This window comes from Aedes albopictus, chromosome 3, assembly GCF_035046485.1.
Source record: "Aedes albopictus strain Foshan chromosome 3, AalbF5, whole genome shotgun sequence".
In the NCBI taxonomy this organism is placed as follows: domain Eukaryota; kingdom Metazoa; phylum Arthropoda; class Insecta; order Diptera; family Culicidae; genus Aedes; species Aedes albopictus.
The window spans coordinates 28,789,141-28,850,591 of record NC_085138.1 but is presented as its reverse complement, the minus strand read 5'-3'; the positions used below and the strand labels follow the sequence as shown (position 1 = coordinate 28,850,591).

General features: G+C 39.7%; 1 protein-coding gene and 1 long non-coding RNA gene across 2 annotated transcripts; one reads left to right on the top strand and one right to left on the bottom strand.

The window, feature by feature from the left end:
- Positions 1 to 2,291: 2,291 nt before the first annotated feature.
- Positions 2,292 to 54,668, top strand: LOC109418444 (zinc finger FYVE domain-containing protein 1; the record flags this gene model as incomplete). Its single annotated transcript, XM_019692633.3, is given in 6 exon segments — positions 2,292 to 2,446; positions 33,827 to 35,133; positions 52,939 to 53,137; positions 53,213 to 53,429; positions 53,515 to 53,661; positions 53,727 to 54,668. Coding segments are annotated over 6 exon segments (2,310 nt in total). The 3' UTR covers positions 54,113 to 54,668.
- LOC109418445 (uncharacterized) lies at positions 35,159 to 35,826 on the bottom strand. Its single transcript, XR_002132103.3, has 2 exons — positions 35,547 to 35,826; positions 35,159 to 35,407 (listed from the first exon to the last, which is right to left on the bottom strand). It is a non-coding gene; the product is annotated as an uncharacterized LOC109418445 (long non-coding RNA).
- Positions 54,669 to 61,451: the final 6,783 nt, after the last annotated feature.

Below are 61,451 nucleotides of genomic sequence, written 5' to 3'. Positions count from 1 at the left end.
AAGATGTGGATGGATATTCGTACGATAAAGAAGATATGAACCATTCAGCCCGATTTGTACTGATTAATCATCGGATTTCGCAAAAAACTCAGGGAAAAGCTGTTTGTTTGGTGATTAAGTCTAAAATCCGGATTTATCTTGAATTGTCACCCCCCTCGCGCATGGTAATATTGACAATGTTTCAGTACAATTAACAGAATTTTGCATTCGGTTGAAAATTGTTGGTACAGTTCTTAATTTTACCATGGATTCGGTGGAAACAACAACAAAATTTATTTCAGTGTTGGATGAGTTTGTCAACCGCATTGGTGGAAAGTTCCTGCTTAGCTGCCAACTGTCCGTCAATCCGCTGATCGAAGGTATATTAGCCAAACAAACTACTGTGACATTTAAATTATAGCGCATTTAGTTCACCACTGGACTATCGCACTAGTTTTCACGAGTGCGAAAACGCTAATAAAAGTGCGCGATTGCATCAAATCAACTCGGTGTCTTCAGAACACTTGTTCGCCATAGATTGAAGAAATAGTGCGCCGAAGACATCAACCTGATTTGATGCAATCGCGCACTTTTATTTACGTTTTCGCACTTATGAAGTCGCAGTTCGCAGTCCAGTGGTGAACTAAATGCGGTATACTTCATTTATTTACTTGTTTTTTTTTCGATTTTTCCAAGATCATGCCTAAACTCTAAAAATAATGTATTTATGTTACTTAATAGTTGTTGATTGCGCCAAGTCGACCAACGAGCCCTGCGACCCCCAACCGACGAATAGTTACGACAACACCGGATCCAACAACGACGGCCGCTCCGATAGTATAGCCGAAGGATTGACACCATTTAAAAAGGGTAGCTAGAGGGCATGTCGAAATGTCAGATTGTCATTCTAAAATCATTGTTAAAAAAGAATAATCTAGAAATCCTTTCGCGAGCTAAAAGTTATAAACTGCTAAAATTTGTTAAATTCCTATTTTATTTTTTCTGCGCTTATACGCGACTAATAGATGATACCTAGTTTAGTTTTTGAAGGTGAGAGTCCCACAGAAATCTCAATTGTGAATTGGTTATTCTAATGACAACAAAACCTTGAACTCTACATTGTAGGAACAGGAATTGATAAACATTGAAGTGTATTATCCCCAGTATTAACCTACATTATCTATCTGCAGAGAGGTAAAATGATAAGATTTAGTTAAACCTATCAAACAATATTGAAATTGTCAATTAACAGGTTCTTAAATTTAACGACGAATACGTCGAGTTATATGGTTAGAGAATTACGGTCGACGAAACGTAGCTCGTAATCACTAAAAGTAAGTCACACAACATTGCTCTAAAATTGTATATCAAACCATCTATTTATTTCGCAGGAATTTTATAATTTGTTTTTTCTACAAGCAGAATAAATTAATAAAATTTTCGAGTACGAGCATTGTCGACCAACAATAGTAATTTCGTAGTTGTAAATCAATCTTGTGTATCTCTACTATGTGTTTAATGTATGAAATAAATGTATAATAAATTATTGTAAAAAAAATTAAAAAAATATTGAGACTCACTCAACAATTTAATTCGGCCTCGGCACGTGTTCGACCCAAACAGACCAAACCCTGAATTTAGTACTATTTGGCGTTACATACATTACAAAACGATTGTCATTGAACTGTCATCGCGCAACGTAACGTTCATTCCTTTCACTTTTTTTCTTCGTGCGTGCTGAAAAACACCCATCCAGCCGCAGCGCAGCCCCCCAGAAAACATCAGCGAACTTCTTGGCGAGTTGGTCGCATTCTTATCATCATTCCTGTTGTGTGTTGTTCGCGAGCGCGCTTAGTCATGTCGGACCGATGGTGAAGGGAGAAAAGTGACCGAATTCCATGTTTTTCACGCTTAGAAACTACCGAAAATAGTGCAAAAGTGTAACTTGGCCCGTGGGTGACCTCGTGCGTATGGTTGCGGATCGGATCCTCCACGGGAAGTGACCGTAATTTCGATCGGAAGAATCGTGTGCGTGTGCGGAATCTGCTCGTCATTTTTGTTGCGCGTTTGAAGGTGACTACTACGACGACGACGACGTCGACGTCGACGAACACGAACGAGTGGCTCAAAAGGAAACGGAAAAAAATAAACTTTAGTGTGCGGGCGGGATCGGAGTGTTGTTGGAAACCATCGGAAGGGGTGCGGAAGCGGAGAGCACGTCTGCTTCTGCCCGGGGTCTTGATCTAGGTTTGTTTACCTTTTTCTTTGTTGGTGGCGACGAGAGGGATTATTAAACCTGCTGCTGCTGCTGCTGGTGGAAGTGAACTTAATCCAGCTGTAAAGTGCTGAACCAGTGAAGAGAATAGCAAGGATTTTCGAGAGTAGCTGAAAACAACCAGACCGCGCAGTCACCATGATGGAAGAAGCAGATGATGGCGATAGCTTCGCTATACTCAGCGGAGATGCGGTATGTATCGGTATTGTGAAGGCGTGGGGTAACCTTGAGGGCAACAGTAGCCCCCAGTATGTAGTTTACTTCCGGTCCTAGCGGTTGTTTGCGATGTAAGTCATATGGGCTACGCTGCTACAATTTGACTGTGAGAAGTTTTCGTTTTGTACAAATTTACAAATAATTTCAAGAATGTGAACAATGTCCACGTGGCGCTGTAAAAGATCGCCTGTTCTACACCAATCAGCGTGGGGATGGTAGCGATGGCCAATTTCTGGAAGATTAAGGATTTTTCTTTACTTGTGCATTATTTCTTCTTGAGGTCGTATTTTTTGTTGCTATCTACAAACATTTTGTAGGAAATCTTTGCTGAACTCTTTTGAACTCGTTTAGGGAGGATTAATTGTAAGAATTCCTGATGGAATCCCTGAGTTTATTCCTGAAGAAACTGTTCGAGGGATTCCTGGAGAATTCCCTGGTGGAATAACTGTAGCAACTCTTGGAGAAATCCCCGAAGGAATCTCTGGAGGAATTCCAGGTGGAATTCCCGGAGGAATCGCTGGAGAAATTTTTGAAAGTATACCCGGAGAAATTCCTTGCTAAATTTCTGGATCAATGCTTGCAATAATTTTTGGTGGTATTCTTGGAAGAATCCCTGGAGGAATTTTTGGAAGAAATTCCTGTAGGATACCCTAGGAGAATTCCTGAAGAATCTCCTAAAGAAATTCTTGGAGAAAATCCTGGAGGAGTTTCTGAAGAAATACCCGAAGAAATTTCTACAGAAATCTATGAAGAAACTCCTGGATGAATTCCTGGAGGAAATCCTGGACAAATTTTGGAAAGAATTTATTGAGGAATTGGAAATTCTTGGAATTCTTGGAAATTCCTGGAGGAATTCCCAGAAGAATTTCTGGAGGTATTCTTGGAGAAATCCTCAGTGGAATTTTTGGAGGAATTCCTGCAGGAAACCCTGGAGAAATTTCTGAAGAAACTTCTTGAGTAATTCTTAGGGGAATGTCTGAAGGAATTATTGAGTAATCCCCAGAGGATATCCAGGAGAAATCCCTGAAGCAATTCCTGGAGGAATATCTGTAGGAAATTCAGGAGAAACCCTTAGAGGAATTTGTGGAGGAATTCCTGGAATAATCCCTGGAGGAATTTCTGAAGAAATTCCTGACGGAATTCCTGAAGAAACTCCTGGAAGAATACCTGGGGGGAAGAATTCCTGGAGAAATCCCTGGAGGAACTCTGGGAGGAATCCCTGGAGAAATTTCTAAACAAACCATTGAGAAAATCCAGAAGGAATTCCTGAAAGAATCCTAGGAGGATTTTTTAGAGGAATTTCTGGAGAAATCCTTGTAGAAAATCCTGGAGGAACCCCTGGAGAACTTTCTGAAGAAACCTCTCAAGAAATTCCTGGAAGAAGGACTCCCTGGAGGATATCCTGGAGAAATCTCTGGAGCAATTCCTGTAGGAATATCTGGAAAACATCTTAAAAGGACACGGACACCGTCTTCAACCCGAAGCTGTACAGACTGAACTGAACGATACTTTACACTAGACAACGGACACGACACGCATTACGGGCACCAGTGGATACGAGGAAGAAACATTTCTTGCAAAAAGTTTAAATCACTCGGAGTGGGAAGCGAACCCTCATCCCATGGCATGGTAAAGTTATACGCTTGGTGTCGCTAACCGCACGGCCACAAGGCTCCACAATCTTGGCGGAATCCCTGGTGTAATTTTTGGATGAATTCCTGGAGGAGCCCCTAGAGTAATTCTGAGAGCAATCCAACGAGAATTCCAGGATAAGTTTCCTTAAGGATTTTCTGGAGGAATTTCTGTGAGAATCCCTGAAGCAATTCCTCAAGGATTTCTCGGAATGTCTGGAAGAATTTCTGAAGGAATGCATGGAGCAATTCCTGGAGGAATTAATAGCGGAATCCTTAAAAGAGTTCCTGGAGGAATCCTAGGCGAAATCCAAAAATCCGAGAGCAATTCCAGGATCAGGAGTAGAAGTTCTTCGATAAATTCCAGGATGAATTCCTTGAGGAATCCTTGGAAGAATCTCTGGAGGGATTTCTTCATAAATTCGTGGAGGAACTCCTAGGAAAATTCGTGGGAGAATTCCTAGAGAAATTCCTGGAGGAATTTCTAGGAGACTTCCTGAAGGAATTCTTTGGGAAAGTCCTGGAGGAAATCCTGTAGGAAACTCTGGATGGATTCCTGGAGGATTCCCTAAAGCAAATTCTGGTGAAATCTCTGGAAGAATCACTGGAGGGATTCCTGGATAAATTCGTGGAGGAATCCCTAGGGAAATTCCTGCTGGAACTCCTTTAGGAATCTCTGGAGGAATTCCTGAAAGAATGCATGGAGAAATACTTGGAGGAATATGCCTGGAGGAATTCCAAGAAGAATTCTGCCGAGGGCTGAAAGTCTATAAAAAAGATATATCAATCAATCAAATCAATCAAGAAGAATCCCTAGAGGAGTCCTTGGAGGAATCTTAGGTAAAATCTCTAGGGAAATCCCTGGAGGAATTCTTGAAAAAAATACTGGTAAATTTCGGATGGAATCCTTGGAGGATTTTTTAAGGAATTCTTGGAGAAATTGCTGAAATATTTTTGGAGAAATTCTTGGAGGAATTCTCTAAAAAAAAAATTCTTGGAGGAAATCTCAAATAAATTCCTGGAGAAATTTCTGGGGTAATTCCTGGGTGTATTAGAGGAGTCACTGGAAAAATTCCTGGATGAGGTCTTGGAGGAATATCATGAGGAGTTTCTGGCGAAATTCCTGGAGGAATGCCTAGAGAAATGCCTTGGGAAATTCCTGGAGGAATCTCTATAGGAATTCCTGGAGAAATTTCCAAACGAACTCTTGGAGGACTCTCTAGAGGAATTCCGTAAGGAATCCCTGCAGGGAGAAATTCCTGGAGGAATCATAGGAAGAATTTCTGAAGAATTCACAAAATAAATTGCTGAGGGAATCTCAGAGAGTTTCTGAAGAAATACCAGGAAGTAATGAAGAAATCGCAGAAAGATACATATCTTGAAGAAATGCTGTAGGAATTCTAAGAAAAATACGCGGGGGAAATCCTGCAGGAATCCATGTAGCAGTTCCTGAAGAAACCCCAGGAGAAATCACGGAAGCAATCCCAACAGAAATTCCTAAAGGAAGCCCTAAACAACTCCTGGAGGAAGTCCTGGGGGAGTTCCTTAAATAATTCCAGGAGGAATTCCTGAAGAAATTTGAAGAAAAGTTCCTGGAGGAATCCTTAGATGTATATTTAAAATAAAATCTGGAGTTGTTCCTGAAAGCATCACAAAAGGAATTCCAGAGTGTATGCCAGGAGGAATTTTCGGAGACAAATCTGGAGGAATCTGGAAATAAAACGAATACGAGGAAGAATTTTTGTACGAAATGTTCAAGGAATTCCTGTGTTAATTTTGGAATAATATTTTTGGAAAAAAAAAATTCTGAAAGACTTCCTGGAATAAATTCCTGTAGAAATACTTCGAATATCAGGATAGCCTTCTTTAATGGCCAGTTGCAGGAAAGGGTGTTCTTGACCATGTCAGAAGGGCTGCCAACTGGAAATAAAGAAGTGTGTCTTTTGAAGCGTTCCTGGTATGGCCTCAAACAATCTTCAAGATGAAACAAACGGTTTAATGAATTTTTAGTCAGTCTTGGTTTTCAACGTTCCCGTCACGATTACTGCCTATATGTGAAGGAAGAAAAGGAGAATTCCGTGTACCTTGTGATCTACGTCGATGATCTACTAATCGCTGGAAAAGATGCAAGAGTAGTGAGAAATATTCAAAAAAAATTGAAGAAAGAATTTGAAACGGCTGATTTAGGCGAGGTACACCATTTCCTCGGAATCAAAGTGGAACGTAAGATGGAAGAAGGTCTGGTGACACTTTCCCAAACCGGACAAATCGATAAGCTATTACTCAATTTTGGAATGGAACAATGCAACCCCCCTGTCAAGACCCCAGCTGAAGTTAACCTTCATTTGGAGAAATTTAGTGACGAATGCAAGATTCCCTATCGAGAGCTAATCGGAGGTTTGATGTACATAATGATGGGAACAAGGCCTGATTTGTGTTACATTGTTGGATATTTGGCCCGTTTTCAAGATGCGGCTGGTGAGCAGCACTGGCAGCAAGCAAAGCGTGTTCTAAGGTATCTGCAGGGAACTAAAACTATGAAATTGACATACCAGAAAATCGTCTCTAAAGATATCCCACGATACATTTCCAGAGGAATGACTGGTGAAATCCATAGAGGAATGCTTGAAGGAATCTATGCTGGAATCACAGAGAAACAGACGTATCACTAAAAAAAAATCATTAAAAAACATCGTCACGAAAACGTAATCGCCCAATGCTACACGTACTATGTTTGGCCGGGCCACCACTAGATGACGGTAGTGAGCAAACGTCAAATAGGAGCAAAAACGATACCAGCGCCGCGAGTGGTCTATCGACCTACTGCTGAATATTTGAATCAACCGTTAACAAGGTGATCGATGGGAAGCAATAAGAATGTGACGTCTGTTTCTGTGTGCTGGAATCACTGAAGAAAGCTATGGGAAAATTCCTGGAGGAATTCGTCGATGCATTCTTGCAGAAGTATCTGTTAAAATTCCGGAAGGAATTGTGGGAGGAATTGCTGAAGCATTTCTTGGAGCAGACCTGTAACAATCACTATCGGAGCCCCGCAAGACGTTCATGGAGGAATTCACGAGGGAGACATTCCTGGAAAAGTTACTTCAGGAGTTTCTGAAAGAATCCCTGGAGGAGTTCCTGAAGCAATACATGGAGAAATTTTTGAAGGTGTCCCTGGAGTAATTACTAAAGCATCCCAGGTTTACTGTTTTTAGTAAAACGTTTGTATGAATTGTATAGTAGTGGAAACTCGTGCATTTTGGGCAATGATAAGATTGAAGTGGTTATCTTAGAGAATTAGTTGACGAATTTTCTTATGGTTTTCGTTTTTTTCTTGAACTTTAATAATCTTAAGTTGGTTCGAATTAAAAGAATAGTTAATGTGGTCAGGGTGAGCATCGCACTCTCCCTGTCCCACTCTGGCTACGCCCATGAGCGTGCCTGCCTCCCCGAGCAGGAACGAATAACTGACACATAACTGCAGCATACCAAAGTCAGGTATCATACCTAGGCAAGGTATTGGTCGGTTATCCAGGTATTGAAAATAACTTACTTTGGTATTTTGTAGGTATTGATAAAATACCTCAACGAGTTATTGGTTTGATGTTGAGGACTGGTTGAGGTATTATTCAATTATGGAAAAATCGTCATTTGTATAGAAAAATCGTCGATTATTATGTAGGTATTGCAATACCTGATGTCATTATTCACTAGTTATGCACAGAATACACTCTAGTTATTATTTGAGGTATTTTACCTCTTATGCAGGGCTAATTAATAACTCATTCAGGTTGTAGGTATTGGGTTTTCCATACCTAGTTTGTTATTCTTCAGCTATTTTCTCCTGCTCGGGCAACGACTTTTAGCGCGAAACAACGGACAAGAGCTGGAACTTGGAATGTATTAACCCTAGTCCAGCAGGGTTAACTGGCACAACTAGCCCATGAGGCATGCCATATGAAGCTTGAGATTTTAGGACTGAGCGAAGTCCGTTGGCCGAACTTTGGGGAACACAGATTGACAACGGATCAAATTCTGCTATACTCTGGCCTACAAAGTGAACACGCTTTTCGCCGCCTTGGAGTTGGTTTCCTGCTCAGCGCTCACGCCCATGCTGCGCTCATTAACGCAGTTCAACACAGGCTGCCTGCAAGACGCTGCGGTGAAAAGGTCTTTCGTCGAGTAACTATAGAACCGTGGTGTGGATATTCCGGAAAGTGGAAGCGTAGAAGATCAATAGAGCGCCAACAAGAACGCCTTGATCGCAACCGGCGAGAATAATTTGGGTGAGCTACGCATCCGGGGAAAGCAGTGGATCACAGATGATACCTGAAGTAAGATAGAGGAGCGAAGAAACGCCAAAGTCGTGACAGAGCGAGCGAAAACACGAGGAGCCAAAGCCGTAGTCCGTCAGCGCTATTCGACTCTCGAGAAGGAAGTGAAGCGCTCATGTTCTTGGGACAAAAGAGCGTGGGTGGACTCTCTAGCCGACGAAGGCGAGACAAGCGCAAACACCGGCGACATCCGTCTCCTCTACGATGTCTCACGTCGCCTTAGTGGGACCAATATGAATGCTACGATGCCCGTGAAAGACACGTCTGGACAGTTACTGGCCGACCCGGCTGAGGCATCCGTAGCATGAAATCGAACAGAGCCCTAGGGGTCGATCACATATCAGTCGAGATGCTCAAAGCTTACCCCGTAGTATCTGCACAACTGCTGCATCAATTATTCTGCAACATATGGGAAACCGCGACATTTTCGGTCGACTGGATGCAAGGCGTCTAAGTAAAGGTACCCGAAAAGGATGACCTGACTGTATGCGATAATTGACGCGGCATTATGTTACTGTGTATCATTCTAAAAGTTCTCTGCAAAGTGATCCTCAACCGGATACAAGAGTTTGACGCAACTCTCCGGCGGCAGCAAGCAGGATTCTATGTCAGACGATCCATATGGTCACGCCCCGTATCATCTTGAAGCAAATCAATGAATTCCAAGAATCTCTACCTGATGTTCATGGATTACGAAAAAGTTTTCGACCGTCTCAATCACGATAACGTGTGAGGAGCCCTCAGGCGCAAGGATGTTCCTGAGAAAATCATCGGCCTCATTGAAGCACAATACAGGGCATTTTCGTGCAGAGCGCTGTACAACGGTGTTTTGTCCGATCCCATCCGAGTCGTTGCTGGAGTGAGGCAAGGATGTATACCCGAGCAGGGAATGATAACTAATTGAAAACAAATTTAGTTATTTAGATATCACGAATATTGATAACAAAATTAGTTTTCATTCTGTATGACTTAGGTGTTAACATAACAAAAATGATAACAAAATAATGTACTGGAATATTTAATTGAAAACAGTTCTCATTGATAACAAATTGATATCTCATTTTGTAATCCGCATTTTACGACTTGATATCATACGCAGTTCTTAGGAAGTTATTAAATCCATAGGGTAATAACTAAAAAATAATAACAAATTTAGTATTCATTTTGATATTTCATTAGGCATAATTTACATGAATAAGTAAATGTTTAAATGAGATTTTATTTTAACTTCGTAAGGATCTTGTGATTGAAAACGTGTTTTGTTTGATACGATCTCATCAGGATATGGCACCCGGGACGATCTACAGTGTCGGACAAAACAATAAGACCACCGGTCCTATTTCATACAAACTGGCCATGTTCGACGATATGGTACTCGGTTTCTAGTAAACCGATTTGGCTGATATTTTGACAGCCGACTTGGAATTACTGAAATTTTGATTTGTATCAAATTGATTGAGTTCTGTTCACTGCTTCCAAAGTTGCAGATATACGGTGCGACAAAATTCTAACACCAGATTTTCATGATAATTATTTGTGGTCAAATCAATAAAAATGTTCCCAAATTTAAATGGCATCCTTAATTTTAGTACTTGTTTATCAATCACCAAGAATCAGATATTCTCATATATCCTTTGATCATGGCAATCTGGAAATGGTCCTATTATTTTGTCGTTTCGTATATCTGTAACTTTTGATGTAGTGAAGAGAACTGAACCATGGCGACTGCCGAAATTTCAGCCAAATCGATCTACTAGAAACCGAGTATCACATCGTCAAACTTGGCAATTTTGTATGAAAAATGGCTGGTGGTCTTATTGTTTTGTCCGACACTGTACTTTAGGCAGAAATGCAATATCGTCTTTGTTTTTAAACATTTTACCCTGGATTTTTTTTATAGTCAAGGGGAATAGTTGTGCTAAGAAATGCATGGTACCTCCTCCCTTTTGCTGGTAGCCGAAAATACGTGGCTTTTTTGTATCTATCTATCTATCTATATATATAAAAATGAGTTTGAAGTTGCTTTGAGGCAACAAAACTCAAGAACGGCTGAACCGATCAGGATGACCCTTGCATGGTTTGATTCGTATTCTTGATGGCTGTGTTTATAAGTAATAAAATTAGGAAAAAAATCTCAAAAAGTATAAAAATAGTGAAATTACTGATTTTTGATGAGCTGGGAAGAAATTCAACCTGATTAAAATAAAACCAATCTAGAATGCTGTGCTGCAATGAACTTAAAAGTTGACAAACCACCACAACAATGGCAATACAAAGTTTGCCGGGGCCGCTAGTATATATAAAAAACGAGTTAGAAGTTCCTTTGAGGCAACAAAACTCACGAACGGATGAACGGATCAGCATGACTCTCGCACTGTTCGATTCATATTCATGGTGGCTGTGTTTATATGTACAAAAAATTACAAAAATCAACTAGAAAAGTAAGAAAACTGATAAAGTACTGATTTTTCATGAGCTGGGAAGCAAATCAACACGATCGAAATAAAACCAATCTAGAGTGCGGCTCAACAGTTGTCAAACCACCACAGCTTGGCAAGACAACGTGTGCTGGGACAGCTAGTTTTTTTTTATAAATTCTAATGTTTTTACTCAAAATTCAATTTTTGCTAATCATCAATAGTTTTCACTGATCCTTGACATGCAATGTATTACTACCCATCATAGTCTGTTGAAGTTTTGATCCCAGAGCCATTCTAAGACCACCAAAGTACTTCGAAGTTTGTGTCACAAATCCAACATCCTATACCAAATTTTATACACGATGAAACCTCACAGAACTCCTAGAATATTCATGGTACATGAATTGGGTGATCTAGGTCATCCAAATTACTCTGAAATTCATTTTCTTAAGATCTACAACATCTACCATAATTTGTGTTCACTCTGTTCATGAATTTTAGTCACGTTGATGTCCATTAGACCTCGCAATGCTACGAGCAACTCGATATTGTGGTAATTGGTTATTCCGCGAAATACAAAACACTTTGAAGTTTGGGTTACGATATCTACATACTGTATCATGCTTTAATTGTGAAAAAATATTCTTGGGATGTAGCCTATACTGCTGGTGGAGCCTCAGTGCACAACTATAACGCTTTTGGTACATTCATGGGTTATTCCAGGCTTTCCAAACTATTTGGAATTAGGACCTTTAAGTTCTACAGGCTCTACTCTTGTTTCTGTTCACTCTATCGGCATAAAGTATGGGTCGCAATATCTGTAAATCTTCAGGCTTATTCTGTGCGGCGTGTGAGGTGAGACGAGTCGAATGAGGTGACAAAAGTCGACTCGCCCCATTTTATTTACATTAGTCATCTCACGTCACGTGAGACGAAACCGTCCGTCTCACCTCACACGCCTGCTTATGATATTTTTATTGTAGCGAATGTTATCTTCGCTACTCATATAGCCAAAATGTGCAATTCTGATAACTTGGCAACATTCACTTGATGATCTAGGTCATCCAAATTATTCTGGAATTAAGACCTTCAAGCTCCATAAGCTCTACTGAATCTCTTTACTTTATCGGTGTAGCTCCTCCAAAAAATCCTTCCGGAATTCTTCCAAGACTTTCGCCAAGAATTCCTCAAATAATCTTCCCAGGTATTCCTCCAAGAAATCCTGGGAGAATTCTTTTAGGATTTTTTTAAGAAATTCCTCGAAAATTCTTCCAGGAGCTCCTCCAAGTATCCTACCAGAAATTCCTACAAGAATCCCTCCAGGAATTTCTCCAAGAATTCCTTCCCCTCCACCAGGAATTTCTTCAAGAATTTCTCCAGATATCACTCTAAAAACTCTGCCAAGAATTCCTCAAAGAATCTCTCTATGAATTCCTCTAACAATTACTCTTAGACTTCTGCAGAGAAATTGTCCAAAAATCCCCCCAAGAGTTTCACCAGGAATTCATCTATGATTTTTTTCCAAGAAGCTCTCAAGGAATTTCTCTAGAAAATCCTCAAAGAATTTCTCCCGAAACCTCTGGGAAATCGTCCAAAAATTACTTCAGGGGTTCATCCGAGATTATTTTCAGGCATTTCTAGATTTTTTTCCAGGAATTCGTGAATAAATTTTTCAAGGAATTCCAGCAGAAATTACTTCAGGAAATCCTCGTAGAGTTCTTCCAGGGATTTTTTTAAAAAGTTTTTCAAAAATTCCTCCACAAATTCTTCTATGAACACCCCTATGCTCCTTCAGGAAACCTTTAATAATTCATCAAAAAAAACTCCTGAGATAGCTCTAAGAGTTCGTCCGAGAATTCCTTCAGGGATTTCCTCAGAAATACCTCCGAAAACTGTTAAGGAATTACGCCAAAAATTCCTCCCGAAATCCCTCAAGAAACTCCTTCGGGAATTACTCCAGGAATTCTTCCAGGAACTCTCTCAGGTATTCCTTAATAAATTCTTCTTGGAACTCCACCAGGAAGTCCTCCAAGAATTCGCCAAGGAATATCTTCAAGAATTCATCCAGGAATTCCTCCAAGACATCTGCCTAAAATTATTTCAAGAATCCCTCCAGGAATTGCTCTAAAAAATCCTACAGGGCCTACCCCAAGTTTTTCACCAGGGGTTACTTTAAGTCTTGAACTACTGCCAAGAATCCCTTCAGGTATTTCGCCAGGAATATGTCCAAAGATTTTTTCAACCCCAGGGATTCCTCCGAGAATTCTTTCAGGTAATTCTCCAGGAACTGCTCCGAGACTTCTGCCCAGAATTCTTCCAAGCATCCCATCAGGAATTTCTCCAAAAAAATCTCCAAAAATTCCTCCAGCAAATTTCTCCTGGTGTTCATCCAAAACTTCTGCTAAGAACTTCTCCAAGAATCCGTCCAGGAAAACCTCCAGGATATATTCCAGAAATTCGTCCAGCAAGTACTCCAGTAATTCCTTCAGGAACATGAATTCCTCTAGGAATTTTCCTCCAGAAAACACTCCAAAGTTTTCTTCAGGATTTCCTTCGAGATATATTCCAAAAAGTACTCCAGGAAATCCTGCACAACTATTCCCCTTGACTATAAAAAAATCCAGGGTAAAATGTTTGAAAACAAAGAATATATTGCATTTCTGCCAAAAGTATATCGTCCCGGGTGTTTGCGGGTAAATGGCATAGTATTATTGATTGTAACCAGGGTACGAAAAACGGATCACGCCGAAAAACAAACGCTTTGTCCTAAGCGGTGCATGTTGGTAACAAAGGCGCTCCGCAACAAACGCATGTCAGGCGATGAGAGCAATAAAACAAACATCGCTTGCCGTGCGTGTGCCGACATTCCGGCTTTTCTGCTGAAATTTTCGACCCACGTCATCGAATTTATAAGCATTTGGACGAATTAAGACTCTTGCAAGCCTCAGAGTCGAGTTTCAGTTGTAAAACAATGCAAAAATCACGATACGAATAGAACGAGACAAATATTCCTACCGTTTTTGTTGTGAACAAACTCGGGAGCGATTTTGTCATTATCTGCTAACGAAAAAACAAAGCGTTGTTGCCTTGCCTTCTTTGTTGCCTATTTTTCGCTTGCGGGGGGGGGGGGGGTATTCTTCGTACACTGATTGTAACATTAACATTTAATTAACAGTCATTTCTAACGTGGAGGAAACACTTTCAGTATTTCTACGGCGATGATAACGTTCTTTAATGAACATTTACTCACTTATTTATATCAAAGTGTGAGAAAAATTGTAGCACTGTGGAACTCTCGTTATTTCCATATGAAAGTGCGAATGGTGCGGTTTTGAAAGACAATTCTCACCGTCTTGAGCCAATTTCAAAAAATATAGAACTGGAAATAATCACCCTGTTGTTCAAATCTCAAAATATTTGACAACATGTTTAGATATAGGGTGACCACTCATCTCGGTAAATGAAATTCCCGGTTATTTCTCGGCTTTTCCCGGTTTTTCAAGAACTGTTTCCCGGTTTTAAAGAAACTTATTTATATGGTAAAATCGGAACACTGACATAAACATCCCGAGTGAAATAGACTATCAGCTTAATGAAGCGCGTTCTAGGAGATTAATAATGTATGGCGGCTGTAAAAAAATAGAAATTATCATATATTTTTTTTGATTATCAAAACATAATTTTAAAAACCATTACTGTTTAATGTTATGCTCTATGCTTGAACCCTTAAACTGTTCTACGCTCAAAATGCTATAAAATCATATGAAGGCGATTTTTTCGTACTAGAAATTTCTGTATAATGTGAAAGTAATTTAACTTCAGAAGAATCGCGAACAGAAAGAAAACTCAATCATTTCTTACTATCAGAGGCGATTGACCTCTGTTGTTAAAGCATCTATGACAGAAAAACAAATTCAACTAAGACCACATTTAGTAAAGAACTCATATTTTCTCTACTCCTAACAACTTAGATTCAAGGATAGGATTTCCTTAACACCCTATGAGTTCTTAACACCCCCTTTTACGATACTAAAGTTCAGAAGAACTTACATCAATGTATTAGCATGACTATTACCCAGAATGAGCAAATTGTAAATTTTGTCAATAGAGTACAGTAAGTACAGTACAGTATTGAGGTAAATTAAACATTGTAAATATAATTATTTAATTCTCATAAAACATGTTAAACCTGCTTTTGAAATCAAATCTTATTATCATTGAGTTTTTGAAACGATAACAAAATAATATCTCAATTTGATATTAAATAAAAAAAATGGAATGAAAACTTGTTTTGATTTCATTGTGTTATCAATAACAAAATTAGTTATCAATTTGTTATAGGTTTGTTCTCATTCCCTGCTCGGGTACTATCACTGCTACTGTTTTTCATCTCGTAACCGACGAGATCCTGAAAGGTGCGATTAACCGTAAACCAAATCGTGGATTGCTTTGGCAGCCCATTACCATGGAGCACCTAAATGACTTCGAACTGGCTCATGACGATGCTCTCCTAGCTCAACGGTGCTGTGATGTGATATGCAGAGTAAGCTCAATGATCTTGCCGAACGCTCCTCGGCACCAGGTCTTGCAATCAACGTCAAGACCAAATCGTTGGGCAAGCAGAGGAATTCCACGGAGTCATGTCAGTTGATCCTGAGCGACCATTTCAAAAATATCTGAAACTTTGCACAGTTTTTCAATTTCATCTAAATCGCCATTTTTCGATATCAAACCTTCATATTCACTCACGACTAACTTTTCAAAAGGGTGTATGCGAAAATAGTTCAAAAATATTCTAAAAGCTGTACAGCAAAAACGGATTGTTCGATTGTTATGAATTTTTCAGCAAAGTTAGATAACTAAATGATGATTCCTTAGAAAATATACACTGTAAAAAATTTCTTTTTTTACTATAAAAAAATATGATCTTTGTCACAAAAACTCAAATATCTCAGAACCCTATCTTTTTACCAACGTCAATTTTTTAGGGAAAATGGCCCATTATATCAGCTATCTACCATAAAATTTTGGTGATGGTAAACTGATAAACAAAAAAGTTATGACATTTCAAACATTTCACAATTTTTACATTTAGTAACAAAAAAAAAAAAAATTTCTGTGTAAATTATTTCGAGAACTATATTTTGATGCTGATTTTATTGTAAAGGCTACCGCATGAATTAAACAAGTTGTTTTCATGATATTTTTGTTTGATTATTTATAATTACTATAGTATCTATTTGAACCTTACACGCGATCCAGTGTTGTGATCAAAAATATTGAGATTGTCATACTTTTTATTGTACGTGACTGGTGAAAAAATCCCTTGATAGTGTTGAAAAGCTGTTGATCATAAGAAAAATGGAATTAAACTTATTTTGAAGACGAAAGCTGCATAATAAAAGTTTTATATATACGCGTATACGTCTAGTTGATCTGCAAAAAAATACCTCTTAGAGAACAGACTTTATGATCGGAAAAATGCGAGTAACTTCAACAACAACAAATGCATGAGAGGTACATACCACAGACAAACAGACAAAACGCCTAGAACAATTTTCGTGAAAATCCATCGCCCAGTTCACACTACCACCACCTGGTGGAAATGTTTCACGAAACACTGCGTTGTGCAATATCGTCATCAGAAGGCGCTAGTGTGAAACGTCAAACGCAAAGAAAAACGATGGGCACTCTTCTGGTTATGAAAGCCACAACCAAGATTCAAAATGATCGTTAAAGGCGTGGTCAATGAAAATTTCGTCAGTGTTACGTTTGTTTGTCTGTATAATACATACCATGAAAATGCTCACGAAAAAGCAAAAAAATACTACCGCTATGGATATTAAAAATTTTATAGTAAATTTTTTCTTCGTCCAAGCAAACAACACCAAACTAGTCAGTTAAAACTAATAAGTGATTTTGTTTATTATAATGTAACGAACAACATGAACAGTCGCTTTCTCAAAGGTCTTCAACTCAACGCTCTCTTGTAGACCGCTTGTGAAAAAAAATGTTCAAAAGAGTTACGAAATCTCATAGATAAACTGAAAGAGACTGGTTATGCTCAAATTGAATACAAATTTACGCATTTGCACGTCCTGCCGTCTAGACTTTGACAAACGAGCCATCTGTATATCATCGGTAAAGCAGGGCGCAGGAAGTTCGAAAACGACAACAACTGAGAAATTGCCAGAAGTGCTAAGTGCAGAGAGTCATGCCACCGTACCATCAGCGACATCTGTTTAAACAATTTAATCACGCCTCTTTTCAAAAATGCTTTGAAATATACTTCAACATTTATACCCATTTCAATATTTTTAACAATGCAAAACACGCTTTCAACATTCATCTTGAAGAAGAGGGAAAACACTTGTCCTCAAATGTAACAGCAAATTAATCAATAAACGACTAATGCGCGGAGGGCGTGATAAAATCGGAACAGTACTGTACATATAATATACATAATACATAATAAAAACAGATTGTTTTACTCACGCAAGGCCATTAACAATAAAATCAGCATCAAACTGCGCTTTCCGGCCGAAATAATTTACACTAAAAAAATTATTACTAAATGTGAAAATTGTGGAATGTTTGAATTGTCATAACTTTTTTGTTCATTAGTTTATCATCACCAAATTTTTATGGTAGATTGCTAATACAATGGACCGTTTTCCCTAAAAAATTACATTGGTAAAAAGATAGGGTTTTGAGATATTTGAGTTTTTGTGACAAAAATGATATTTTTTAATGTTAAAAAAAGATTTTTTTTCACAGTGTACATTTTCTTAGGAATCACCATTTAGTTATCTAACTTTGCTGAACAATAAAATCTGCATGTAACTGCGATTTCTGATCGAAATAATTTACACAGAAAAAAATATTTACCAAATGTGAAATTTGTGAAATGTTTGAAATGTTATAACTTTTTTGTTTATTAGTTTACCATCACCAAATTTTTATGGTAGATTGCTAATACAATGGACCGTCTTCCCTAAAAAAAATACGTTGGTAAAAAGATAGGGTTTTGAGATATTTGAGTTTTTGTGACAAAAATGATATTTTTTAATGTTAAAAAAGATGTTTTTTCACAGTGTATATTTTCTTAGGAATCACCATTTAGTTATCTAACTTTGCTGAAAAATTTATTGCAATCGAACGAACCATTTTGGCTGTGCAGATTTTTGAATATTTTTGAACCATTTTCACATACACCCTTTTGAAAAGTTAGTCGTGATTCAAAATAAAAATTTGATATCGGAAAATGACGATTTAGATGGAACTTAAAAACTGTGCAAAGTTTCAGTTCAATAGAAAATCATGAAATAAAAAATTTCCTTAATTTTGATGCTGTTGCTTGGAATCGCTCAGCAGTGGAGAATGCTGAAAGCTTTCAATATCTCAGTAGCTTCACCATATCGTCATCAGTTTGAGGCAGCCCACGTAAGTAACTTCGACTATGAGTCTATGGTTCTGTTCTGTGATGATCAACATTTGTATTAATTAAGTATTTTGTTTTTGCACTTATACCTACTGCGATTCTTCGCGATCGCCTTTACTTTTTGCTACAGTTTTAATCGCTCTGCTTACTCACACAAAATCAGACTAATGATATTCGTTCTGTTTCAAGGTGCTGAACCGCGCTCGGTGGCGTGACGTGTGCCTGTTAAAGGCTTCCTCCATTCAAGAATTCTACATGAAGACTGCAGAGGCTCATCTATACTAAGAACCAGTCACGTTATGAAGCCCCTTTTTGCATTATCAATGAGCTGCTAACGTTCAATTCTAGATTAGATTGCTTGCGTTTGTTGCTGTTGATAGCAAAACAACGCAAAGCGCTGCGCGTTGAAATCACAATCGTTATCTCGAAACTCAAACTACTGAAAACAAAAATCTGCATCCGCGTCGTCAGCTTTTGCAACAACTATTTATGTATTTATATCTCCGCCGCTCACTAACTGGCGATGTGTTGTTGGTGTTAATGATTTCAAACGAGAGTGCGAGCCCCCCTTTCCTTGGGTATGGGACTGTTTATAGCTTTGCGGACTGCGTGTCGCACCGTTTCACATTTAAACGATGATAATCACATCAAATAAACATTGGAGTTGCGTTCGTGTGAACGATCCGGACCCCTATGACTGGTTTTGACTGCGTTGCTCGTGGCACCCATGCTATATGTCCGAATGGAAGGCTAGCGAATACAGTTGTTTGTCATCTGATGCTGCCTGTGTTTTGCCTTTTTGAAATCCAGAAGGGAAGCGATAATTGCTGCCGTCGTTGACTGTCGCCGTTTACACCTCGAAAACAACGTATTGTTGTTGCTTGGCCGACAGCAGACGTAGAATGCAGTTAGTCAGCAGAGTTCGACTTTCAATGTTTGCTCCCATTTTTGTTTGACCAAGATACCGATCGGAGGGAGTGATACCTACATCTTTTCTTTCCCCATTCAAACTGTGCTAACATCAACAAAGTGAAGCTGCTCTGGTCACGTTCTTCCACTGCGTGTTACCACAATTGCATGGGGATGTTGTCGTTCAGTTTGAATGCGGTCACTTTTGGTTGGCTTTGTCTACCTACATTGCAGGTTTTCTTATCTCGAATGTGGTTTTACTTATCCAATGAGATTTTTTACTTTTTAGTAGATATTGTTCAAGCTCTGACGGGCTTGGTGGTCTAGTGGCTACCGCTTCTGATTCGTATGCAGAAGGTCATGGGTTCAATCCCAGGCCCGTCCCTTTCATCCTACTTTGTATCTTTCTATCCACTTTCTCTCTCTCTCTTCACTACATATACAACTCATGTATATTCATATGTTCATAGCCATCGCTAGAACCAGAAACGAATTGAAAAAAGTCGTTTCTCTCCCTTCCAACTTCCATTCACAGCACAGTGTATATAACGCCTACAAGTTATGCAACCAAAGCGTGCTGTGCCGCTTGACCTTATTCAGCTTATTCACCACACAATCTATCACCTTACGAACACTATAAATAACCCCTATCCATGGATCGCATCACCGACCCAACGGTGACTCCCAGATCTCCCATCCTTTCCGTCTAACAAATACCCCAGTCCGTACTGGTTGTGGGGATGCAGAGTGCTCTCGGTCTTTAGTAGCAACAACCAGCACACTCTTACATTCCTTTCCCTTCCCAACTGACTATAAGGACGTGGCCGGCGCCGTTATTGATCTAAAATGCATGAGCTGCTAAAATTGCACTTTGAGAATAAGTGGAGTGTCCCGGCCCTTATTCATTTGGATCTCAGTGCAATTGGTACCAGCTCAGATCAATCACGGAGGAGCAACCATTGACATGTATAGTCAGATTTGATCGTTTTTTGATCGTTTTAGTAGATATTGTTCAAGCTCAGTTTGATTTTTCGATGTCTTTAACACCTCAGGCCTTGCGATCGGAACAAAAAGGTACTAAAAATCGGATATGTCTCAAAACACTAGCTTAAAATAGCACAGCCTAAGTGGCTTTAGTCCAAGAACCTTACTTTCGTAAGGGGAATTTCTATCTAGGAAGCTTTGTGAATCCGGTGTTTGTTAATTTCCGTAAAAATACATACAATGAAAAACTCGCGTGTCATGCCTCGAGCATGTGTGCTTGCCAACAACACAATCGTTGCTACACTCATCTCTGAACTATTCACTAGAGATGTATGTGCTATCACAATCGATGTATCAGTTGAGGTTTTCACAACAGAAAATACGTTTATTGTTCGGTTTATTTATCCCATGATGAACCATCCCTTGTGAATGCTTTTAAACAAGTATTCGCATGCGGCACTTTAAAAGGCCATCCGCTAATTATTGGCAGTGATGCCAATGCTCACCATATCATCTGGGGCAGCTCATACATTAACTTGAAAAGCTCCAGTTTGATGAGATCTTGGATTACTTAACATAGGCAACTACCCAATGGCAACTACAGCTTGCATGGCAGTCGCCGGTATCGTATATTGTTGACGACGAAAAGATTTGTGCGCAGCTTGACCGTCACTAGATGGTGGTCAGAGTTGTACCAAGATTTTGTTGATCTCGTCGGAAATCGCCGTTGCTCCAGTTTCAATAATTATTGCAAAACTCAGCAAAACGCGTACCAGGCTGCTTTCGTCTTGAGTCTTGACCCATAAAAAATCATGCATTGCCTACGACTGGACTGGGTAAGCAGTTCGTTATCACCTTTGTTTAAACTTTCCTTTAATCAGAGATTACAGCCGGAGTCTGACCACACGCGTCCTAATCGACTGGATGTGCTGTGTTGGTATTTAATCACAATTTTCAATACATTTGAAACTGCGCGGAGGTAAAGCAGTCAGCAGTTATCAAGCTGGTCAACCGAATCAATTAGTCGCTCGCGTCAGTTGCATTTGTACTGTTCAGTTCAGTACAGTGATCCGTGGGGTGTCTTTGTGTTCAGAGAAAAACTCAAGTTCCAGTTTCGTCTCCTCGCGAAAATGAAAGAAACCGAGGTATGTATCATAGTGTGGCTTACCGTGAAAAGTTATCGACAAGATTAAAAAAACGACGCAATTCGTCTGAATTCGCAATTCCTTGAACCCTACTCTTTTACTCATTGACGCGAATTGCATCAGATTGCTATCACCTGCTAGATCAGCAATCCTGTCGTTGTCGTCGGCGTCCTCTTATCGCTTTGGCACAGATGATAGTGACCCACTTCTTCTTTTTTGCGTTGTTTTTTTTCTATTTCTAGCAAATAAGTAGGTAGTGCAATTCAGGTTCCATCTAACTTCCTTATCGTCTGCGCCATCAACTCTGGTGGAGGCAAAGCTTTGCTGCGGTGTTGTTCTTGTGACGTCGATCTAACTAGGTATTTGTTTGAACCACAAACAACAGTTTAATGGTCTACATTATTAGAAAAATAACTACAAATTTTCGGTGGAATTTAACCGTAATCCTTAAAGCTCAGCAACCGGTGAAAAACATCAAGAATGATCTTAAAAAAAATCTCACGCATATCGAACGTAATATTTATTTAACTTACAACCTTCTGATCACAATGCTAACTATCACAAATACTACCGTAGTTCTGCAAATGATGTAAGCGACATAGACAATTTTTACAAATTTCTGGTTATTGCACATGAGACTCTTGGAAACACCAGGGTGCCAGGCCACCATTTTTAAGAATCCAACATCAGTATGTAAACATTTGTGTATCCACAATGGATTCCATTGTGGATACACGATAGATGTTGGCTCCTGTCAGATGCATTAGGTGGGATTAGGGTTGCCACATACGTGCTTGGAAATTCTTTAATGTTTTCTTCAGTAGATGTTCGATTACGATGACACCGTGCATCCTACTATAGCGGGATTACCGCAGTGTTATGATTTCTCAAGATATATACCCGGAAGGATAAACATTTAGAATGGCGAATGAAGTATGAATAAAGTTGTATTTTACTCAGAATAAGTTCGAATTTCGAACATAGCATTTGCTTTGTCAAAATTGGTGTTAACGTTTTGGGCTTCGGGTCACATGAATGAAAATCAGTGAAGGTGAGGATGATAGGACGAATATCCGAATTCATGCAGCTAAAAGTAGGGAGAATCCGGAACAATCTGTGGCCGTGATGCTTTGCTAATGATTCCTCCTGAGATTTACTTTATGATTTCCTATGAATTACTCCACGAGACTATCCTGGGAAGCAGTCCAAGAGCTGTACTTGGGATTTCTATGGGATTTGTTGGTGAGATTTTGTTGGTATTTGTTCATGGGATTCCTCCAGATCTATCCAAAAGTTGTTTCTGGGATCTCCTCCACTGCCGTTATACGCATTATTGTCCCATGTTATATGGGATTCCCATATAACATGGGATAATCGGGCGTAGAACGGCAGTCCAGGAGTTGTCTATTGGATTCTTCCAGCACCCTGTTCATTCTGGGATTGCTTCAAGATTCGTTCAAGAGTTCCTCCTGGGATACCTCTAGCAGCTGCTTCTGGAATTTTTCCAGAAGTTCTTCCTGGGATTCCTCCAGAAATTCCTTCTGGGATTTATCTACGAGTTCATTCTGACATATCTACAAGCGTTCCTCCTGGAATTCCTCTAGGAGTTCCTCCTGGGATTCCTCCGAGAATTTCTCCTGAGATTCATCCGAGAGTTCCTTCCTCCAGGAGTTCTTCCTAGGATTCCTCCTGGAGTTCTTCCTAGAATTCCTCCAGGAGTTCCTCCTGGGATTTCTCCGAGAGTTCCTCCTGAGATTCATCCGAGAGTTCCTTCTGGGATTCCTCCAGGAGTTCCTCTTGGGATTCCTCCTGGAGCTCTTCCTAGGATTCCTCAAGGAGTTCCTCCGAGAGTTCCTTCTGGAATTCCTCCTAGGATTCATCCAGGAGCTCCTCCTGGGATTCATCCATGAGTTCCTCCTGAGATTCCTCCTGGAGTTCCTTCTGGGATTCCTAAAGGAGTTCCTCCTGGGATTCCTCCGAGAGTTCCTTCTGGAATTCCCTCTGAAGTTCCTCCTAGAATTCCTATAGAAGTTCCTCCTTAGTTTCCTCCATAAGTTCCTCCTGGGATTCCTCCAGGAGTTGCTCCTGGGATTCCTCCATGAGTTCCTCCTGGGATTTCTCCGAGAGTTCTTCCTAAAATTTCTCAAGTAGTTCTTCCAGGGATTCCTCTGAAAGTTCCTTCTGGAGTTCTTCCTAGGATTCATCTAGGAACTCCTCCTGGGATTCCTTCAGGAATTCCTCATGGAATTCCTCTAGAGGCGTTCCTCGTGGGATTCCTCCGAGAGTTCCTCCTGGATTTTTTTCTGGAGTTCCTCCTAGGATTCTTCCAGGAGTTCCTCTTGGGATTTTTCCAGGAGTTCCTCCTGGGATTCCTCGAAGAATTCCTTCTGGGGTTTCTAAAGGAGTTCCTCCTACGAAACTACAGAGTTACGGCAGCATTGACTTAATACACAGCTAGCCGCGTTCGGTAATTTTTACCGAAATCTCAACAGCTGAACGTTCGGTAATGGTTTTTTACCGAAATTCTGTAAAAATTACCAAATTTCGGTAAAATGTTATCGTTTATCTGTCAAATTTTAAGGAAGTTCGGTAAACGTCACCGAATTTCTCCGGTAAAAAACTTAACGGTTGAGCTTTCGGTAAAATATTACCGAAGTCGGTGATTTTTGCTAAGTGTGTACTATGTTGCTATCACTGCAGTTGAAGAGAACGCTCCATACACACTTAGCAAAAATCACCGACTTCGGTAATATTTTACCGAAAGCTCAACCGTTAAGTTTTTTACCGGAGAAATTCGGTGACGTTTACCGAACTTCCTTAAAATTTGACAGATAAACGATAACATTTTACCGAAATTTGGTAATTTTTACAGAATTTCGGTAAAAAACCATTACCGAACGTTCAGCTGTTGAGATTTCGGTAAAAATTACCGAACGCGGCTAGCTGTGTACATTGCCGAAGCACTTTTTTGAAAATGGTCTTATTTCCATTGGATTGTCATTACTTCGCCCTTTTTCAACCACATCAGACATCCATAGGCTAATATTGGTCAAACAAGAGTAGTGGAAATCCATTTGATTGATTTACTTGGATTTTAGATCCCAAGTTTCATCAAAGGTTCGTCGGCATTGACCGGAGGTCATCCATGCTTCCTTGATTCTGAACTCAATGTGAGATGTCCTGGAAATAATCCCATGCTCCCTCTATTGATTCTCTGTGCTCTCCACTCTCCACCTGCTGAATTGTATGGAAGCTAGAGTATTCTTGACCGATGACCGCTAAGAAGTGTACGGTCGCCAATGCTCGTGCTCATGTTTTATGTTCAAGGTGAGGTGTCCCGGAACTTCCAACGCACTTTGCCTGTTTAGTTACATTTATATTCAGTTTATGCTTATCAAATGGCAATCTACACATCAACACGAATAAATTGACCTGCAATCTGATGCAACTGGCGTCATTTTCGCTTAAATATAGAAAATGGCCAACATTCACACACTGAGAACATTTGTTAGTACCAAGCTGTTTGGGCTCAATCGATGGCCTAGCTTTCCTTCTTCTTTATAGCTATCTCTTATCTCTATCTACTTTCTCCTCTTCGGCATACGCAACTCATATTCATGTTCATAGCCAAACATATTGAATATACCGGTTTCCTTCCATATAACTTCACAGAACAGTGTCCATTAATCATACCACGTCTACAAGTTAGGCAATGCGCGAATTGCGCGGCATCGACTTCACAGCAATCAACACACAATCTGTATGTATCACCAGATATCCACGCACTCACGCCAACCTTTACCAACCCAACCACTTCGCGGTAAACCCCTTGACATCTACATGAACTAGTGCAGATGTAGTGAATTCCACAGTCTGCCGTGGGCAAGCGAGTACTATCACCATCATCTTCCTGGAGGGTTGCCTGTCCGGATTTCTGCTAAGAGTCTTTCAAAAATTTCTGTTGGAATGGAATTCATCAAACAGTTCCTGCAATGATTCCTCCACGAATTATTCTAAAGGTCCTACAAAGATTTTATCAGGAATTCTCCAAAATTTCTCATGAGATTCATCCCGGATATCTTCTAGGTATTTCTCCAGGAATTTCTACGGAGAGAGGAAGCTTCAGGGATTTCAGTACATAATTTATCTAAAGGGAGCTTACCGCCTGTATATTATACGGGAATGTCCAAGACTGATAGGGCCGATAAAATCACATTTCTTCAACAATTATTGCTAGGATTCCTCAAGGACTTTCAGCTGGGATGCCTCAAACAGTTTCTGCTGGAATTACTTCAGTAATTCTTCTAGAAATTTCTCCGAGAACTTCTTCAAAAATTCTTTCAACAAATTTCCAGGAATTCCTCTAGAGGCTCCTCATCCTCGCATTTCTGCACGGATTCCTCGTCCAGGTATTCCTTCTGAGATTCCTTCAGGGATTCATGCTGCAATTCCATTGGAAATTTCTGATGGAATCCTTCGAGCAACGCCACGATTTTTCAGGATTCATGCTGTGATGACTTTAGGAATTTCTGCTGGAATTTCATCCAGGAATTATTATCAAATTATTGTAGATATTTCATCCAGGGATCCCCCAGTAATTTCTTATGCAATTCTACTCGAAAATCCCTTTGGTATTTCTCCAGGAATCCTGAGATTACTTCAGGAAATTCTGTTGGAATTCCTGTACAAATTCCTGATTTGATTATTCAAGCAATTTTCGCTGTGGTTATTCCTGCTATTCATCCAGGAACTTCTCTCAAATCTCCTACAAGCCCAGATATTTCTCCCATGATTCATCGCGGCTTCCACTGCGAGCATGAATTCTTCTAGGGATTCCTCGAGGTATTCCTTTCGGAATTACTCCACATATTCTTTCCGAGATTCCCATAGGGGTTCTTTCTAGGATTTCTTCAAGACTTTCCCAGGAATTCTTCCGGGGTTTCCTCTAACACATCATTCCCTGGTTTCTCCAGAAATAATTTATACCAGGATTCTTCAAAAAGTTCACTCTGGTATCTCTCAGGGAACTTCTTCCATGATTATTCCTTTAATTTCCTCTGTGTTTCTTCCAGGATGCCTTCGGAGATTCATTACAGAATTTCTCTAAAAAATCCTTCGGGGGCTCATCCAGGAGTTCCGGGAATCCTCCAGGATTTTTTCAGAGATTCCTCTAGGCTAGGAGATTCTTTTGAAATTAATCTTGAAGATTCTTCTGAGATACCTACAGTTCCTTTTGTAATGTTTTTTTTTCGGGATTCCCAAAAGGAATTCCTTGCAAAACTGCTGGAGGAATTCTTCATGGAACTCCTATACGAATTTTATGATGAATTCATAGAAGAATTTCATAAAAAAAAACCTCTATGTAGTAATTCCATGACAAATTGCTGGAGGACTCCGTGAGGACTTACATTAAGAACATCTGAGAGAATTCTAGAATGAACATCCGGAGGAATTTTAGAAAAATCTGTGGGAATTATAGAAGGAACTGCTGAAAGAATCCCGGAAGGACTTCCTGAAGGATTCCTGGGACGCCTGGAGAAATTTTCGGCGAGTTTCCAGGAGAGATCTCTGACGGAATTCCCGGCTTAATATCAGAAGAAAATATTGACGGGATTCCGAAGAAACGCACTCAGGATTCCCGGACAAAACTTCTGGAGGAATACTGAAAGAAACAGAAGGTATCCCGGAAGAAATTGCAGTTGAAATTCCTGGAGGAATGCGGAAAACGGGAATTTCAAAAGGAACTCCTTGAGGAATTCCAGAAGGAACTTTTTGTGGCATCACAGATAGATTTGCTGATGGAAAATCAGAAAAAAAAATCTAGGAGGAATCTCAGAAGAAACTTTTGAAGGGATACCAGGTTTTGTCTCAGTTGAGATGTTACGCCAAAGATGCTTCCCCTCCCTTTGAAGCGTACAGAAACTTCAAGGAGATTCCCGAAACTTTAAGAAACTCAATACTCCAGAACATAGGTTCCCAATCTTTTTAGGTGCGCGACCCCCTTTTGCCAGTAGACGTGCTTTCGTCGACCCATCATAGAAATTCCCTCATTTGTTGTCTGTTACTGTAAGTTATTCAACTGTTCCTCGCGACCCCCTGGATGAAGATCGGCGACCCCCCCTGCAGGGTCGCTACCCACAGTTTGGGAAACCATGCTCCAGAACATTCTAGAACGTTCTTTTCCTTTTTTTCTGGAACTTTCAGCAACTTCCAGAAAGTTCTTGAAATTTATAGAATATTGATGTTCCAGAACACTCCAGAATGTTCTTCTTATTATTTCTGGAAAGTCAAAAAACATCCAGAAAGTTCTCGTAATTTTAGGAAATTTGATACAACTATGGTGAAACTTTTCAACGAAACATTTCAAAGCATTACGGACAGACAGACATACAACGCTGGGCTTTTATTTACAGGGGATAGACAAAATGATCGGGACAGGCAAAATTTTCCCTTCTCAAAAAAAATCCAAATAGCTGTAACTTTTCGAAAAGTGCATCAAATATTCTCAAATTTTCACTGCAAGTTGATCAACTATTTGTGTATCAGTGGACAAAATTTGAAAAAGATCGAACTATTCTGCACGAAGTTATAAAGGATCTAACAAAAAGGTACAATTATCCGATAGCCAACTTTGAGCTGTTATATCTTCGGATTCAATGAACCGAATGCAATGAAATTTTGACCATTTATGACTTATATAATAAGCTTTTAATAGTTATTTATGTAACGAGTTGCAAAAAGTTGATTTTTTCAGCACGAGTCGTACATTTATCCGACGAGGCTTGCCGAGTTGGATAAATACGAAGAGTGCTGAAAAATCGAGTTTTGCAACGAGTTCCATACAACATTTTATGCAATGATTTTTTTCATAATGCAACTCATATGAGTTGCATTATGAACATTATCAAACTATTTTTCATTATGCAACTCATTTCCGTTGCATAATGAACCAGTTCGGAAAAATTGGCCATTATGGTTCCAAAATGAGATATATAAAATGAAAATTATTATACTGAATTAACATAACTTAAAATTCTTAACACGGAAGAAAATTATAACAATTAGATTATTTTTCTAATAAGATACCAAATTTTCTTAAATTTCAACATCGTTTTAAAATTCAAGATGCTAATTATAGTTCATTTAAGTTCTCTCTGATTGTCTTAAATACAGATAAGTTTTGAAAGAAGGTAACAATATAGGCGGCAATTAATTTAAAAAGTAATGGGATGCATATTAAAAACAGATTAATTTACTAAAAAATCATAAAATTAATGAAATCGCTATAATTTTTTCTCTTGTTAATAATTTCAAGTTTAGTCAAACGTTTTCCAGAGCTCATTATATAAGTCATAAATGGACAAAATTTCAATGCATTCGGTTCATTGAATCCAGAGATATAACAGCTCAAAGTTGGCTATCAGATAATTCTACCTTTTTCTAAAATGCTTATAGCTTTGTGCAGAATAGCCCGATCTTTTCCAAATTCTGTCCACTGATACACAACTAGCTGATGAACTTACAGTAAAAAATTGAGAACATTTGATGCACTTTTCGAAAAGTTACAGCTAATTGGACATTTTTTGAAGAGTGAAAATTTTGCCTGTCCCGATCATTTTGTCTATCCCCTGTATATTAGGCCTGTCCATTTTTTCAAAAATGTTTTCTGATTCTCAAGTCCACCCGCGTATTTTTAATTGGTATCCTGAAAGCAGTAACTGGTCAAAATTTCAGCCAAATCCGTTGAAATTAAGAGGTGCATCAAATCAATTTTGTATTTTTCGACTATTTTCGAACTTCAAAAAATCATAACTACACTAAAACTTGTCAAAAATTAATTCTATCGGCAGAAATTGAAAGATATACTTGTTTGCTACAGGTTCTCCAATCCAAACAATATATCCCAATAAAATTAAAGGAAGCGTATGTAATCAGAAAAACCTTAAAAAGTTGATTTTTGGATAGATTTGGTTCTGGAACACCCTAATATACGTAATAAGTTGGGTATTTGAAAACGGCATCATATCCTCCAATGTTTTGAGATTATTTGCTTGTTTGACATCAATGCTGTAAGAATTGAGCAAAAATTATTAAATTATATATGATTCCTACAGAGATTTTATTCAGTGATTCCCTTCGTGATTACCCAAAAATTTCTCTTGAAATTCATCCCGGAAATCCTCTTGATATTCTTCCAGGAATTTCTGCTGATACAGCTTCAGGAATTTCCGCTGTAATTTCTGCATTACGTTTGTCTGAAAGAAGCTTAGCGAATTATACAGTCGCATTTCTGCAAAAAAGATCCTGTTGGGATTTCTCATGCAGTTTCTTTTGGGATTCCTCTAGAAAATCCTCTGAGAGTTCCTTCAGCAATTGTTTCAGCAATTTTTGGCAGTCATTTCTGTAGGGACTCCTCCTAGCAATTATTTACGGATTCCTCCACAGTTGCTTCTGGGATACGTCCAAGCATTTCTAAGGAATTCATGCTGCGAATCATTTAAGAATTTCTGCTGGAATCTCTCAAACAGTTCTTGCAATGACTCTTCCAGGAATTATTTTAAAATGACTACATAGATTTTATCCAGAGGATTCCCCACGAATTTCATTTTAGCATTTTTCCCGAAAATCTACGTGGGCTCTTGGTGTTCCATCAGGAAATTCTGCTGGGACTCCTGTACAAATTCCTGGTGTGATTCTTCAAGCAATTTTTGCTGCGATTACTTCTGCTATTCATCCACAAATTCCTCTGAAAACTCCTGCTAAGATTCCTCCAGAAATTCCTTCCATTATTCTTCACGGCTTCCTCTTCCTCTATAAGTATGAGTTCTTCTCATGATTCCTCCACAAATTCTTTCCGAGATTTTCACAGGGATTTGTTCTAGAAATCCTTCAAGACTTGCCCAGGAATTCTTCCCGGGTTTCCTCTAACTATCCTTCCGTGATTTCTCCTAAAATTTATGCCAGGATTCTTCCAGGAGTTCTCTGTGGGATCCCTCAGGGAGCTTCTTCCAGGGATTTATTCAAGATTCCTTTTTAGAAGTACGTTCTGCAATTCTTGTAGGAGTTTCTTAGATTCCTAAAAAGGTGAATCTTCCAGAAATTCCTTCCAGAACGCCTTTAGAGATTCCTTACGGATTTTTTTTTTTAGAAATTGGGTTTTTAAATTAAGAAAAATGTATTGATTTTTTGATTTTATACGAAAGAGCACCTTTTTCTGAACCACCATGATTTTTTTCAGATTTTTAGAACTTCATTTTGGTACCTAAAATCGCTTTCGAAGAGATTTTTCGAAACCACCTTTTGACAGCTGGTCAACTGTTTGACAGCTCCGCCCAGTACAAAATGCGACGAGGGGTGATTCGACAAATCGCTCACATACAAACTTCAAACTGATTTTTAAATAGGTTCCCGGGCACCAAAATTCATGAAAATTTGGATTTCGGCTCAGTTTTGCATGCAGATTCTGAATATGGAATTATCTCAACACCGCTAAAGAAGCTAATTCCTTCGGAGGTTCATCCAGAAGTTTCGGGAATCATCCGGGATTTTTTTTCCAGAGATTCCTCCAGGAGCTACTTAGCCAGCTGTCACGTTTTCATCGTTTCCGCATTTATTATTGATTCGGCCGGTCAAAGGGAAAAACTTCTGGTGCTACGCCATCCGGCAGAGAAGAAAATTGTCACTCCAAGAAGTGATTGTGCCGGGTGGATTTGGAAAGTTTACGAAAGTGCTCCTGCTCCGTGTATTATTTTGTGGTGAAGATGGGTCTATCGCAATTTGTGTTGGTATCGCCGGATCCATATAAACTGAATAATGATAAAAGTTTGAGAGCATGGGGACTTTAAAGTGATCACTTTTGGTTGATGAGAGGAATCTGTCACCCACAAAAGTGTTTTGAATGAGTTTGAATAAGGTGAAATTGACTAGACTAGACTAGAGATTCCTCCAGAAGCTACTTCTCTAATGGGGCACGTTCAATGTAGTACTAGATTTGTAGTATTGAGCTGAATTTTAGTATGGTGAGAAGGTCAAATCTCTGTTTCTGCAATGAAATGGTGCAAAAAGCGTGGGTATTATGATTCCTTGCCTAATTTGATGCTGTTTGAGCAAAACTTTGGATAACTATGTTGTTTATGTTGAAAGAAATGGAGAAAACAACAACACTGTTGCCCAAAGTTTTGCTCAAACAGCATCAAATTAGGCAAGGAATCATAATACCCACGCTTTTTGCACCATTTCATTGCAGAAACAGAGAATTGACCTTCTCACCATACTAAAATTCAGCTCATTACTACAAATCTAGTACTTCACCGATCTGTCCTATTGCTTTATAAGTTTCTGCTGAGATTCTTCCTGTTTCTTTTAGAATGTATTCAGAGGGTTTTTTCTCGGAAATTCCAAAAATGTTAGCTCAGAACCACTGGTGGAATTTCTCAAGGAACTCCTCTACGCATTTGATAAGGAATTCGTAGAAGAATTCTATACAGAAACTTCTTGAGAATGTCCATTAGAAACATCTGAAGGAATTTCAGAGTGAACTTTCTCAAGAATCCCAGAAAAATCTGCAAGAGTTTTAGAAGAAACTCCTGAAAGAATCCCGGAAGGACTCCCTGAAAGATTCCTGGAACTCGCGGTCGGAGAAATCCCTGAAAAAATAAGACACGATCGGTGGAGTACTAGATTTGTAGTAATGAGACGTTCCTGCAATGAAATGACCCAAAAAGCGTGGGATGGGTACTATTATGCTTCCTTGCCTAATTTGATGCTTTTTAAGCAACACTTGGGACGACTGTGTTGTTGTATTTGCCGTTTCTCGGTTCTTCAACAACACAGTTAGCCAAAATTTTGCTAAAACAGCGTCAAATCAGGCAAGGAATCATACACACTAAGGCCGATGGCATAGTAAGGCGGCGCGTGAAGCGATGCGCAACGCGTTTGTCGATCAGCTTTCATACACGCGTCGAGCAACGCGAAGCATGACACAGTGATGCGCCTTGTGACGCGTATCCGAAGCAAAATTACCGATGCCCAGCACCATAATCATAACCATCAGCATAATGAGAACTCTCAAACCACGACCAAACTCACACCTGACTCAACCCCGTCGTAACGAATTTACTCAAACAGCACACAGCACACACCAGGCGCACAGAATCATGAGACGGTCCTAGCAACCATCAGTTCCCCGTACAGCAACTTGTGCATGCACGCGCGTGAAAGCACTCGACGGAATGGTTTGACGCAGCTGTCGACGCTGTGATTCGCGTTCACTCTGACTGGTCAACGCGTCTCACCATGCGTTTTGCACTGGCGCTTACAAAAACTGTTCGAACGCAAACGCGTCGCACTGCGCTTCGCTTCACGCAACTCTCTACTATGTCACCGCCGTAAGATGAGCTCGGCAAACGTCGGCACCGCCGTGTCTCAGTAAATATTTATACTGAACTGCCCATGATCGCATATCAGTCCCATATTTGCTGGATTTCCTATTCATATGGGGCAATTATGCGATCATAGGCAGTGAATCTCGGTAAAAAATAACGCTTGTTAGCTGAATCTCGGCAAAACATTTTCTGGACCTCAGCAAACAAACAACACGATTGCTGAGATCTCGTTGGAAAACTAGTTTGCTGAGCGCTCGGCGGTGCCAATCTCGGTAAAAAGCAAGGCAAATTGCCGAGATTCAGCGAAAAAAATTAAGTGTGTAGAACCCAACCCACGGTTTTGAACCATTTCATTGCAGTAAAGTATCAACACTGCTACAAATCTTGTACTCCCATTCTTGAAATAATCTGTGGAGCAATTCCACAAGGAGCTTCTAAAGGAATCTCGGAAGAAATCCCGGGTGAGTTTTCTGGAATGATTCTTGAAGGAACTTCAAGAAAATACTGGAGGAATCCTGAGAATAAACTTGTAAAGCAGTTCCGGAAGAAATCGCAGTTGAAATTCCTGGAGGTATACCAGAAGGAGGAATTCTCAAAAGGAGATATCCCAGAAAAAACTCTTGGAAATATCTCGGACGGAACTTCTTGTGGAATTTCGGATAGAATTTTAGATGGTATCTCAAGAGAATTCCAGGAGGATTTCAGAAGAAACTTCTGCAGGAGTAGCAGAACGTAGAGGTTTGAAAGAATCAATGGTCCACTGCACGAATTTGTGCTGGCCTGCTTACTCCCACACGAAATTTGACGTTTGAGCGGTGTCGGCACCGCTCAAACGTCAAATTTCCTGTGGGAGAAAGCAGGCCAGCACAAATTCGTGCAGTGGACCATGGAGAAACTATTGTAGGAACACCATTAAGGATTTCTTGAAAACATTTTTGGACCCACGGCTTAACCCCCTTTTCGAAGAAAAAAACTCACTTTTTCGGAAGTTTATCAAGAGTGGGATTCCATCCCAAGACCTTGGCGTCCCACCAGGTCCGCTCCACATCCGGCCTTCTCACCAAAAACACATTTTTAACTTTTTTCTTCTTTCTTCTCTCGTTTCCAGGCCTCCAGTCCGGACCGGCACTCGCTGAGGACGAACAGTTTTTCGTCGCAATCGCACCTGCGTCCGGACGTCCTGGCAGAGGTGTCCCCATCGGCGGCGTTGGTCTCGCTGACCCTGAACCCGGACGACAGCGGAGACCTCTCGCTGACCATAGGCAGCCGACCGAAGAGTTTCCTCCTGATGGACGAGAAGGAAAATGTCCAACCGAGGTCGGCGGAACATTTTTGTAAGAAGTTGCGCGTGCAGCCCGATGCCAAATTGAAGGTGGTTTCGATCTTTGGGAACACCGGTGACGGGAAGAGCCACACCATGAATCATGCGTTTTTCGATGGGGCGGAGGTGTTCAGGACTTCGTCGGAGCAGACCTCGTGCACGTTGGGTATTTGGGCTTCGTATCATCAGCACAACAATGTCCTTTGCTTGGATACCGAGGGATTGCTAGGGGAAACCATCAACGAAAATCGACAAATGCGAATGCTGCTCAAAGTTCTGGCAATTTCGGATATCGCTATCTATAGGACCAGGTCTGAGCGGTTGCGGACGGATATGTACAAATTTTTGGGGACGGCTTCGAGAGCATTTACGAAGTACTTTTCCGGGGCATTGCAATCACTCGGATCTACATTGACACCGCAATCGCTAGGGCCGGCGGTGATCATTTTCCAAGAGACGCAGAATACGGAAATTTTGAAGGAAAGCTCCGAAGGGAAAACCGAGGAGGATATTCTGAGGGAAAGCTTTGCCAAGCAAAAAATGGAACTGTTGGCATTTAGCTCGTTGCGGTACGTCGGGGTTCAGACCAGACACCCTCCCACCAACTACGAGCCACTGAGGATGGCGCTCGAGAAAGAGTTGAAAAATACAACGGTACGGTCGCCACGGCAACCGAACGTTGTTTTTGAAGCCCTACAGGCACTGAACAGAAAATTCAACGGAGAACTTTCATCCCTACCGCACAACACCTTCCCGGAGCAGTATTTCACCTGTACCACGTTCTGCAAGTCGTGCAACGTGCGCTGCCAGCTCTCGATGGGCCACCTGGAAACCAAGGAGGACCACAAGTTTTCCGGACCCTGCACCTACCAGCACCAGTACGAGAACAAAGTGTACCTGTGCAACAAGTGCCATGTCAACGGTCGCCAAGTGGTCGTCAACATCAAAACGCAAACGAGCAACGATTCCTCCTGGTTGGGACTGGCCAAGTACGCCTGGAGCGGGTCGGTCATCGAGTGTCCCCACTGCGGGGAAATCTACCGCTCCCGGCAGCACTGGTACGGAAACAAATCCCCAGAACAGACGGCCGTCAGGTAAGTCGCGAAGAAAAGAACAAGGTTGATTTCTTTTTTCAGTACTGTTTATTTAGGTAAAAAGTGCGAATTTCAACGACCCCTTTTTGTCTAGTGTGGGGGGAAAGTGGGGCGGTCGTTTTTCCTAGTGGCGACGACGGCTGCGGCTACGACGCCGGCGGGACATGGAACGTGGCCGCGATCGCGAACGAGAACGGGAACGGCGTCGGGACCTACGCCGACGGCCCATCGCATCGTTGGGTTGCTGTTCATATTCGTCCTCTTCAAGGGGTGGCTGGTAAAAGAAAAGCAAAAAGGAAATCAGATTTTCTAGGTCCCACACGCTAGTTGCAATTTCGGATTTTTTCTCTTTGTGAAACGTCGGCTACACACTCCACCCTTTCCATAGTACACGAGGTTTATGGATGACTTACCGTGTTATTCAGTTTCGGCATTGCCGCAAATTTGTTGTTGCTTGAAATTAGGGGGGAAGGGGTCAGGTCCGGAGATTTTCTGCTTCTTCAGTTGAGTTCGGACTGCTCTTGCTGTTAATTTTGTTCGTCTGGCTTTCTTGAAGGTCCAAAATTGAATGATTAAAATTTCTGATCTCCTCGAACCGGTCAGTTTTTCATGGCCTACTTAAATCCTCAAATCACGTCCTGCGGTCGTGCGTCCACGCGAAGGCTCACAGTTGATCATTTTCAAGCGCCGCTTTTAGCTTTTGGATTGAGGTGAACTGTGATATTTAACAGACAATTCGAATTGATCCGACGCAATGTCATATATCCTCAGGGTGCCGTTATAGTTACGCGTGAGAGTGGGAGTGCGCGTGTGCGAAGCCGCAAAGAAGAATATCAACAATAGCAAATTCACGAAAATCCTATGGACGCGCACTTTCACTCTCACTTTGAAGCGGCACTATGTCATCGCCGTCAGTCAGGGTTTCTTTCAGGAATTTCTCCAGAATTATCTCTTGAATTGGAATGCCATCCAGGATTTATCATAAGATTTCTTCCGTATTTTCACACGCCATTTTTCTTGCTATTCCTTTTTGAATTATACTCGGAGGTTCTTCCGCATATCTACCGGCATTTTTCTAAGATTCGAACAGTTGTTCTTCCTTAAGAATCTTGAAGATTCTTGTATTCCTTCCTAAGTTTTTCATAGGAATCCTAAAGAACTTCTTTCCTGATTTTTTTTCCCAGTGGTTTTTCCTGTATTTCTTCCTGAACCCCACGCCATATTGTTCCTAGAGCTTCTCTTGGGATTCCTCTTGAAGATTTTGCGCGTTTGCTCCCGGTGATCTTCTCGGGATTTCTGCCAGAGTTGCTAAAAAGTTATTTCTGAGATTCATACTAGGGATCTCCCAAGGAGTTTTTCACGAATTTTCTGCAGGACTTCTTCCGATATTTCTTCCGAAGTTTCTCCTGTTAATTCTTCATGAAATTTCCGTGTCTTTTCTCCTACAGTTTCTGCCTGGATTTCTGCAGGAGTTTCAGCCGGAATGTTTCCTAAAGGTTCTCGCGGGATTTCTTTTAAAGTTTCATCCGAGGTTTTTTTTTATTGAACTAGGTGTCCCGACAAACGTCGTACTGTCTGCTTACTGTGCTTTGTCATACAGCTCCCTAGAGAAGTCCCCAGCAACTTCATCTATATGAGAGCCCCCCTTTCCAGAATTCGAAGGAGTCTCACACTATGCTAAGAACCTTTCCAGGTCCCAAAAGTAGCCACATACTTTTAAATAACCAAATTGAAGAACTTCTGATGGGCCGACTGGGTAGACACCGATAACTAAAACTGGGGATCGTGATTGTAAAAGCAACTGTTTCTAGTGGAGTTTCAGAACAGACTGATGGTCTGATTTATTTCAGCTGAAGAGGAGCCCTTCGGCTTCGGCTATATCGCGCTCGTTTGCTCGATAGGCAAACGTCAAATGACAATTAGCTGGGGATGTTCAGAACGAACATCACAATTCTTTCCCCTTTACAAAGTTACAAATATTCAGAAAGTACAATAAATTATTTATGATACCACAAATCGAATTCAATGTTAATTGATCTAAAACTCACTCGAAAGGTTTAATTTTTAATTAGTTATAATGATATTCATCCCTACGGTTACTTTTCTTGGACCGTTTAGATCTACGTAGCTCTACAACATCGTCAACGGGTATCGGATGCATCCGTTTCCGAGCTCCCCTCGGAGTCTGTGTTCGTCCGTCCTCGGTCCTCGGTGGTGGTTCTACGTCGGGGATGATCAAGCTTGGTGGATCTTGGTGTCTGCCATGTTGTTGCCTCAGGGTAACCCACACGTTCGGCCCTTGCCCCGTGGAGTCCTCCTTACAGATCCTTATCTGTGTTCTGTGAGCCATTGCGACCACGCTTCCAATGGAAATCTGGAAAATATTGTTAGAGTGCTTTTTAATAAATATGGCTTTGATCCATCTTGCATGAATTTGTGGATTGTGATTTTTATACCACACTTCATCTCCCGCAATCAGTTTATCAAGAGCATCTTCTGAAGTTTTCGGAACTTTTCCGCTTTGTTGCTCAGTTTGATTTGCATCATCGGGTTGTGGTTTATACATATGTTTCTTGTAATGATTCTTTGGATTAACAAGGTCTAAAATAGTTTTTGGTTTGTAAGAAAATATTCTTTCAGAAGGAAAACATCCATCTTTTGTTAAGTTATTATTTCTAAAATTAAACAAAAATAAATTAATCTGGTCTTCCAAATCTAATTCCATCATTTTAGGGTCCATTAGGAACCTCTTGAGGACTTCCTTAACGGTTCTTACTAACCTCTCCGCTTGACCGTTACTTGATGGATTATAGGGTGGACTTTTCATAACTTTTATGCCTTGCTTCTGTAGAAAGTCCACAAAATTCCAGGAATTAAAAGGAGGGCCATTGTCCGAAACTAAAACGTCCGGCAGACCGAAACGAGCAAAATAAGTCACTAACTTTTTTAAAACCTTAGCGTAGTCTCTTCCATGTTTCATCCATTCCACCTCAATCCATTTGGAGAAACTATCCACTATAAGTAGAAAAGTGCGGTGTTCGAAAAAGAAAAAATCAATGTGAATTCTACTAAAAGGTTTCGTTGTCGGCGTCCAGTTGGACGATTCTGTGGATTTATGAACTATTGCCATACTATTACATGCTTCACAGTTAGCTACATAATTCTCAATGTCTTTATTGATGCCAAACCAATACACAGTATTCCGTGCTAATTGTTTCATCTTAATAATCCCAAAATGATTCGCATGTAACAAAGTCAAAACCTGTTTCTGGTAAATTTTAGGAATGATCACTCTGTCTCGAAAGAGAAGGCAATCATCCACTAGTTCTAAATCCACATAATTTGAAAAGACATCATGAAATTGCCTGTCAAGTCTGTCCGGCCAGCCATTAAGCATGTAAGATACAACTTGTCGTAGAAAATCATCTTCTTTGGATGCATCGGCAATCAATTTTGAGTCAATAGGTATTTCCTTACTGAAGTTGATATTTTTTATGGCGTCTATGTCTAAGTGTTCAGGTACGTCCTGTTCTAAGGGGAATCTGGAGCAGAAATCTGCATTCCCTAATTTATGCGAAGGTCTGTAGATAATATCAAAGTCGTATATGCTCAAATCTAAAACAAAACGTTGTAATCTAGTCACATAAATTGAGTTTTTTCCTTCTTTGCCAAAAATTCCCACCAAAGGCTTGTGGTCTGTGTAAATCGTGAAATGCTTACCATAAAGGTATTTATGAAATTTCTTCACCGTGCAAACCAAGGCCAATGCCTCCAAATGTAGAATTGGATATTTTCTTTGCGCTGGATTTAAGGAAAAGGATGTAAAACTAATTGGTTTCTCTTCGCCGTCTATCACATGAGCTATCAAACCTCCAAGACCATAGCTTGAAGCGTCTGAAACAACTACCATTGGCTTTCTGGGGTCGAAAAATTCTAGAAAATTTGTTTTGGTTAGCAAATTTTTGCTTTCATTAAAAGCTTTTTGACAGTCGTCATCCCATGTATACCTAACATTGTTCTTCAACAAATTGTACAACGGGTATAATTTAGCAGATAAGTTAGGGATAAATTTGTGATAATAGTTCAACAAACCCAAAAATGATTTCAACTCCGACTCGTTTTTAGGGGCCTTTGCTTTTTCTATTGTTGATATTTTATCTGGACAAGGCATTAGACCTTTTTCACTAATGATATGTCCCAAATGCGTAAGTTCTGTAACAAAAAAGATGCATTTTTCAAAATTAACTTTTATATTAGCCTTGGCTAATCGTTCTAATACCAATAAAAGCTTGTTTTTACACTCCTCTTCGGTCTTTCCGGCTATTAAGACATCATCTAGGTAGCAGGCCTGGTAGTGAGTCACTTTTTAGTGATTTGGTCACTATTTTCGAGTCAGTCACTAAAAAGTCACTATTTGCATGAAAAAGTCACTAAAGTCACTTTTTTCAGTAAAATGGTCACTAAAGTCACTATTTTCGTAAATATGACAACATGGTATTCTAACCATATAAGAATTTTGGTTAGACAACAATGCCAAAATGGCTGCACAAATTTTCTCCAAAAACCTTGTTTTAAAAAAATCATCTGCGCCGCTTATTAAATCATTGTTATGTCGACCTTTAACTACAATTTTATTGTATTTGGGAGAAGTGAAGATGGATTTGCAGCTAAGATTATAGATGAACTTCTGAATTACTATACTTTTAAATAGTATTTAACACTGCAATATTCCTGTATTTAAAATTTCAGTTTATCCACGTATTTAAAAACTGGTAATGATTAAATGTGTGAAATCAGGCCAAACATTTCAATACGTCCTATCTGCATTTGAGAGGCTCTCTTTGATCACTTTCTCTTTCAATTATCACAATGTAATGGTACACTTTTCAACTATTTTTGCAGTACAAATCAAAAGACGACTGTTTTGGTCATCGTTCAATGCAAGGAGACAATCAGAATACAAATAAACAGCTGAGATATTAACGAAAGAGAGGGAAACCAAAGAGAGCCTCTCTTCTGCAGATAGGACCTTTAGACATGTTTGGCCTGAAATAAGTTTATCGGATCGAAATACGATAACACACAGTGCATTGTATTCTCCTGGATTGGTTTATCTCGAGTTAATCGGATGTTTTCAATAAATTTTAGAGTTTGCAGAACAATTTCTGTTACAAATGCGAGATAAATTTCTGATGAAATTACTGGAGGTAGTTGTGACGTCATTTGTTTAACAGATTTTCGCTGAAATCTGAAAGAGTTTATGATGGAGTTCATTTTAGAGTTTCTTATGAAAATCTCCATGCACGTGATAGTGATGAAAAATTTAGTGGAGTTATTTCAAGAGTATTATGTATTTGAATTGAATCCAGAAGCTTGTTCAAAACATTTCTTCAAGAATCTTTTGTTCATCTCTAAGTTCATTGATCTAACGGTTTTTGCCAAGAATCCATAAGTTTCATCAGAACTTTAATGATTCATCCAATTCCAGAAGTTTCCCCAACATAGCTTTGGCTACATTTTTTTCAGGAGTGCAATATGAAATCTTCAATATTTCAGCGAGAAGTTTTTCGAGGCATTTCTTGTCGTGGCGTATGCCAGAAATTCTAGAAATTCTAGAAATTCAGTATTGATTTTAAATCGATTAAAACCACTAGTTCCTCAAGTTTTTTCTTACGGAATCTTTACTCGATTTTTTTTTTCTTTTTTTTTAAGAAAAATTTACTGATTTTTAGATTTTATATGAAAGCACCTTTTTCTGAGCTAACAACAATTCCAAAGAGATTTTTGAAATCACCTTTTGACAGCTTGGCAACTGTTTGACAGCTCCGCCCAGTACAAAATACGACGAGGGGTGATTCGATAAATCGCTCCCATACAAACTTCAAACTGATTTTAAAACAGGTTCCCGGGCACCAAAGTTCATGAAAATTTGGATTTCGGCTCATTTTGTCATGCAGATTCAGAATATGGAATTATCTCATCAGCGCTAAAGAAGCCAATTGAAGGTTATTGAATAGAAAGAATTGATTGCTGTCCACATCCATATTTAGGGATTCCGGAAAGGAAGAATAATTCTTCTGAGGCACGAAATTTTTCAAAAAATGCCAGTTTAAATATTGTAACCTTAGGATCATTGAAAAACATGAGTGGGTGAATTTCGACGCATAATTTCTTCCAAGAAAAGGAAATTTGCTGATGAACAAAAGAAAAAAATCGAATAAAGTTTACATTGGAATTCGGCCACAGTAATATAACATTAACAATGGATTCACTCAGTTACAGCAGTCAAATTTCATGTGTTTAATTTAGACATTTAGACAAACTTTACAATCAACATGCATAAATCCTTCAACATATGAAGTAACAAACATCAAGCATCGAAGGAAAACTTGTTTTTTTACCTGGTAACTAAATTGCTTGAGATTTCTACTTGTCAGTGATTTTCACGGAACTTATTACCTGCAGTTTTGGTGTAATGATCAAACTTGGCCCTGGTCTTAGTTTATTGTCTATCCGGTTGGAATCAAGACCGACATTCAATCAAAAATTGCCATTTTCTTGGTCCACAAGTGTCGCAACTGTTTCGCATCTAGTGCGCTGTGTCGCTGACAACAACGGGAAGGATGCGCACTACTTTTGACATGATTAAAAAACGTCGCTAGTTGGGTCGCGTCGCGACTTGATTGTGCGAAGTCCGGTTTGGTGGCGGCCCGACAATATATCTTCCAGGAAGCTTTGATTTCAGACTTGTGGCCGATGTTTATGCAGTAATGATTGGAATAGCTGAATGTATAAGCAATGGCAAACAATTTCTGTAAAAGTCAGGTCTCAAAGTCATCTGATATAGTTATACCACAAACGAATTCATCAAATGTTCAGCATATAAATTTAATTTTTCAACAATTTTGAGGTCACTATTCAATCACTATTTAATCACTTTTTTGATTATTTTGATCACTAATGTCACTATTATTTTGCCACTTGAACGCTACCAGCCATGAGGTAGCATGTAACATTTTCAATCCCTTCCAGAACTTTGTCCATTACTTGTTGGAAAATCGAAGCACTTGACGACGCACCTTGTGGCAATCTGTTGTACCTATACAATCCTTTCATCGTGTTAATGACCACAAACTTCTTGGACTTGTCCGTTAGTTCTAACTGCGTATATGCGCCTTCGAGGTCCAGCGCACAAAACACTTTACATCCAGCTAAATTTGCAAAAATATCCTGTGATGTAGGCAAAGGGTAAGTATTTGGAACAATTGCTTTGTTTAAAGACACTTTACAATCAATAACTAAACGAATTTCATTGTTCTTCTTCATAACTATAACGATTGGAGAGGCCCATTCGCTGGTATCAATTGGCGTGATTACTTTCTCCCTTTCCAGTTTATCCAAATACAAAGATACTTTGTCCTTCAATCTATAAGGAACGTCATAGGCTTTTTTGAATATAGGGTTGGAATCTTTTATTACCAAATCTGCTTTAAAACCGCGGATAGGTGACGAAAAATCTTTTGTAAATACATTTTCAAATCTGTTTTTCAGTTCATCAGTAGTAATTTTACCGGGAGTCTCATCTACCTTGTAAACCTGCAAGGAATTAGTAAAGAAATGTCTCCAATTGGGATAAAACGTGTCAAGCCATGTGCGCCCTAAAAGTGGGTAAAAATCATTTTCACAATCTAAAACTAGTAACTGCATTAGCGCCTCTTTACCATTGAATTTACCTGCAACTATTGCCTCCCCTTCAATTTTGACCCATTAACAACCATCAGCGATTCATTATATTTTCGCAGAGTATTGTCAAACTTCGACAGATATCGTCTTTTACTAATAACGGATACCGACGCTCCACAATCAACTTCCATTTCTAGACCCTTGCCTTCAATCTCCACCCGCACCAAACAAGGGTTGCTTATCTTGTTAATAGATGCCACTAGCATGCATTGTATATTACCTGAGTCAGAATCTTCGTCCTCTTCGTCGTTCCGGGTATTCATCCTCTCCAACAATTCGGAAATGTGCCTGTCTGCTGATGGCCCTGGCCTGTAAGAATCAACTAGATTCACTGCGTCGCGATGTAGGTTTTTCAGTTTAAAGCACTTCTTCCGAATGTGGCCCTTGACTCCGCAGAAGTTGCAAATCATCTGGGAGTAATCGGGTCGTATCCATTGTCGATGTCCTTGTCGTCCCTCCTGTGTCTGGGAATTACTCGCATCAGCTCTACGTCCACCTCGGTATGCTGGCTGCCATCTTTCCGTCGGTCTGAACCCTAAGCGACTTTTAACATTTCCCCTACCTCCTACCCTATCTTCTCCCGCCAGCTGATAAACTTTGCTCAACCTTGCCGCCGTTTCTCCTACCCTTTGTGCTGGACTGTTAGACAAAGCTGCAACCAAACCAGATTGCCCCCCATTTTGTTGGTCGGTAGTACCGGCATTAGCTCGTGCTACCTCCCATGTTGCGATAAGTTTTTCGGCATTTGCAAGAGTTAAGGGCGGACGGGACGGTCGGGTAAATATCCGCCATTGCTCTGTTGCTACTAAGATGGTAATCTCAGATTCTACTTCGTATTTTGCAACAAAAACCTATCATTGTGTATGCTCACTTGCACTGCACATGCTGATTGTTTTTCATCATCTTCAGTGCAATAGAACTCGAGATTACCATCTTCAAAATCGCGAGGTAAATTGTTAGAAAGAGAGGCAAGATAGGAAAAATAACACGGCGTCCCGTTTCACCTTAATTTTCCTCGCTTAAAAGCCGCTGCCTGAGGTTTTTATCTCTAATGCCAGCCACGAGGCGGTCTAGGATAGCAACCTGTTTATAATTTTCAAACCCGCAAAATTCGGCCTGTAATTTTAGATTCAAAATGAAGTCCTCCGTACTTTCATCCGGATTCTGGACTCTGGTCGCAAATTTGTACCTTTGCACCATATCGGGGTCTGTTTTGTCCAAACGGTTCTTTAGCTTTGACACAATATCTGCCAACGATGCTTGCTCAAAGTTCCCCGCTGGATAGAGAAGTCTTATCTCGGCAAAAATTACCGGGCCACTCATTGTTATAAAATATGCCAACTTGTTCTTCTCTTCAACATTATTCACTTGGAAAAAGTATGTCATGCGTGTATACCAATCGTTAAACGATGTACCCCGTCGGTAGGGTTCCATGGAAAAAGCCACAATGGAACTCATTGCTCTATCTGTCAATACGAAATCAATAGAAGGTATTCAAAAGCAAATGTATTCAGAAATAGTCAAAAAAATTTCAGCAATTAATAAAAGGTATTCAGTAATCGACAAAGGTATTCAGTATTCAACAAAAGTATTCAATATTCAATAAATGGTATTCAGTAGTTCACAAAAGGGTATTCAAAAATCGGCAAATGGTATTCAATAATTTACAAAAGGGTATTCAATAATCAAATAAATGGCGTTCAAAATATAAAGGTAATTGTCACTCCCCAAATTATCAAAATGGATGGTAAATCGGCAGTAATATAACAAATTCGCATAAATCGTATTTGAGAAAATCAGGGACGAAAAAAAAATCACCTTAGTTGATTGAAATTTAAAAGAAAAACACTGGTCTTAACCACACATAAACAGAATGTAGTAAAAATTACTCACCCTATATTGTTTCTTTCCAGTAGATTACTTCAAGCAAACCACGACAAATAGCATCCAAAAGCGACAACCGTCCAACAATCCAGAGCCGTTGCCTGGAATTCCTTCGAATACCCCGGAATATGGGACCGCCGTCGAACTCTTTCAATTGTCTCTACTAGATTTGAAGAAAAAAGCTGCTGTTAATAATCAATCGAAACAAATTGTTCACTTAACAAAATGTTTTGCACTGCTGAAAACAAAATAGAGCACAATTGTTTTTATGAACCACCCTATTACTCTTGGCCACATACAAAAAATGAAAAGGCCTTTTCAGTTTTCACCAGCAATTGTGTCCCGGTCGATCAAAATCGAGTGACGCTATTAAACAAAATGGTGGGGTCACAGTAGCACTTTCACTTTCTTTTCATAGCTCTTCTTGTTACTTTTTCACTTTACTTACGCTTTTACAGCGTCGCCGGTTTAGCCTTCCATTCAACCAAGCAATTTTCCAAGCGCCGGTCGAAATGCTCAGCGAAAGCTTTTTGCCTCTGCGTCGAGTTGGTCCTTCTCGTGGTTGCTCACCAGCTACGTCGATGACCGTCCCACGGGGAAATTGATTGATTAGGTGGCGGAAACACTTTGCACGCACGCGAAAAAAAATGGTTTTCTCGTCGACACTTTTAAATAACCAAATTGAAGAACTTCTGATGGGCCGACTGGGTAGACACCGATAACTAAAACTGGGGATCGTGATTGTAAAAGCAACTGTTTCTAGTGGAGTTTCAGAACAGACTGATGGTCTGATTTATTTCAGCTGAAGAGGAGCCCTTCGGCTTCGGCTATATCGCGCTCGTTTGCTCGATAGGCAAACGTCAAATGACAATTCGCTGGGGATGTTCAGAACGAACATCACACATACAAAGTTCTTCACAAATCGGTTTAGTAGTTTCCGAATCCATGAGGGTCAGACAGACAGACAGAAATTCATTTTTATATAGGTATGTTGATAGATTCCTCTAGGAGTTTCTCCCGGGACTGTAATCAGAACATTTCTTCCAGTGTGGATCCTAGAATGTTTCTCAAAGTTTTTCTGAATTTATCCTGGACTTTCTCTTAGGCTTTTTTTTTTGGAAGTGCCTTTTGGGATTTCTGCATGAACTATTGCTGATATTTTCTATGGAGTTCTTCCCGTGATTTCTTTCAGAGCTTTTTCCAGGCTTTTCCTCGTAGCCGTTTCTTTCAATGATCTTCCCAGAATCGCTACCGACAAAAATATTGCGACCCATGTTCTGGATCTATTTTTTTGGAATTTCTTCAATAGTTGCTCCCGGAGTTCTTGCAGGGATTTTTCTCTCTTGGGATAACTTGCGAAATTCGTTGTCAGAAAATCTGACGAGAAACTCTGCAAAGATCTATTGGAGAAACACTGGAGGCTAATCGGGAAAATCTCCGAAAGAAATCCCGCGAGGTACTCCTGCAAAGACCCAATGAAAAATCCGTGCAGTAATTTTGAGAGGAACTCCGGAAGAAATCGTAGGAACATGTTTCAGAAATTCAATTCGACAAACATCTAGAAACAAAACTTTCGATACATTCACGGAAGATCTCGCAGGACGAATTCTTCGAAAAACTACGAAAAAGTTTAAAGAAGGAATTGTGGTAGAAATCCAAGGAGGAATCTTGGAAGAAATTCAAGGAATAATCATGGATAGAGTTTCGAGAGCAATCTTGAAGGAATAGCGGAACGAATTCTGGATTGATTTCCAGTAATATTTCTACACACCAAACGCTTTCAGCAATATTTAGCTAAATTTCGCCGAGCCGAAGGGTTCAGCAAAAATTTTTGCTGAACTTTCGGCAAAGTTTGCTGAATTTCAGCAAAACGTTACTGGTGATCAGCAGAGTTTACTGAACAAATCAGCAAAATTTTGCTGAATTTCAGCAAAATGTTTACTGAAACCTTCAGCTCCTCAAAATTCAGCAAACTTTTGCTGAAACGCTCAATCGATTTTTGGTGTGTAAGCAAACCTCTAAACGAATTTCCTTTTCCCCGCTGAAAAAAACCTGCAAATCTCAGGAATCTTGATTTTGTTTTATGAGTAAACACCCTGAAAATAGGAAACCTCCTTAAATTCCTCCATGCTCCCATTGAAAGATTCCTACCAGGATTCGTTTCGTAATTTATCCCGAGAATTTTCTAGAGATTCCTCCAAGTATTTCTCCTCAAATTATTTTCGCAAATCCTTCAAGCACTCTTCTAAGGATTCCTCCCGGGATTCTTTCAGAGATCCTTCCCAGATTAGAAACGGATTCTTCTCGGGGTTCCTTCAGGGAATCCTGTCAAGATTCTTCCGTGGGTTCCTTCAGGGCTTTGTTCCGGGATCCCTGCAGATTTTTTTTTTCAGTTTCTTCCCGGGAATTCTTCAGTGTTTCCCATCCGAGATTCACTCCAGGATTCCTCCTGCGATTCCTTCGAGGATTCGTCCTATGATCATTCATTGATTTTCCTGGGATTTCTTTTGGATTTTCCCGGGTTTTCATCAGGGATTATTCCCGGGACTATTCCATTGATTTCTCCCGGGATTATTTAAGGATTTTTTTCCGTGATCCGCTAGCTAGAAGATTTCTTCTGGGATTCTTGTAGGGATTTCGTAACTTAATGTTCCTGGGCTTCTTCTAGGGATTCCTTGAAAGATTCATCCCGACATTCATTCTAGATTTTCTCTTGGAATTCCGTTTTTTTTTTAATTTATCCGTTAGGACTGCTTCAACGGAATTTGCCCGGATATCTTCAAAGATTTATCCTGGGTTTCCTCCAGGATTCTTTCAGGGATTCCTTATAAGGTTTTATTAGGGACGCTTTTTTAAATCGAGACAACTCAAAGATTATCAATAACTCAGAGTTAAAAAAATCTAAAAAAAAAGCTGTTCTAAAAATTAAGGTTTTTATCCAAAATTATCAAACCTCTTTTACTCGAGAACTACAGGAACTTTCGCCAAATATTTCTTCAAGAGAACCACTTCAAGCTTATAATAGAATTTTATCAAATAACATGCTTGGTTGAATGGTTAAATTTTGTGATGTTTATTAATGGAATACAAAAACAGCATGCCAAATTTTCCAGATATGCCGGAACCGGTTGCGGTGGGGAAAAAGAAAGACTTTGTAGAACCATATACTGCTATAGAGTGTGGTTATGTGCTACTGCTACATGAATTTTCTCTAGTATTCAATTCAAACAAACGTCATTCTAAGAGCAAAATACCTGGGATTTCTATACGAATCCTTTCAAGGACACCTGTAGAAATCCCTTCATGCATTTATTCAGGAACTTCTTCAGGGATTCTTTCAGAAATTCCAAAAGGGACTTCTCCAGGAGTTTCTCTTTCGTGAATTTTCCCATGGGCATCTTGCAAGGTTCCGATAGTGATTGTTTCGGGCTTTGTTACAAGAAATGCTTTCCATGATTTCTTCAGAAATTTTCGCAGATACTTCTGCAAGGATGCATCGACGAATTCTTCCTGGAATTTGTCCGTAGCTTCCTTCAGTGATTCCATCATGGATTGCTTTAGAGATTTTTTCAAGAACTCCTCTATGGGTTTCACCAGACATTCCTCCGGGAATTTCTCCTGGGATGTCTATAGAGGTTCCACCAGTGATTGTTCCAGTGCTTTTTTCGAGGGTTACTCCAGGGATTTCCTAAGGAATGTTAACAGAAATTCTTTCAGGTATGTTTGCAAGTGTTCCTTCAGAGATTTCTTCAAGGATTACTCCATATATTCCTTCAAGAATTCCACTAGAGATTGCTCCAATAACTCAATCTAGAATAATCCGAAGTATTTCAGTAGGAATATCTTCCAGAAACCCTTACAGGAAATTTTACCAGAGATTGACTAAAAAATAAATCCAGGAGTTCCTTAAAACATTGTACAATACATTCTTTTGGGAGTCCATGTAAAGATTCCAACAATAATTCGTCCAAAAATGGATTCGTTCATATTTTTTTCCTATAGAAACTCTCCCAGGAATTTGTTAAGAACGATTTCCTGGGATATCCAAAGGAATTCCTCATGGGGTTGCTTCCGAGATTCCTATGGGGTTTCTTTAGGAATCCATCCAGGTTTTCCTCCAGGAATTCCTCCAGAGTTTCTCCCGGGAATTTCTTCTGTGTTTCTTTCGGGAACAACTCTGGGGATTATTTTAAAAATTCCATCAAGGATTCCCCCAGGAACACTTTTTAGAATTCCTTTAGGAGTTCCTCTTGGAATTCTTTCAGGAATTCCTCCAGAATTTAATCCAGTTCTTCCTCCAGGCACAGTTTAAGAATTTCCTTAGGAGTGCCTCTAGGAACTTTTTCCGGGGATTCCTCAAAGAGTTCCTCCAGGAACTTTTTTTAGAATTCCTTCAGGATTTTTTCAAGGATTCCATCTGCAATTTCCTCTGGAATTATTCCTGGGATTCCTCCAGGAATTTCTCAAGGGATTCCTCCACGAGTTTCTTCAGAGATTGCTCCAGGAATTATTCCAGGAATTCCTTCACAAATGCCTCTAGATAATCCTCCAGATATTCCTTCAGTAATTCTTCTAGAGACTCCTCCAGGAGTGTTTCTAGAGATTCCTTCGTTAATCCCTACAGGCATTCCTCTAGGATATCCTCCAGGGATTCCTCCAAGAATTTCTGCAGGGCGTAACTCGGGAGTTTCTTCTGTGTTTCTTTCTGAAACAACTTATTTTAAAAATTCCTCCAAAGAGCCTCCCAGGAACTCTTCTTAGGATTCCTTCAGCAATTCCTCCTTGTACTCTTTAAAGAACTCTTTCAGGAATTCAGGAATTGCTCCTCTTTGACCGACGCTGTTCAAGTCAGAGTTTTAGCAGTATACCTTCATTGGCTAACATGTTTCAGATGAGGAACAGCAGTCACAGTTGGTTCGGTTTTTCTTCGCTCCCTTTGCGTATTTGTTCGTAGTAGTTGCTGGCGCTGATAACTGGTTGTATCTTTCATATTCGCTCAAATTCAAGCGCTGCCGGGGACTGTTGATTCCTCTAGGAATTTTTCCAGGAATTTCTCTGAAAATTCCTCCAGGAATTCATCTAGAGATTCCTCTAGATATTCCGCCAGAAATTCTTCTAGAAATTTATCCAGAAGTTCCTCTGGAGATTACTTTAGTAATTCCTACAGGCATTCCTCTAGTTTATCCCTCCAAGAATTCCTAGAATAATTGTTATTACTTCAGGGAATCCTCCAAAAAATCCACCAGGTATTCTCCTAGGCATTCTTCCAGGATTTTTTTCAGGCATTCTTCCAGGGACTCCTCTTTGAATTCTTGCAGGGATTCCTCCAGGAATTGCTACAGGGACTACTCCAGGACTTTTTCCGGGGTTGCTTCAGGAGTTCTTCCTGGGACACATCCAGAAATTCATGCAGGCATTCCTCCAGGATTTCATCCAGGAATTTCTCCAGGGTCTCGTCGAGGAATTCCTCCAGGAATTTCTTCAGGGATTTCTCCAGGAATTTCACCTGGAATTAATCTAAAAATTCCATCATAAATTATGTCAGCAATGCCTCTAGGAATTTCTCCAGGAAACACTTCAAAAGTTCTTCCAGGATTATCTCTAGGAATACCTTCTAGAATTTTTTCAATAATTCCTCCAAAAATTCCTCTAGAATTTCCTCCAGGAACTGCTGCAGGGATTCCTCTAGAAATTCCGCTAAAAATTCTTCAAGAAACTTTTTCAGGGATTTTCCAGGGATTTCTCCACTAATTTCTCCAACGATTTTCCCAGGGATTCCTTCAGAAATTTCTCTAGAAATTCCTCCAAGAATTTCTCAGGGGATTTTTCAGAAGTTTCTCTAGAGATTCCCCCAGAAATTCATCCAGTAATTGTTGCAAGCGTTCCTCCAAAGATTCCTCCAGGAATTCCTTTAAGGATTCCTCCAGCAATTCCCAAAGGAACTCTTCCAAGAAATTCTCCAGTAATTACCCCAAGAATTTCTTCAGAAATTTCTCCAGCAATTTCTCTAGAAATTTATCCAAAAATTGCTCCTGGACATCCTTCAGAAATTATGTCAGCAATTTCTCCAGGAATTTTCCAGAAAATCTCCTGGGGATTTTTTTCATAATTCATGGATTCTTGCAGGAAATTTTCCAGGAATACTTCAGAGGAATTTTTCAGAGATTCCTCCAGGAATTTTACCTGAGATTCCCTCATGAATTGCTTCAAGGGTTTTTCCAGGGATTTCTCCTCGAAATTCTCCAGAAGTTCCTCTAAGGATTCTTCCAGCAAATCATCTAAGAAATTCTTCCAGGAAATTCTCCAGGAATACATTCAACAATTTTTCAGGAATTCCTCCAGATATTCCTCAAGAGATTCCTCCAGGGATTTCTTCACAATTTTTTTCAAGGATTCCCCCAGGGACTCCTTCAGAAATTCCTTCGAGGATTTCTCCAGGAATTCCTCCAGAAATTCCACTAGAAATTCCTAAAGGAATTTCTCAAGGGATTATTTTTCAGAAAAAGAAAAATAACAGAAATAGAAATAGAATTCCTTTGGAGATTCCTCTAGAAGTTCATTCAGTAATTCTTTCAAGAATTCCTCTAGCGGTTCCTCCATCAATTTTCACAGGAATACCTCTAGGAATTCCTCCAGGCATTTCTTCAGGATTTTATCCAGGGATTTCTCCAGGATCTCTTACAGGAATTCTTCCAGAAAATACCTCAATTTTTTTTTCAGGAATTCCTCCAGAAACTTCTCCAGAAATTGCTCCTGGACATCCTCCAGAAACTATGTCAGTAATTCCTTCAAGAATTTCTTAAGGAAATCCTCCAGGAATTCCTTCAGAGATACTTCCAGGAAATTCTCCAGGAATACTATCAGGAATTTTTTAGGGATTCCTCCAGACATTCTTCCAGAGATTCGTCCAGGAACTGCTTCAGGGATTCTTCCAGGGATTTCTCCACGAATTTCTCCAGGGATATTCCCAGAGATTCTTCCAGGGAATCCTCCAAAAATTCCTCCAAGGGTTCTTGCAGGAATTTCTCCAGATTCTCCAGGATTCTCTAAAAACTTTCCCAGGAATTGCTTCAGGGATTTCTCCAAGAATTCCCCCAAGGATTCCTTCAGCAATTCTCCCAGTATTATTTTATACGTATGCTCTCCCAGAATTTCTCCTCCAGAGATTCTTTCAGGGATTCCTTTCATGTTTCCTTCATTGATTCTTCTTGGGATTCCTCCAGATTTGCTTCCCTTTTGGGACTCTACTCAGAACAGAATTGCTCCCAGATTTCTTCCTGTATTCCTTCAGGGATTCCTTAACTGGTTGCTCTCGGGGTTCCTTCAGAGATACCTCCCGTGATTTCATCAAGAAGTTGTTTTGGGATTCTTTCACGGATGTATCCAGAGATTCAGTAGAGATTCCCTAACCTCTAATCAACCTGTTCTATACAAGTATGCATTTCAAAATGTTATGAACAAATGAGCTTGTAATGACGTAAACTAGTGATTTTGGTTATTTCCCTTTTGGCTTTGTTCATAGGCGCCAACTTGTGACGTAGTTGGGGGGGCGAAGCTCTCAAAAATTGGACAATATTCAAGTTTTTTCAGCTCAATGCACTAGTTTTCACGTGAATATGCCTAAATAAGCTGAACTGCGTCAGTATTTTCCGTATTTGATTGGTTTTGAGAGGCCTCGCCCCCTCAACTACGTCACAAGTTGGCGCGTATGGCTTTGTTAATAAATTTGCCGTAATCAACTGATTTTTGGATTGCCGAAAGGAAAAAAGTGAGGGTACGAGGCGCCTCTACAGGGATTTCTCTTGGGATTCTTTTAGGGATTCCTCTACTAGAGATGGTTTCTAGAATTCCTTCAGGAATTCCCTCATGATTATGTTAAGTCCTTCAGTGTTTGTTCAGTGTTTCCTCCTGGGGATTCCTCGTGGAATTCCTATCGAGGTTGCTCCCGGGATTCATCCAAGAATTCCTCCCGGAAGGAGTCTTCAGGGATTTCTCTCGGGATTCAAGAGTATACCAACATTTGTTTCAGATTAACGGGAGGTTAAGGTCATTACAGATATTACTAGAAGTGTGAGATTTAGGACGCGGATATTGAAAAGGCCGCATTGTAGCAGGATTTCTCCGAAGAAAAACATTTTTCTCATTTTTCTCTTCCCCGTCCTTCCTCTTCCCCACTAGAACCGAAATCGTGCATGTGTGGAACGACGGAGGCTTGGCCGTCACTGGTCCCACCCACTCGGCCCAGCTGGTCCTGGATGGGGTCGCGTATCTTACCGATGCGTTCGCCAGTGTCGGAGCGCAACCCACAAACGCAATCAGATCCTGGGTAACGGACAAGATCCGGCCGGCCTACTGGCGACCCGATAGCGAGATCATAGTAAGTGTTTTTGGGGTCACACTTGTCTGGTACCGGCCCGGAATAACTGGTTCTGGTCTGATTTCTTTTTTCTAGCATTGCAAAGGCTGCACGGTCAACTTTGAACGATTCGACCTCAAGAAGCATCACTGCCGTAACTGCGGAGAAGGATTCTGCAGTAATTGCTCCAAATATCGGATGCCCGTGGTCAGCCGAGGGTGGAGCGATCCGGTTCGGGTGTGCAGCGGCTGTCGCGAGGATCTCCAGCGACAGCAGTGGACCAACGGGGACACGAACGGGGGAACTGTTGCAGGTAGGTCACCAGATAGCCCACAGGAAAAGCTCAAATAACGATTAAGGCGCGTTCCTTCCGACATTTTCCGATTCTTCATCTTCAGCCATGATTGACGAAGAAATTGAACAAGATCTGACGTCTTCTACAGGCAACAATAACCCCGGCGATGGGGACGTTCTGGTGCGAAAGTACGGCGAAGTGTTCATCAATACGCTGAGCAACCTCGGGGCGGTGCTAGAGTATCCCAAAGGTTAGTAGAACATTCAATAAACCTCAGAGTTGAAATCCTAACACCTTTCCTCGGACCAAACACAGACCTCATCAAAGATTCCGCACGGCCCTCCTACTGGGTTCCGGACGCGGAAGCTCCCCGCTGCCACATCTGCCAGTTGGTGTTCGGGTCGCCCGAGGAAATCAACTCGTCGATACCGTTGGTCCGGGCCGATTCCTCGGTTAATGGCCATCGTCAGGCGTCACGGGACGGCGGCAGTACCACGATGGCCACATCGCCTTCGCGGTCGTCACCGCAGAACAGTTCGGCCGCCGTGGCCTACCAGGCCATCGATCGCCGGCGGCACCACTGCCGGGCCTGTGGCAACGCCATCTGTGCGGCGTGCTCGGAACATCGCCAACCGGTGCCGAAACGGGGCTGGCTGAACGATGTCCGGGTGTGCAACACTTGCTTTTCCAGTGCGGATTGAACTTCGGCGCCGAATTTGGAGGTAAAGTTTTAGAATTTCGGCAAAAAAATCCAGAAGTGGAAGATATTTTCTAAGCTTGAAAGAGTGAGTGGGAGAGATGGCTTGCGATTGTGATTGAGATTGACAGACATGGAACTCTAATTGTGATAGTTGATTTAAAGACGTTCGTTTTGGTTTTTGCTTACGTTTTGTTCTTATTTTTATGTGCGCCTTCATACAAGCTTGTTAGCTAGAACGTTTGGCTATATTTAGATCAAATTTAAGGAAACTTTCGAAAGAGACTGGCCCTTTTTTTTCTTATTCCCATTTATTTCTCAAAAACTTTTTTTTTTGATTATTGGCAAAAGCGAAAAAGTACCATACGAAAGCATGGATATCCTATTGAGAATGAATGTCTTAAATATTTGTAAAACAACAACGTATTCATAGGAAACGGCACAAATCCGAAAATGTAATTTTCCAATTAGGAAATATAGTAGAAACATAGTATCGTTGATTATAAAATATATACGTATATAATTAACTGAAAAATAAATCGATTTCCCTTCATTTTTTAGATCTTGATCTGTTTTCTTTTTGAAAGAAAATTTACCTATTCGTCATTATTTTAATTAGGTATGTATTGCCAAACTATTTGACTTCGTACTTGGTAACATTTTTGCCTTTCTCGTACACCAAAGTGTACTGAAAGGCTATATGTTCACTCAAAACCCGAATTTTCGATAGAAGGCTCGGAGGGTCAAGTCACATATACCAATCAACTCAGTTCGACAAATTGAGATGATGGCTGTATGTGTGTATGTATGTCTGTGTACAAAAAGGTCACTCACTTTCAGGGCACACTTCCCATTGGCCAATTTTTCGGATTATAGCTCGAATCGAACCGGAGTTTCACCGCATTGTTTGCTATTGAAAATGGTCCGGATCGGTCAAGGCGTTCCGGAGTTATGGCCATTTGAGTGATCCGGACCAGCACCAGTAGAACTGGCCACATATAAAACTGAACCAAGCCCCATCATGCACTCAGGGTGGCCACAGACTCGGGAAATTCGGGAAATGCGGGAAAAAGTCGGGAATTGAAATTCATCGGGAAAAATGCGGGAATAAGTCGGGAATTTAATTTATGATCGGGAATTTTTAATTGATGTATAATGTCCTCAGAATATAAATCCTATCTTAGATTTAACTACTCATTTCAAATCCCAACTTCTTACAATAATTTTACAATTATACAGTACTTCTATCTCATGAAGAAAATTACATTATCCAAACATTTGATGATGATCATTATTGGTTTCTGAATTATGTGATTTTTATCTATATTTAACGAGATTTTTAGCCCAAGGCTAGTTCCTCTCAGGACCGCTATACTTACGCTTTACTACCCTTTCGAAATCCTTCCTCATGAGTTTGTCGGGAAAGGGATTCGCTCCCAGATTTAACCATCACACCAGGTCCGCTGCACAGTTTGTGATTTCTTGTTTGGTAGATATTATCCGGATGACAGCTTTATATTGTCCGGATATTATAAATCAAATTTTTAAAAATATGATTCCAACTAGTTTGAAAAAACTAAACCCTTAAAATGTAAGAAATATCGCAAAGAAAAAGAATTTTTGATAGAAAAACTTTCTTAATGATTTAAGCAGAAATGGAAAGAAATACTTCTCCGTAGTATTTCCACAATATAACAGAAAGGTCTATGAATTCCATAGGAAATTGCAAACAATAATGAATTCAATGATTTTTCGCAGAATCCACAACGCAAATTGCCGAGGAACGTAATTCACCAGCTTGGTTATTTAATTTAAATGCAGGAGAATTATTAGATCAAAATTTGGTTTACTTTTTTGTGTTTTGTTTGATTTTTGTATTTTACTTTTTCACTACTAATACACCATTTGTTTCAGTGTTATTTGCTTGATGTTTACTTTAATATAATAATGATTTGTTTTAGCACTGATCAGGTAAAATCAAGTAATTGGTCAACTAATAAATTATATTTAAATTACATGATACTTGGGGTTCTGGGAGGGGTAGCCTAAGGAAGCTAAATGAACTGGTTTCTGGACAAATGTTCGTGGGGTGGCCAGACTTTGTCACGAGATAACAACCATCGTGTTGTTTTCCGAAGGTTTATAGTAAATTTAGCTTACCCTGCTACAAAAAACCATCAGGTAGATCATCCCCTTCCGGTATGACTCTGCAGCCATAGGTAATCCTTGCGCTGATGGTGGGTACTCACTCATCATCATCATCATCATCAATACACAACGCAAATTGCCGAGGAATCGTTTTCGAATATTATCGAGGAATCACGTAGATTTGCAGGGTGTCTACTGTCAACTGGAATTATCAGTGTAATTCTATTTAGGTGGAAATTTACTGGCATTCTGGCGATATAACCAACAATCAATATGAAACTGGAGAATTTGTTGTGACGCCAGTCGTTCCCCCAGTAAGTTCGCCCAATACTGGTGTTTCTGACGCCACGCTTTCAATGTCAGTTTGCTCCGCCCATCTTTATCGAAGCAAGACTGAGTCCACAAATCTAGTGACCATGATGACAACAAGAAAAAACGATTATTTATTGACACATTCTAGGGAAGAAAAAACAACATTCATCTTCTTTTGTTTTTTTTTTTTATAAGAAACTTGCTGCTGCGGGTTTTCTTATTTTTTTTTTCCTGTAGGCATCACATTTAAGTGGGTTTCTAAAGGTCAATCCCGATCTACCGCTATCCCCGGAAGTTCTCGTGAAACACATTATCCGAGAGGAAAATCCCGTTGCCCCAAAATGATTAGACCACTGTCGATCCCGAAATTTACAAGGCTGCTTCTTAGCCTCAGCGGCTCCCAATTACTCCCGGGGCAAGCTCAGTAACATCAGAGCTTTCGAACTCATGGCCAGCATCTCGGCCTACATACTACTAAGATGGTTCATATTCTCAAACATTTATTAAACTCTTAGGGGCGATTTCTTCACTTTGGCTTAAGCGTTAAGCCAGGTTTAACTGTATGGGTAAGCCTGGCTTACCGGTTAAGCCGAGGTGAAGAAATTGGCCCTTAGGGCCGATTTCTTCACCCGGGCTTAAATTTTAAACCAGGCTTAGCAAAATTTTAAGCCGGGCTTAACTTTTTTTCGATTTCTTCACCTCAGCTTAACCACTAAGCCCGGTTTAATAAAGCTACGGTTTACGTTAAGTGTGGCTTATTTTAAGCGGTGCTCTGAGGTGGCTTAACAGCGCTAAGCCAGGCTTAAGCCGCAAATTGCAGAGTTTGGGTTTCTTCACCTACTTCATGGATACATTTTTGAAACAGCAGAAAATATTTTTAATAAAGCATGTACACTTAGGAACAACACAATTGTAAAACGTTTGGATACGGATTGAGGCGATGATAAAGAGAATGATTATCACTAGTTTACAAAATAAAACGAAAGTCGTGAACTTCTGTTAACGACCAAAATTTTTGAAGTAAAATTTAGTGCTGATATCGAAACCGCGCTTCAAAAATTTTTAAGTAGAGCAGTTTTTGAGTTTTAGCTCAATATCGAGTTTTACAATTTTTTAAAATATGGAATTTACTAAAATTCAAATATCTTGCGTTTTGTTCAATCAATTTCAAATCTTACTCCATAAATTGAAAGCTGAATACAGGTTCTGCGTCAGATTGATGAAATTCAAGGTATTGGCGAGTTTTAGGGACGATCTCCTTAAATTTTAGCAAAATTTCCAAAAATATATGAAGAAATGATTTTTTTTCAATAAGAAGAAAACAATCTAAAAATTCTTTCTCAATGTTAATTTAGGTGGCTTAACAGCGCTAAGCCAGGCTTAAGCCGCAAATTGCAGAGTTTGGGTTTCTTCACCTACTTCATGGATACATTTTTGAAACAGCAGAAAATATTTTTAATAAAGCATGTACACTTAGGAACAACACAATTGTAAAACGTTTGGATACGGATTGAGGCGATGATAAAGAGAATGATTATCACTAGTTTACAAAATAAAACGAAAGTCGTGAACTTCTGTTAACGACCAAAATTTTTGAAGTAAAATTTAGTGCTGATATCGAAACCGCGCTTCAAAAATTTTTAAGTAGAGCAGTTTTTGAGTTTTAGCTCAATATCGAGTTTTACAATTTTTTAAAATATGGAATTTACTAAAATTCAAATATCTTGCGTTTTGTTCAATCAATTTCAAATCTTACTCCATAAATTGAAAGCTGAATACAGGTTCTGCGTCAGATTGATGAAATTCAAGGTATTGGCGAGTTTTAGGGACGATCTCCTTAAATTTTAGCAAAATTTCCAAAAATATATGAAGAAATGATTTTTTTTCAATAAGAAGAAAACAATCTAAAAATTCTTTCTCAATGTTAATTTAACATATCATATGTAGGCGAGTTACAGTAAAAAAATCAGCTCAATCGGAACATTGATTACGGAGAATGAGGTGTGTGAAGTGAGCGACTTTGCTTAAAAATAGAACAAAAATCGATTTCAAATCATCAACCTTGTATGGAAAATCGAAAAAATTTCCACTCTACTGTAATTTTTTTCCTTCGCGTTTTCGAACTCAGGGCATGATTCTACACCAAAAACGATCATCAGCTTACCGAGTTCAAAAATGCTGTAAACTAGTGTTATCTACAGCCGGCGCGTCGACAATATAAAATATTCAACATCGGGTTTTGGGACAATCAAGTTTTACATATAAGATTGAAAGTCTTCAAAAAGGCACCGTGTTGATAGTTTTGGAAATTTGTTATCCTGAGTTGAAAGTACATTTGTATTGAAGTTTCTATTTATTTTAATCTGGTCCTTCCATAATTTCAGGTCACAATAAATATATTTTTGTCTCTTATGGTTCAAGAGAAATTTTTTTAACAAACAAACTTACAACACTCAACAAAAAAAAATATTCTAATAACTTTTTATACTGATTTCTTACAAAAAAACTTATTTCAAAGCACGTTTAGCCCGTGGTGTACTTTTAAACATGACTTATTTTGAATACTTAATCGGGTGACGTTGGACATTATCGACAGGTTTGTTCTCTTCGTTATGTGGGGTTTTTGTCGGCCAAAATACCTGAAACATGGACATTAGACTGGGTCAACAAAGTCGATTTTTTGGAACAATGCTTTTTCGATTCCTATTAGCGTCCAAAACAACTGTGCAGAATTTGGGAGCGATTGGTTGCGTCCCCGTATTCCGCTTTGCGATTGAAGTTTGTATGGAATTTCGTATGGGAAAACGTGCTTTTTTGCATTTTTCTCATAAATTGAAATTTTTCGTCTAAAACTATCTAACTAATGACGTTGAAGCATAGCTTAGGATATGCCGAAAAACTTTGTCGAAGACCGCAAAGTGATCCGACACTTGTGAAAAAAGTTATAACGCACAGATTGCCTGGTGGTGCTTATCATTTAACATGTAAAGGAATAACATCAATAATAAAATCACAGTTTTTGGCCTAAGTTACCAAGTGAATAACTTTTTTCACAAGCGTCGGATCACTTTGCGGTCTTCGGCAAAGTTTTTCGGTATATCCTAGGCTATACTTTAACGTCATTAGTTAAACGATATTAGACAAAAGAATTCAACTTATGAGTAAAATGCAAAAAAGTACGTTTTCCCATACTAACTTCCATACAAATTTCAATCACAATGCGGAATACGGGGACGCAACCAATCGCTCCCAAATTTTGCACAGTTGTTTTGGACGCAAAAAGGAGTCAAAAAAGCTTTGTTCCGGGTTGATGCGTTCAAATTTAAAGTTTCTCCATACAACGTTGACCCACTCTAATGGACATGTCATTCAGCTGACTTTGGAAGGATTTGAGGCCAACTTTGAGTTCAATAGGTTTCAAAAAATCTCCCATGACGAAGAGAACAAAACTGCCGAAAATACGGAAGTTCCCCTGTCTAAAAATGACGCAAGTGGATTTGCAACTCAGCCCTATGAAATTTGATTTATGTTTGTCGTATCACAACGGACTATAGTTTTTCGTACTATACCAAACAATTGCAATATGAATCATAATTTTCGTGATTTCGGTTGTATTTTGAATCATAATTAATTTATAATTAATAATAATGAATATTAATTGCCTTTTTCGAAGATATTCGATGACATTGAATCTGAGGTCGAAATTACACTTTCAGCACTGCAAAAAAAAACGTACAAGGCAGCGTGCATCGTATGTATTAACGCATTTTTATACTAAAATCCTAAATCTTTTGTATGAGCCGTAAGGCACGATCGTATTTTCCTTTCCATTAGAGCGTTACGTAATTTACGTAACATTACCAACGAATGGAATAAAAGTGGAATAAACTGTTTCTATTAAGGTATTTCAGTTTCTAGTTGAGCTTGAACTTTGCTGTGGTTGTGATTGAATGTACACAGTTCAAAATTTTAAACATATTTGAATAATGGTCTGGACTCTGTCTGGAGCATCTCACGATCAACAAATTTCAAAAACTCTATATCGAAATGCAACTATATAACAAGGCGATAATGGAGATTATTCCAAGCATAATTTTTCAAAACGACGTATCTAACTTTTTCACTGATCTGAGTCAATTTTGACGACCATTTCACTAAAATAGTTTTTATATAAAAAGACTTTTCATAAGTTTTTCGTGCTTTACATCACCAGGGGTATAGCTTGTGTGGTGCCAGTTTGGTGTATCTGTTACTTTGGATTTAGGCTAGATACGTCGTTTGGTTTTCTCATATATCAACACTGTGTATCTATCAGCAAAATTATATACATCAAAATAGTTAGATACGTCGTTTCCAAAAATATGCTTAGTTAAACAAATTATTGTTGATTTCCTTTTGCGAAAAAATTACCGAGCGATTCCGCTCTTCCTGCTAATATTTCAGCGGATGCTTTGTTGTTGTTACTTCATACTGCATATAACGGGCATTTCAAAATATCGGCGGCTTAAAATGACGTTTCCATTGGAAAGTCACTGGAATGATATGGGAAATTTCGTTAAGTTTGGCTTAGCGTAAGCCGTCGCCTTCATTTGCTAAGCCGGTGTGAAGAAATGCAAATATTTAAACCTGGCTTAAGAATTTGGCTTAACTTTAAGTGTGGTTTAAGATAAACCAGGCTTACGTCGTTAACCCGGGTAGCTGAAGAAATCGGCCCTTAGTGTGGTGTGTGAGTGTCGATTTGACATTTTTATTGGTGCTTTTATTGCGCTGCAGACTTTTCTTGTTAACATTGGCCCTTACGGCTTAACCCACACTACGTTGTGGTTGGAATCTTTCCGCCGAGGCAGCTCGGGATCGGTGGGTTTGGACCGGTACTCGGCCAA